Here is a 72,089-nt window from a genome sequence, read left to right on the forward strand (position 1 = left end):
CATGGTTACAATCGTCGACTTCGTCACCATCGTCACCATCGTCGCCTAAAATATCTTTGTACTCTTCTAACAACCACAACATGCATTTTTTTTAGCTAAGGCGTGCAAGCAAATTTGAACTTTATATATATGAAATTAAGGTCCATTTTTCAATGACCCTGTATACTGCAAATTTTCCTATGAAAATTGTTTTTCTTACTTTTTACAAAAATTACTAGTTTTCAATTGATTTTTTAAGCAAAATTGGATGTATTTATTTTTTATCTACGATTTTCAATAAATTTCTTCCATCAAAACTCTATACTTTTGAAGTAATGGACAAAAACAATCTAACATTTTATTTGCATGTTTATGTGGAGTTTTTTAGTATTTCCACTCTTATTTATGACTAAAACTAATTCTTAAGCTTATAATCTAATTTATTATGGCATTATTTAACAATACAATCACTATTTTCATGTTTTTTTTTACAACTGAACTTTCCTTGCAAAATTCCATTAGTACTAGTAAAAATGTGATCTTTTATTATTTAAATGTCCCATTTTTACATACAATATGCTTTATAAATTGACTAGAATACACTACTCTCATACTTCCAAATCCTCCTGGTCTCACATTGGCATACAAAATTAGATTTTCTTGGTCTATATTCATACATAAATACACTCAAGAATTATATGCAAATTTTAGCTTTTAAGACATTATAAAATTTCAATGCCTTACTTAATTACATTCTTCATAAATGAATCATGATATGCTTCTATAATTATAACGATTATTAGCAAGAATAGGTTCTCATTTTTCAATTTATTTGCTTATTCCATATAGTATGTATATTGAAAATATTTATTTTAATGGATCGTCCAATTATTAAATTCCTATGTACCATACACATATAATGACTCATTTTACACTGAAATTATGTATTTCAGTTCTCTAGTTTTGTAGAAATTAACAAAATTAAGTTTTTTTTATATCAAGCGAACACTAATATTGTCATACTTAGCCATAAGTGATGTCTACAATGTCTTATGTAAACCATATATCTTTCTATCAATTTATTTATGTTTACAGTTTATATAAAACATCTCTACATATAATCAAACTTATAATTAATTAGTTTAATGATGACAGAGAACATTTTTATGAATAAACTTATTTTTCCCAATAATTCTTTTCTATGTAAAAACATCTTTATATGTAACTAAATGCCCATAACTTTGATGAACGAGCACAGAGGTCATCTGTCTCGTTTCACCTTGAAGCTGTATTATTTTAGCTGGGAGCGTTTTTGATGTGGATGTTATCAATTTACAGAAGACACAAAAAACGGGAAAGCTTACAATGTTTCATTTTGGGAGTTTGAACCTGTTATACTTTGATTGTTTTAATAAAGTACAGATACATATTTAACCGGTTCCTTCGAAATTGGATGAAGTGTTGGGTCACAGAATTCACAGAATTGTAATTTATAATTTAATTAACAGAAAGTATTGAGATATACATAATTATATAGTTTTATGTTACTGGAAACTATGCTTACTGTCTTTTTGCCAATCCTAATCAGAACGGTTCAAGAGATAACAGTCTCATCTCGACTATTTTCGATTATTTGTTGCCTCCAGTGCATAAAGCAAAAAACCACCCGCAACGTAGCGATGATACTTTAAACACTTCTTTATGCAACCTGAAGGTACTTGAAGCGCTTGGTTATTGAGACGAGAGTCGCGAATCCCGCAGGGGCTGAGGGGGGCGAAGACGCAGATGAAAAGAAAATGAAACTGCACCGAGATGATATGACGCCGCCGTCCAGTGCGCTAAAAATAAACCATTTCTACATTTATAATGAATGCTTTCATTCAATTCAATTGCTTAATGGGGATTTTTGAGCCGGGTACGATCCAGGGTGGGTTATTTTAGTTTTATTTTTAAACTTTATTATTATTATTTAAATGTTCACTCATGTGTTTTGATTTATTTCGATTGATTTATTTATTTATGTTGAGATAAATAGGTTAAATTTTATTAGTTATATAAAGAATAAGAAATAATTAAATATCTCAGTATAATTTTAACACCGTTCATGCCAGATAAATACATTATTGTATTGTTTCAAGGTAGGTAATTGTAAATTGGTCTACAGTGAGTAAATCCGGGCGATAAATTAAACCAGACGGAATTTATAAATGAAGTCATTAAGTAATTACGAAGTTTTTTAAGTCGCAAGTAATTAACACCCAGTAATAATTTTCTGAAAATTTACCGAGCACTACGGCGACGGGCTAAAAAAAAAGAATTCATTGAATTACTAACAAAATCTATCTCAATATACTCGTACTTCTAAAATTAAAACTGTCTTCTAATTTCTATACTTCTTAGCATAGGAATGCTAACCATTGTTTAAAGATTCGCCCGTATTTACACACTAGGTAGGTATATAAAGCATTTGGAAACATTAGGTATAGGTAATTGTTAAAATACCTACTCGACGGAGTTGTACCTCGGTAATTTTAAAGGACCCCTAGTTTTTTATGTGACAATTTTATGCAATATATTATCCAATAAAGTAAAATTTGAAAATACAAGGGCATGTAAACCAGAAACATCCCACACATGGTTAGCTAATAGCGATTAACCATACAATATTGTTAATTTATTTTCGTCAACGTACGTAAGAGCAAAGGTATAAAGGCTTTGTTTAGGATATAAATAGCTTAGAAAAAGGTATTGTCCAGTCCTCTAAGAGTGGCCCTGCTGAGTACGGGTTTGCTGTGACGTAATACCCGGGTCATGACTTCATTACGCAGACAGGCTTACGAAAAGTCTGAGTCGCGAGTTGCTGTCGTATTGCCGAAAAACTCGGGTGTTAGTGTTTGTGGTTTGTATTTTCATAATACTCATAGGGTGAAGGCGGGGTAATTTCGAATCTGGCAAATATCTACTAAACAAGAAACACTTTCTACTGTAGCAACAGTACGTAAGATGCCATGTAAGCATTGCAGCGGCGTAAGTGTTGCTAAAGTATGAAGTGTTTCTAGTTTAGTAGATACTTGCCAGTTTCGAAATTACCCCACCTTCGCATTTACCCCAATGCACCCTACATGATATTATCGTACTTACACGTTCTTGCAACAGAAAACAAATATTAAAATGACAATATCATGATCCGTTTTTAATTTTCATAGTACTGAATAATGAAATGATATTTTGGCTCGGAGCGTAGATGCTAAAAGATATGTAAAATAACGTGTAAATCTGAGCATATATATAGTTGGGATTTGTTTCTTTCTGTATGTTATTATGATATCCGTTTGGAAAAACATGTCACAACTTTTTTAAATAAATAATGTGATTGGTGTTTTCCAACATTATTAAAACACCAAGACATCATTAATTAATCGTTCATGTGCAATCACACTTCGCGCTTGGTCTGCATATTCAAAATCAAAGTAACTACTTTATTGGGTGGTTTTATTAAACCGTAGTTACAGGGACACTTTTCTCTTTCTAGAATTTAGCATCCATTTATTTTTAACGCTGTTTCGCATCCACCGTATTCCATAATTTCATTTTCTAGATTCTTCCTATACGGCGTGTTTTAAAACTTGTGAGTTCCACAGGAATCAATATCTTTCACGTTGTTTGTGCGCCGTCGGCGATCTTCCGTCCTAATTAATCGCTGGCTTCAGGATGCGCTTGCATCGACGCATTTTGTCGAGGCATCACTTCTCTAACGAACTAGCTTTCGTGATGCTATTCTCCCACTTAATTAGATTCACGTAGGCGCTTCTAGTTTTTTTTTTAGTTTCTTATCGCGGGTTTGGCAAATACCGGCTAGGATGGTTCGGATAGAAAATTTTGGAGTGTAATTACCAGTTGGGATAAAATTTGCTTACTTGTGGGTATTTTTATTATTGTAGTCAATCTGCGGGTACTCGTTACCAGCGTTACTTACAAACATCTGTCAAACCTTAATACATATAAGTCCATTTGAATTTAGTGTTTATTAAACAGACACAAAGGCCTCTCTTAGAATAAAGAATTTAAAAGTGTAAACTTATAAAATCGCAAAAATGTTCAGAATCAGTGAGCAAAACTGCGGTTAGACGCCGGGAGACACAAGATTGCCCCGCGGGCTGTCTGAGACAGATGAATGAAAAGACATAAATTAAACCGAAATGAATTTCTATGAAGACACTTAATTGCTACGGCGCCGTTCATCGTGGCATCCAGACGTAATCATTTATAGATATCTCAAGAAAGGCTATTGTTAAAATTAATGCTATTGCGTAACAGCCATATTCAAATTTTAAGATACGTCAAATAATAGATATGGAACAGATATATATTGGATTATGTCAGTGTCAAACAAGTGTCAAAAGAGACGTTTTGTTTGCGGAAACCTCACTTTTGACACTTGTTTGACACTGGCAGATTGGGATATGTCAAATAGTAGATATGGAAACGATATGGATCGGTCCATATCGTTTCCATATCTACTATTTGACGTATCTTAAAGTTCGAATATGGCTGTGAAGCAATTTTCAATCTCTATAGATAGATGCAAACAGAGTTTCATCTCTATAGTTAGAGAGATTGATGTAGTAGAATCTTCATTTTATATTGTCAGTAAAGTTAAAACTGGATCTATACGGAAAATAATATCATTAGATTCATTGAATTGTACTTACATAAAAAAATATGACAGGTTATTCCTAAAAAAATGCATTGGTAATTGTTAAATTGTTAAATATTGTGCTGCCAGTCTGATCGAAGGTTAACATCTCAGAAAACTCTGAAATAACTTTTCTTACTATATATTAAGAAAAGTAAAATTTAGTATATTCTGTTTACTTCACCATGAAGGTAATGTGTAATTGTAAATCGATGGAGATGAGCAAAATAATTAGTAACCAATGCTTGGATTGTCAAAATAAAGCCAAGTTTTTTCGTTTAGTTGCATCCATAAGTAGTTTGACTTCCATTTCGCTGTTAATTCAAATCGAAGTCCGTACAATGGCTCGATTTTCCTGTAAGTGGCTCTCTTGCACGACTGAATTCGGCAATATGGCTTATTTCATTAAATAGAATAGGCAAGACAGACTCAGGGGAACCACTGTAATCACGTTCTCTGATTACGTTCAGTTACCACGGATTAAAAGGTCAGGTTAGATTGGATGACTTACCCGCATTTAGGCAACCAGTTGAAATTGTGTACTGCAGTTTCGCGGAACTTGCTCAGGCTCTATTGTCCCCACCTGCAATATTGCCGAAGTTAAATTCTAAATGTCCTCGATTATTGCATTCAAGCACTGTTAACTGACTTTTTAACCCTAATAAAAATAAATAAATTCAGGATATTTTATTGTTTGGCAATAAAACTACACTAGTTTGTAATAAATGATACTTAAAAACCAACTAGGTACATGCATTCCATTCCATTGATTGATTGACTGTGTTGAAAAGCCGAACAAAAAATAAAGCTAGCAAGTAGAGTAATTGAACGAATAGGTGCATTTTACTGCATCCATTATGTTACACCTTTTAGCGGAAGCAGTTATAAAGTTGACCCAAAATTTTTTTATTAAGCTATGAGCTTCATCACATATGTTCCTTGAGTAATTCTAAGCATTTCAAGCCTGGGAGGCAATAAGAAATGTGTGTCTACTCGGATTTGTAATGAATTCAAACTTTCAACCCCTTTTTAACCATGTTAGGGGATAAATTTTACAAAACGCTGAAATTACTTTTCCTGTCTTTTAATAATATCCCCAAATACAAAGATTCAAGTCCCGCGTTCGAAAAATTTTTAGATATCCATACAAACTTTCAACTCCTTCTTCACCACCTTACGGGATGAATTTTCAAAAACGCTGAAATTAGTTTTCTTGTATTTTAATAATATATCGTTTTACGAAGTTTCAAATTCCTAGCTTAAAATAAAACTTGAACCCCATACAATTTTTCATCCCCTTTTTAACCCCCTTAGGGGTTGAATTTCTCAAAATCGCTTCTTATTTCTTGTACACTTTATAAATGTAATCTAGTGTGCAAATTTAAACTTTCTATCTCTTGTAGTTTCGGCTCCGCGTAGCAAAAATCTCCAACCAAATTTTTCACATTTTTACGTTTTTCTTGAAAAATTACTATGAAACTGAAAAAAACAAATATCAGCAATGAATTCTACGTCTTTGGTTTATACGAAAATGATACCAAACTTGCCCTAGTACCCACCAGGATCAGAATAGATTTTTTTAAAAGATGACGGGTGGCGGCTGTCTTTGTACCCCACCCTCCCCCCCACTTCAGGCTAGAAATGCTTAGAATTACTCAAATATCAGATGTGATGAAGCTCATAGCTTAATAAATATTTTTTGGGTCATGTATGGCAGCGTTACATAACTGTGACGACGCAATATGTAATGTAAGGAAACATCGATAGTTTATCCATACATTCGAGTAACTAGTTTTAATAGCTCTTGATTGCTAAACGACTAACAGACCAATAAAAAAATACACTGAAATCCAAATTATATCTAAATGATGTAAATTAGGTATCGAGCGTCCATCTCACGACAATAGACACTAGACAGGTACATGTACGGACTAGTACAAGCAAAATGCATTATAACTAAATGAGTAAGTAACTATCGCGGTAACCGAAGAGAATATTATTAACCTATTTCTAATTTGACATGACTTAACTATATGGTTCTAATTAGTTGAACGTCATGCGAAATCCGTCCTAAATCACTCAAATCGTATGCACTTAACAGACAAAGACGGCCTTACGACTCGATTCGTGCTAGCAATGTATAAAAGACTGGTGGCACTATTCACGCGCCTCGTATTCAGCCAGTCGCACTTCTTCTAATTGAATCCATCCCCATTCAGGGCGCTGTGTTGTTTGCTCTATGCTCTATGCCGGTACTCCATTATGTTAATGGACGAAATAAAGCGCGGGGTCGGCGCCCGCGGATCTCGGGTTTGGTGGCCGACTCTGTTCCTATACCTACTTCAACGCTTAGATAAACCAGTACTAATTAAACCTTAGAATTCTTAGCAACTGTTGGTGATGTGAGAGCTGTCGTATAATGGTTTGTACGAGCGTTTAACTTGCCATACAATCGAGATAGTAGTCTACAGTAAGCTTAATTTAATGCCTTAGCATTATTGCAGTCAGCTGAAGCGCTGTCTTACGTCTTTATACACGGTGGCTAAAAAATAACTGCATTACAGTTTCCAGAGAGGTTTTGGGATTATACTGAGCAACTTTTATTACGGGACAAATCCAAAATCGCGAAAATGAAATTACTGTCCCATACTCTCATATACTCGATTAAAGTACGAGTAGTAGTAGAGTTTAATATGAAGGTTAATATACTGAATACTTTCTCTTTGGAAACAATTTACCAACCTATCATTATGGAACTGCTTTTTTTGAAATCTAATCCCAAATAAAAGGCACATATGTTTGATTCTACGCAAGCTTGCATATGAACTTTTTGACTTTTTTTTTAAGTTTACAATATGTCCAGTTTCCTCATGATGTCTCATTTCACCGAAAAGTGACTGGTTTAAAAAAAAACATCGCCTCGAGCTGAGATTAAATCCACTACCTTCTGGAACCTGTCTTATTCCTAGACCGCTGCGATTATGAAAATTTAGTCACACCTATCTGACTTTAAAACTACTTGAGCGAACTCAACTTTGAACGGACGTGTTCGGAGTTCAGCAAAAGTTTAATTGTGTGTACCGGGCCCGGGCCAGTGTCTTCGCGAAGTAGCGTGACATGATGCTGCCACACGCCTGTTCCGAGTTCTTGTAGACTACTTGAGTGGTTGAGTCTAAAGCGAGAGCGACAATTTGTCACTTAAAATTTAGAATAAAATTGAACCGTACAATATTAATTTTTAACATTTTAAAACTTTAATTTAAACTCACATATATAGACGATCTCTATCGCGAATTTATTTTACTACCTTTATTTACCGACCTTTCGACACAGGTTTCACTGGAGTTAATACATATTTTCACGTTTTGAACACATGTTCAAAACGTGAAAGTTTAAATTCCCAATTAATATGGGATACTTCTCCAAATTAAACTCACTATTTTGTGGATTATCATTTTTCCCACTTAATAATATTATATTGTGTGTGTGTTTTTTTTTGTCTTTTTGTAAGGTAAATAATTAATACTTAAGTACCATATAAATTAAAATAAATAAAACTAAACCTAACTAAACAATAAAAATCCCTAAAACTTACCTTCAAAGCCTAGGCCCCCGCCAAGGTGCCCATCACGCAGGCAGCGATCCCGTGCTGTATAGCGTTAGCAATCATTTGCGCGAGAAAGCTGCCTGCGCGAGAGTTGCCTCTCGCATCCCCTAACCGCTTCTTAAGGAGCCCACGTTTGCTTGTTTGTTTTTAATGCTCATTCTTCAATCTTATCATCACAGAATAGTACCTACAATCATACTGCCGTATTCGAACTTCAAGATATTCACAAATGATGACACGTACTAGATCCATTCTAGATACGTTATAGTTTAGATATCAACTAGTTCTCTTTTGCAGCGCAATTCGGGCAACCAATGTCACTTTTACGTTAGAGTAAGATATCTATTAGATGCGAATTGGATCTCTAAGTCATATCCTGTGGAAATCGTTCAAGAGTATCTCCAGAATCGCGCAAGTATCAAATTTGACAGGTTAGATCTTAAACATATCGTTATCGTATCTTGGTGATGTGTAAAAGGTGTCTAATATATGTTTATTTCATAATCTGAATTAGGCACATAGTGTAGTGCGCTACCGCTTTCACCTCGTGCCTTTCACTTAGTCAAAGCGCGCAACACGACGCAACTAATTCTATTCAGTAGCTCACAACTCTGCCACTGTCACGCCGCAAGCGCCTCAATCATATATTCAAACTTTATCGCTACGACTCTAGCTAATCTTCGAAATTCAAGGCAACTTTCGAGGAACTAACGGCGCGATTCGGGAATTGAATTAGAGATTAACTAGATACGATATAGTAAAGACATGTGACACCCCATACGTAAAGGTACCTTATGGCGGTTGGCCCTTACGCTATTATTAACGCTGCTCCAACATTATTGCGGCGCTATGCGACGTAAGCGCCAGCCGCCATAAGGTACCTTTTGCCGTCACATATCTTAACTGTTTCATATCTAGTTAATCTCTAATTCATTTCCCGAATCGCGGCGCCAGACGCCATAAGGTACTTACCTTTTGCCGTGGAACGTCACATATCTTCACTATTTCATGTCTAGTGAATCTCTAATTCATTTCCCGATTCGAGCCGAAAGCAACTTTCGAAGAACTAATTTGGTTACGGGATGAAAGAGCATTGTTCCCCGGTGCATTACTCGTACATTGCTACGGCGTAGACCCGTTACGGCGTAGACACTGCTACGAAGTTCTTATTACAACAGAGCGCGGGGAATCTAAATTCTTAGCATTTTATTTCACGTTTTCCGCAAAATAAAACTGAACGTTATTCCTTTCAGTGTAAGATAATACTAGAATTATTTCGTGGATCAACCCAGGAGATATTGAAGGTATTAAAATACAATCAGTAAACAAGAACACATTTAATATAAAATAAAAATAAAAAATTTTTTTTATGTAATTAGAATGTACTTATACTTAAAAAGATATAGACTTACCAAGAGCAATTTGCGGATTTTGAATATAGTCACTGATCTCATAACTTCATAGTTAATAAAGGAGTTGACAATAACATGTGTAATGAAAACTAGGTACGAGTATTACGGCGCTGTGTATTCCCGTAAAATGGAAATGAGACCAAAAATGTACGAGAGTGGCATTAAATGTGACGTTCCACGGAAATAGGTACCTTATGGCGACTGGCGCTTACGTCGCATAGCGCCGCAATAATATTGGGCGGCGTTAATAATAGCGTAAGCGCCAACCGCCATAAGGTACCTTTTGCTGTGGAACGTCACAAATACTCTGTACACAATGTGCTCGCACTAATAATAAGTAATAATGGAGTAAAAATGAAGATGCATTATTTTAGCCACCCTATACCGTTATACAAGAGAGTAACGGCGCGATTCGGGAAATGAATTAGAGATGCATTAGATATGAAACAGTAAAGATATGTGACGTTCCACGGCAAAAGGTACCTGATGGCAGCTGGCGCTTGCACTATTATTAACGCCGCTCCAATATTCAGCCGGGGCAATGGTACCTTTTGCCGTGGAACGTCACATATCTTTTCTATTTCATATCTAGTGCATCTTTAATTCATTTCCCGAATCGCGCCGTAACAAATAAATACGCCTTCTAGAGCGGATGTTCATCACATTAAGTATGATAGATATCCACGATAATATAATAGCATTATTCTGTCCCAGAGTCACAAAGCAGCTTAAATCTGTTGCAGCCATTTTTAATAGCGGCTTTCCGCGGCTCAATTAGCGAATCGTCTGCGCAAGGGCCTTGATGCCTATTCTGTTTTAACAACTTGATATGGTTTTCATCTTGTTTTGATAACTATGAGCATTGGTGTTAACAAAATGCAATTAGCTTGCGTATTATGGATGGTTATATCTACGTGATAAAATTACCGTCACTTTTTAACACCGCGGGATCGAAAATGACGGATGCCGTTTTATCACGCTGTCACGTAGACAAGAACGACCATCATATCCGTGCATGAGTCGTCTCATAGGGTATTGCTTATTAGTGCGGGTGAAATGTCAGGGTGCTAATAAGAACTATGCTTATGCTTTGATGTCAAAATGATGTCATTTTGTTATCATACGCGCGAGCCAATACATGTACGAACAAGTACATTTGAAAAACACGCGCGAAGAAAAATGCCAATAAGTCTCCAGGATCCGAATTCAAATAAAAAAAATCTTATGATTTTGAAATGGTGTTTTATAACCCTTGAAAATGTACGTTGTCATTGGCAAAATCTCAAGCAGAATCGGAGCAATCTGAAAGGTAAACCGTAACAAGTTGTCATATCTAAGTCAGGCTTAAGGTCGTGTCAAAATAAGATTGAAAACAATATCAATTTTGAAAACAGAATTGGCATCCTTGTGCGACAATAAGTGCCGTATTCGAACTTTAAGATATTCACAAGAGACGACACGTACTAGATCCATTCTAGATACGTTATAGTTTAGATATCAACTAGTTCTCTTTTGCAGCGCAAATCGGGCAACCAATGTCACTTTTACGTTAGATAGAGTAAGATGTCTATTAGATGTAAATTGGATCTCTAAGTCATATCCTGTGGAAATTGTTCAAGAGTATCTCCAGAATTGCGCAAATGTCAAATTTGACAGGTTAGATCTTAAACATATCATTATCGTATCTTGGTGATGTCTAATAGATGTCTATTTCAAAATCCGAATCGGGCCCTAAGGCTATTAACGCAAGTGGCAGAACTCGCGTATTACCGTCTTTGTTACAAACAGAGCTTAACAATGCCACAATAGTTCTTGACCTAACTTGACTTAGGTGAAATAGAAAATGAGCTTTAACCATTAAAATGTTACAAAATATTAACATGACGAAGGATTGATTTTTTCTTCTTTTTTAAGAGAATTAATAATGTAGTCTAATGGCTCGATTCGGGAAATGAATTAGAGATTAACTAGATAAGATATAGTAAGTATATGCTGGCGCCGCGATTTGCGCGAAGTTATCGAGTTAATCTCTAATTCATTTCCTGAATCGCGCCGTATGTATCCGGCTACAAGATGGACACCAAAACAGATAACCGAACTTTACAAAAACTAAATAGTATTTATTATCTCACAGACTTTACGAATTTAGAGTAGGTATACATTTGTTTTCGAATAACGAAAGCCCATTATATTGTAATTACCCTTGCTTAATTCAGGTAAGTTACTCGTATCCAGGGCCATCCATTAATTCATATTGAAACAATGATGACATAACTCGAAAACATTTGAATCGTTTCCTTTTACATTCACTAGCGCAGGTCGCCGTGCAACGTAAATGTCCTCCATTGTCGCAACAAAGTTCCCGTTTCACGGAATTCCGTTCAACATGTCCCCAGGCGAAACAGTTTCGCGGTGTCCATTACTAGCGCACTATAACAGTGCGGAGCGTAACCGGCAGACGGCGCAACGGTGTAATGCAAAATGTAAAACAAAGGGAGCGCAGTGCGCAATAAAACAAATGCAATTTAAAACAAAACATGGGAGGGAATCGCTGCGCGAATTCCGCCTACGGCCGTATTCAGGGAGATTTCATTATAAATGAAAAGTCTAGAGTAAAACCGATGACATACATGCGTATTCGGGAAACAAGATAATCACAAGATCTAGAGACGATATAGAGATCAACTAGATTTACATTAGATATCGACTAGATGTGACTTGGATATATAAGTCATAACTTGTCGAAATCGTTCTTACAAATATCTTTAAATTATCCATATCGTAACTTGTTGAGATCTAGTAGAGATCTAATTCATTTCCCGAATCGAACCGTTACCATCTTCCAATATTGTCTCATGAACCCGCCAACAAAATCCGTTTTTAGTGAAAACGCGTATTCTCTACTTAAAGCTAGTTTTATAGGCCTCGGTAAAAACTAGTTTTAACTGGAACTTTTCAGTCAAAAGTCACTATACTTAGATAGTCACTATACTTAAAATAAATTTTATTCAAACTTGTTTAACGCTAATGGGATACGCGTTTTGACTTGAAACGACTCGTTAACTGGATTATCTATATTTGAAATATCAAAACTAATAAGTTTTTGATGCTAAGAATTAAACTTTAGCCAGTGTTCTCCGAGACCACGGGGACATCACCGTCTCTATTGGCCCGGAACCGATCCTCCCGATACCGTTTAGTAAGGTACGCTCAATGCTGCTGGCACGTACAGGGAAACTACACACAGAACACTGGCTGAACCAAGCTGGATGCAGACAGGCCAAGCAAGCCATGCCTAGCATGAACGGTAAGCTCACAAGGACGCTCCTTCAACTAGGAAAGGTTCGACTGAGTATGGTAACCAGTGTCATAACAGGTCATGGACTTTTTAACAAACATCTTTTTATAACAGGTGTCACAGACAGTCCCCTATGCCGTGGGTGCATGGAGAAAGAAGAAACAGCCTCTCACGTGGTGCTGGAGTGCAGCGGATTGGCCCCATACAGGGCAAAACATCTCGGATCCCCGAGAGACCTCCCCGAGGTCCTACTCAACATCAAAGGTTTGATAGGATTCCTCGAGGAGCTGGGCTGGCAAGACTAGCCCACCCCCTATCACGCAAAATAGGCGCAAGACGTCGAGTTGCGGAAAAATCGCCCGTACTACAATACAATACAATCACCGTCTCGAAACTTCGGAGGTAAAATTTTAAAACTTAATTATACGACATGCAGTTCAGCGGGGTAACGCAGCCAGCATCTTGGGGACCTTGCCACAGGGGCCTTTTTTAGATTTAGTTTAGATTAGTTTTATTTTATTTTAGAATAGTTTGTATTTAGTTTAATTTTAAGTTATTTTTACATATTGTTTTTTGACTTGTTTTTGTACCATATATATGAATAAATTATTATACGACATTAAGTCCTGCGTTATAAAAAATCGTGAAAATTTAAATCAGAATTATGTTATTGCGACAAACACCAAGAGTAAGGACGCTGTTTGACGTAGGTATCAGCTAAAGTACGGTTTAAACTTTTAATGAATGGTATGCAAGCTTTAGGTGCACTGGTGTTGTAATTGTGGTTAATATATATCTAGATCGATCTAGCTAGGTCTAATCTCTGGAAAAACACGTATTTCTGGGTTTTAATAATATGTTTTCCGAGCAAAGCTCGGTCTCCCAGACATTAATACTTAAGTGGTTACCGAACCACTATAACTATAGTATAGACGAGTAAAATCATAACATGTTTTCCTACTTCGGCATTAAATAGACAAAGTATCACATCACAGATGGTATTCGTGCCGCGGCGGTGATATCATTAAAAATAAGTGAACCGAGCGTCGTCGTGAAACATTCAGGGCTCTGAAAATAATGACGACACCAACGTCTGTGTCAATACTGGAGGTCGAGAATGAAAACGTTACGTATAAGATTGGAATTGTATTGGCCGTGTGCAGCCGTTACTACTGACTTGAATCAACTAGAAACGTATTCAGATTGTAATAACAGATTATGAATTTAATCTGCAGGTCTATTATGGATGGTTTTATCCGCGTGACAAAATATTCGTCACTTTTTAACAGAGCGCGAATAAAAGTGACGGATAACGTTTTATCACGCTGTCACGTAGACAAGAACGACCATCATATTCGTACTGGATTTGTTATTTATTAGATTTGTTAGTTGCTAGCTGATAAAATGTCACTTTTGTCACTGACTGTTACTACTGACTGATCATGTTCCATAATTGTTACATAAATTATAGGTAAAAATAATTGAAATTAATAATGAAGTTTTCATTATACCTATCCTGGATTTTTAAACTGTTATACTGAAATGTCAATTGAAGCGATCAAACGAATCACAGCGGAAACAAAGACTATGAAAGGTAATATCAGCGAATAATTGGCCTCATGACTGGATGGAGCGATTCGCTCTTTGAACCAATACTCCATTCAAATTATTTCGATAAAAATTCAAGTCGGCGACATTACAGATTTTGTCAGAAAACTTTCCGGATTGTTAATTCGATAAAGCAAAGCTTTGCGCGACTTGAATTTAAATAAATTACCAAATCTTTTTACAGTCGCTGTTACGACGTAAAATTATATTTAAATGTATTTGGTTGAGAAATTTCTGCTGCTGTAGACAAGGTAGGTTTTAACAAAGGTCCCCATTGATATTGAAAAAATTAAAAAGGCCTACGAGTTGACCATTGCAGGGTCACTAATGGCATTTGAGACTGTAGAATATGCAGCCTTCGTCGATCATTCATGGAGTGAGTGTAATGGAAAAATATTTAGATAACAAAATACTTCTATGAAGCCGGACGGGCGATTAAATCTGTGTCTCGAATAGTGTCGATGGACTGTCAAGTTGGCAGCGATTCCGTGTTGCCAGGGAGATAGGTCTGAATCCCTTCGACACCAGTTCGGTCGACAACTAGTTCTTACCAAAATAATTATTATCATTCTCGATGAACGGGTAGGAATGTATAGATCGTCGAGTCTTCCTTTCCCTTTCTTAAAAAATACCATACCGTGCTTGTCCAGCAGCGTTTACCACGCTCTGGTCTAATTTCCGTATTTAGAATTTCACGTCAGTTTTGTTAAATGCCTTGGGATTGTAACCCTGGCAACATCGAAGAGGAGGCACCGAGGGAGAATGATTCGGCCATTTTGGGACTTGGATTTTCTTCCCCGACCTAGCCGGGCTCGGCTTTATATTAAATAATTGGGACAACGTTCTCATCTTTGGTAAGTAATCTTACATTCGTTTGTGAAGACCGTGAAATTCGGAATCTGTTGTTGGATTATGCGATTATTGACGTGAACCGTTTATTTCAGCCTGCCCTCAGGTGTACCTTGAGGTTAACCCGTTTCCCGAAAGGGCGAACCAGGAGCGTCCTGGGCACTTCGGAGTTGATATTCGATCACTCATAAACCCCGGCAAGACGATTTTCCTCCGACAGGTAAGGCGTCGTTCATATACTTTTGTCAGAAATTGTATGGCGTGCCATGCGGCCACATAAAAGTATCCCGCGTAGCGCTGAATTCTATACTGTAATATAACCCCAAAGGGTTACGCATGGAAACCCTTGTTCCTATGTGAAACGGACTCTCACGTGGCACGGACCACAGATTCTTGGCGTGACCTGAGCCAGTGGAACTAATCCCGTACCCGGAATTTTCCAGGAGGTGTCTACTAGGGGCGCGGCCTTTGGTAGGCCAGATTCTGTGCCAGTCGACCTGTGCAGCTGGCCCCGCCAGAGTCGGAGCTATTGGAACCTCCGGCCATCTGGTCGAGAGAGAGCCGTCGACTGTCGCTACAGTGCAGCTAAGCCTTTCACTACTTTTTCCTAAACTGCGATTTTGGACTATTCACCTTTTAGTATTAACTATCCAATAGCGCAATCGACCAAGTATCACCAACAATAATTAAAACCCGGTTAGATAAATATAAATTTAGTTTACTATCAATAAGTCGTTAAGTAGTGTTTAAGCTCCAAAGTGTAAACTTAACCAGGCCGGCAATTAAATTGTACCTGTCCACTATCGGGTTGTTTGTTTTATCCCCTTCAGGACCCTTAGTTTAAAAAAAAAGTATTACAGTGGCGCCCGAACAGGGCTTAGATTCCAAGGAATCCATGGAAAAGACCGCCTTTACGGTCCCTGGCCGCGGTTTGTTCCATTTTAAAGTAATGTGTTTCGGCCTTACCTCAGCCCCAGCAACTCAGCAACGCTTGATGGACATTTTGTTTGGTCCAGAATACAACGGCCGTATTTTTATATACTTAGACGACATAATAATTGTCTCTGAAACGTTTACACAACATCTAACCCTACTCCGCCACGTACTAGAACGACTTCGATATGCTAACCTTACAATAAACCTATCTAAATGTAAATTCTTTCGTAGGCAACTAAGGTACCTAGGTTTTCTTGTAGACGAGTACGGCTTACGCACGGACCCTGACAAAGTCAAAGCGGTGGTAGACTTCCCCATACCGAAGAGTCGGAAAGATGTTAAACGCTTCCTAGGTACGGCGTCGTATTACCGCCGATTTATTAAAAATTTCAGCAACATTGCTGGACCTCTCAATCAGTTAACGTCCACGCGAAAAGGCGCTCCACCTTTTCGTTGGTCCCCAGAAGCGGATCAAGCTTTTAATGAGTTAAAAGTAGCAATGACCACGGCCCCAGTTCTAGCCTGCCCAGACTTCTCCAAATCATTCTCGGTTCACTGTGATGCTTCAGATTTCGGCATCGGGGGAACTCTGACACAAATATTTGAAGGAGAGGAACACCCACTGGCCTATTACAGTCGATCCCTCACGCCTCAAGAAAGAAATTATTCCGCCACTGAGAGAGAAGCTTTGGCGGTGGTCAATGTTGTAGAACACTTCAGACCATACCTGGAAGGAAGTCGTCAATTTAGGATTGTTACAGACCACGCCAGTTTGAAGTGGTTCCTTAATCTCAAAAACCCCACGGGGCGCCTCGAAAGATGGGGTTGTCGTCTCTCACCTTATAACTTCACAATCGAGCACCGGAGAGGCTCAGAACATATCGTACCGGACGCCTTATCAAGGGCAGTTCCCATCTGTTTAATTGATACAAACACCACTAATAATGACCCTTGGTATTCGCAGATCTATAACAAATGTGAATCCAACCCAGGATCGGTACCTAATTATCAATTGTTAAATGGTCGCCTTTATCGCTACACCAAATCAAAGAATGCCTTAACTACCGATTTCGAGTGGAAAGAGGTGATACCAGTGGAATTTCGTGAAGAAATCATGCATGCTAACCATGCAGTCCCCACTGCTGCACATTTAGGTACCGCTAAAACGTATAACAGGTTAAAACTTCGTTACTCCTGGCCACGGATGTATGAAGATGTAGTCCGATTCGTCGCCAATTGCTCGGTGTGTGCCGCTTATAAACACAGCCAACAACCGACTCCAGGCTTCATGGGAAGTGCGAAAGTTTGCAGTCGGCCCTTTCAGTGCCTCAGTATAGACCTGGTTGGACCGCTACCACCCTCAAGGAAACTAAACACTTATATATTGGTAGTAGTATGTTGTTTTACTAAATACTGTATGTTGTTTCCCTTGAGACGTGCAACCGGGGCTGTAATTTCCCAGAGATTAGAAGATCATGTATTCATGATCCATGGCATCCCCCAAACAATTATTGCGGATAATGCATCCTACTTCACCGGCGGGGACGTTCAGAAGTTGTTCGCCAACTACAATATCCCACAACTACACTACACCCCCGTTTACTGTCCCCAGGTCAACACCGTAGAGCGTTACAACAAGACCCTAGTAACAGCAATATCAACGTTCGTTGAATCGGATCATCGCTCGTGGGACGTGAATATTTCTCGTATACAGTTCGCTTTAAATACCTCAGTCAATGAAACAACATCATATACTCCGTTCCTGCTCGTGCATGGACGCCAAGCAGTACCGGATGGCACAATTTACGACGACCCCGAGGAGGTCGACGAAATCGTTTTTTCCCCCCGGGGAGAGTACCTCGACAAGATTAAGACCCTTAGGGCCATTTACCCGACCGTGAAGGAATTATTACAGAAAGCTCATGACCGCAACATCAAGTATTACAATGATAAACGTCGTGATATAGAATTCAACGTCGGAGACGAAGTGTGGAAACGCACCTTCAAGCAGAGCAACGCCGGTAAATACTTCTCGGCGAAGCTAGCACCCAAATATGACAAATGTCGCGTCATTCGGAAAATATCCCGTTTAGTCTACGAGTTGGAAGATGAGAATGGGAAGCGTCTGGGTAAATGGCACATAAAAGACTGCAAGCCAAGTTCTGTCCACACCACTTGACTCCTGTAACGAGACGTACCAATACTCCACAATCCGGGTAGTCTATTATCTTTTGGGAAAGCGCTTTATTTATTTATTTTTTTATTTTGTTTGTCCATTGAAGCGACGTTGGCTTCAATTTTTTTTTTGTTTTCTCTTTGTTTTGTCCCGTAGGCCTAGATGCGATTGTTTCCAGCGACGGCCCCGCGGACTCAATTGATGCCAAGGGACAAATCGACGTGCGATTGTGGGCCGTAATCCACGTCCTAGGGAAGTCCTTAGATTCCCTTCTCCTTACACCGTTCGGCTGGTGACACAGCTCGAGGGCGAGCTGGAATTTTACTCCTTCGTCTTTTGCCTCTGTCGTAAAATTCTCCTGGTTAGGGGGGTGTGTAATGGAAAAATATTTAGATAACAAAATACTTCTATGAAGCCGGACGGGCGATTAAATCTGTGTCTCGAATAGTGTCGATGGACTGTCAAGTTGGCAGCGATTCCGTGTTGCCAGGGAGATAGGTCTGAATCCCTTCGAAACCAGTTCGATCGCCAACTAGTTCTTACCAAAATAATTATTATCATTCTCCATGAACGGGTAGGAATGTATAGATTGTCGAGTCTTCCTTTCCCTTTCTTAAAAATATCATACCGTGCTTGTCCAGCAGCGTTTACCACGCTCTGTTCTAATTTCCGTATTTAGAATTTCACGTCAGTTTTGTTAAATGCCTTGGGATTGTAACCCTGGCAACATCGAAGAGGAGGCACCGAGGGAGAATGATTCGGCCATTTTGGGACTTGGATTTTCTTCCCCGACCTAGCCGGGCTCGGCTTTATATTAAATAATTGGGACAACGTTCTCATCTTTGGTAAGTAATCTTACATTCGTTTGTGAAGACCGTGAAATTCGGAATCTGTTGTTGGATTATGCGATTATTGACGTGAACCGTTTATTTCAGCCTGCCCTCAGGTGTACCTTGAGGTTAACCCGTTTCCCGAAAGGGCGAACCAGGAGCGTCCTGGGCACTTCGGAGTTGATATTCGATCACTCATAAACCCCGGCAAGACGATTTTCCTCCGACAGGTAAGGCGTCGTTCATATACTTTTGTCAGAAATTGTATGGCGTGCCATGCGGCCACATAAAAGTATCCCGCGTAGCGCTGAATTCTATACTGTAATATAACCCCAAAGGGTTACGCATGGAAACCCTTGTTCCTATGTGAAACGGACTCTCACGTGGCACGGACCACAGATTCTTGGCGTGACCTGAGCCAGTGGAACTAATCCCGTACCCGGAATTTTCCAGGAGGTGTCTACTAGGGGCGCGGCCTTTGGTAGGCCAGATTCTGTGCCAGTCGACCTGTGCAGCTGGCCCCGCCAGAGTCGGAGCTATTGGAACCTCCGGCCATCTGGTCGAGAGAGAGCCGTCGACTGTCGCTACAGTGCAGCTAAGCCTTTCACTACTTTTTCCTAAACTGCGATTTTGGACTATTCACCTTTTAGTATTAACTATCCAATAGCGCAATCGACCAAGTATCACCAACAATAATTAAAACCCGGTTAGATAAATATAAATTTAGTTTACTATCAATAAGTCGTTAAGTAGTGTTTAAGCTCCAAAGTGTAAACTTAACCAGGCCGGCAATTAAATTGTACCTGTCCACTATCGGGTTGTTTGTTTTATCCCCTTCAGGACCCTTAGTTTAAAAAAAAAGTATTACAATAATTAACAATGATGTAAATCAAACCGAATCGATACCCGTCCAGTTTTCAATGAATTATGTATATTCAGCCTGTTTGTTGGAAATTTAAACTTAAATAGATATCAGAGCAAAGATTTATCTCATGCCATAGACTCTCTGATTACGCATTGTTGTGAGGTACCTAACCAAAAGTTACACGAGGATAGAGCTCGCAACTGAGACAAAGTGCTTTACGAAAAAGGTAAGCCAGGTTTTATAAAGTTGTAAGTAATAAGAATGAGTTTGGCAGCTCGAACGGTAAACACACCCATGTTAGTCAACTTTGTAACTATTTACCAAGTTTTAGATACTTTCTTTAAAAAAAGAAAAAGATAAAAGTTACAGTTTCTGGGGTAATGTATTTTTATAACAAATAAAGTCTCGGACAAAAAGGTAATTACATTTTAGTAATAATATTACCATACATAAAAACGAGGGGAGGCCTTTGCCCAGCAGTAGGACGTAAGGACAGCAAAGTAGGCTAGTTAAATAAAAAAAAATGTATCATACATACCTATACCTACTATATGTTTGAGTACGTATATTTAATTTATAATGTAAAATGATGTGCATATCCTACGCACATATATGTTATTTGCTTTAAGATAACTAGTCTATAAACAGATAAAGCGAGATGATTTATTCAAAGGCTGGACCGAACGGATCCCATCATGTCCCAAGACAATAGACCTTGTATTACATGGCTCAAGCCGAACTTAAGATGATTAAAGTCGAGTGAATTGAGGCTCTAAACATGCAATTATCTTGTCAACGTCGTGGTCTATCAAGTTACCTTATTATATACTATCTTAAACTTTATAGCATAAAGTCCTTTCTACAATGGCGGTAAACGGAGATACGAGTTTAAGGAAGTAAAGCTTAGCCAAAAGTTTCTTGCGCAACGTTGTTTATATGAGAAAGGTCGTAAGAATGTACAAAGCCTTGCCGCTTTCTTAGTTTGTACAATCGCGGGCATAAATATGTGTACGAATTTGCACTTTATTCCAATAGTGAAAGGATAAAAGTGTATACGTATTTATGACAGTGATTGTACACGAACACTGTAGCGACGCGCGCGAGATTAGCCACAGAAAACACGGAGCTGCATCACACCGCACTCCGTGACTTTTTGTTTAAACTTTAATGGCTGTGTAAAATTTTCGAAACCTGTGTACGTGCCCGTAACTCTGTGTGGCGAAATGTTAATTGTCGCAAAGAGCAGTACACTTAGGGTACATTGTCATAATTATAGTCTTCTTCTTCTTTCCCCTACCCTTATCCCACGTTATGTGGGGTCGGAACAAGATGTTTTTCTCTTCCAGTCTCCTCTGTCTTTCGTGTCCTCAGCACTCCTTTCTTTCTCATATGCTCTTTCACACAATCCATCCATCGTTTTTTGGGTGTACCATACCCTCTCCGTCCATCAACATTCATCCCCAACATTATTTTGCCTATATGGCATTCATCCCTCCTCATTACATGCCCATACCACGGTAACCTAGTACTCCTCATTTTCTCCGTTACTGGGGCTACTTTCAAACTTCCTCTTATATACTCATTCTTAATCCGATCCTTTCTCGTCACTCCACACATCCAAACTTCCTCTTATATACTCATTCTTAATCCGATCCTTCCTCGTCACTCCACACATCCATCTCAGCATTCTCATTACCGCTGCACTCTTCTTTTATCCGCTACTTTCGTCGCACAGCATTCTGATCCATACATTACAACAGGTCTCACGATCGTTCTGTATATTTTCCCCTTAAGTTTAAGGGGCACTCGTGGATCGCAAGTTGTTCCAGAGACCTAGAATATATAGTATCGAGTGTTAAGTGTTTACTAGTTTACCAGTTTCATTATTACAAAGAATAAATAACCTTTAAATTTTCATTATTACAAAGAATAAAGAAATTATCTGAACGTGAGTCGTATTCAATTACAATTTTTAGGATTTAGCAGTCACCTAGAATAATATTACCATACTTTCGCCATGTCTGTCGGTCCGAGGCTTAGCTCCGTGATCATTAGTGCTAGGAAGCTGCAATTTGGCATGGATACATCATAATTGTGACAGAACGGTAAGCAGATCCGCCACGGAGCTTGGCACGGCACGACTTCGTATGTCTTATACCTTAGTTGCGCAGTAAACAAACCGCCATTGTAGCTCGGCTTACGTTGATCTGCGGATCGTTTCCGGTCCGCCACTCGTCACTCCCTCGCTTACTCCACACAAATAGGTAAATAATTCCGTCAGGGATCAGGGAACAATGAGCAGGACGGGGCGGCATGTCGCCGTGTGGAAATATGCCAACATAATCCGTCATGTGGAATAATCTCGTGTTCCTGAGTCTTAATCCTTCATCTTTCTTTACAATTAATTTGAAAATTTATTTTAAAATAACTTGCCTTGGTTTAATCCCAAAAAACTCCAGAGGTTTCGTTTTATAATTGTGATAAACTGTAATCGACAATGTCTATAAATTGTATTATCGTCGTTGTTACTCCGGGGCATAGATAAAATGACTCGTAAGAGAGAACCAAAAGGTACCAATCATAAAACCCTATTTTTTTAAAGAAATAAGTATACCTAGTATGTCTGGAATTATTCAATTAAATTATCCTTCTGATAAAATACTGTAAAACGCGATCAACAAGCCACTTACAAGACTTCGGAAAACCCGTCTAACATAAAATGTAATCTCCTTCGCTTGGCACCCGCGCCGCGCCCGGCAGCGCACCGCCGTCGCCCGCGGTGTCGGATAACGCGCTAATAATTCACACACAACCATAACTCAACCCGGTGATGGCCGATAGCTGATAGCAGTCTTAGTCCCAGACGCCGCAGTGCCTTAATTAGAACGTTTGTATTGCAGCGTATTTGTATTAAATCGACATCTCATTATCAATTTAAAACTAACACTTTTTAATGAACAGTTTCTATAAATAATAATTGTGGGTAATTTATAGAAACGTATCTGTAAATAACACATTTTAAAGGAATCATTTGCAATATTGGCGATTCACGCGGCGGTGTATGGGACTGTAAGAACGGTTTCGCACTACGTCCGATCCGAATCCGATCCGAACCCGTGAAAATATGGTTAGTAGTAGCCGTAGAACTATTTCTATCGTAAGTTACGCACCGCACACGTTGAATGACGGAAAGAAATCGGATGACGGAGATCGGATCTAGTGCGTAACCTACCATATATAGAAATAGTTCTACGGCTACTACAAACCATATTTTCACGGGTTCGGATCGGACGTAGTGCGAAACCGGTCTCAGTTTTCTTTATTCTCTAGAGTCTGTTCACAGGAATACTGTTTAACTTACCACGATGTTTACCTAAGTACGTAAAGGCAGATATAATTCAATGTGCATAATTGTTATGAATAATTGTACGGCCATGACGGCATGTGATTGGTTCATTACGCTGGGAGCATCTCGTAATTAGACGATGCGGTGTACGCCCCAGGCGGCCACCGCATTGTGTTTGCAGAAATATGTTTTACTCGAACTTTTGACTTGAATAAGCCGTAGGTAAAACACGGCAAAGAGATAAAATACAAAATAATGAAATACGGTAAGCCTTTTTTGTCATTTACCAGTCACTTTTCGGTAAAGGAAAACATCGTGAGGAAACCGTGCTAATCCCGATAAGGTCTGGTTTACCCTCAGGGTTGGAAGGTCAGATGGTAGTCGCTTTCGTAAAAACTAGTGCCTATTACGCCAATTCTTGGGATTAGTTGCCAAGCGGACATTAGACTTTCATGAGCCGTGGCAAAATGCCGGGACAATGCGAGGAAGAAGAAGAAGAGGTAAAGACTTTTTTGTGTAAAAAATTCTACTGAACTATGAGGTATTTACTAGCTTATTCCAAGAGAACAATTGGCAGCACGCACTTATATCGATCACTACTGCCACGTTGAAATAGGAGCAATAGGGACGGGATATTAGAACCGGTCAGGTACAGGCAAAACCAAGCTATTCGGTTCGATATCAAAGGCATTGGCAATATTGCAACCGCTTACCGAGCACCAGCAAATAAGCCTCACTGCAAACTCATATAAGCACACTCTTAGATCGTTCTGTAACTATAGTTCTCACAGCTCTTGAGATAATGGCTTATGCGACGATTAGATTTACCCGAGTTCGCGCGTTCATTGCGCAATGCGTATACACGACCTGATTGTAGTACAAACGTAAACACGGATGGTAGCCGGCAGTACCAGTTCAAAGGCAGTGATTGCACTGCCCCAACCGTATTGAATTACATTTCGGGGATAATGGTGCCGTTAAACCCGTCTAAATTGGAAATGATATTACGTTACCAGGTGCCTTAACTAACAAATTGTGTTTCAAACCAGCCTCGACGCTTCAAAATCTCATTGTTAAACAATAAAACATTGATTCAGCGTTTTTAGTGACACATGAACAGAAGAATGGCATTTTTTTAAGTGATCAGTGATGATTTAATGACATAGACCAAATTAAAACAATCATACGATATGACCATTACACATTTACATTGACACATTACACTGTCGGCCCGATTGGAACTTTTAGATAGGTACGTCAGTTAATAAGATATAGAAACGATTGAACTAGATATGTCAGTGTGAAATGTGATGTTTCTTCAAACAAAAACGTCACTTTTGACACTGACACATCTAATTCATATCGTTTTTAAATCTCTTAATTGACGTATCTTAAAGTTCGAATCGGACAGTAAGTCACGAGAATGAGCTAAGCTTTTGTATTACATTACATTTTCTTATCTTTTGTGTAATTTTCACAGAAGGTTGTAAAAAGGACGCATTAAAATAATGAATGTATGTCCCTGGATACATTCTATTAATTAGTAGCAAACAAGACATCTCACGTTAATTAATTAAGGCCAAAGATAAGTCATCCTGGGCTACGCCTCTCCACCCGCCCTCCTGTCCCCCTATTTCAGTGGTCACCGCCCGTAAAATTGGCCACGATGTTACGTAGAAACCCACCCAGATAGCTTTTTCGTTTCTCAATTTGTCTGAAGGTCGTGTATTGTGTATATAAAAAGTTAATGATGTAGGTATGTGTGTCTAAAGTACAGGTAGCGTAAGAAAATATACGTAAGTAGTATCTTGCATTTTGTGCAAGATTCTTATTTGATAGGCAATTTTCATCAGCCTCCGGATCTTCGGATCTGCACAATATAATCAACGAGAATGCAGTTATTTTTCAGCCACCATGTATAGTTTTATTGGGACAAAATAAAACTTTGATTTAGTTTTTGTTACTCTGAATAATTTACCGTATAATTACTAGAAATAATTATTAAATATTTGTTACTCATTTATTTTATCTTAAAGACAAAACAAAGTGCGTGTTTTTTTTCTTGTCTAGTCTTAATTAGACTACTTACTTATTATCTCTTAGAAATGTACTTTAAAGTACAATACACCTGTATAAATAATGAAACATGTTAAAATTTTAGTAAAATATTTCTCACCGGCAAGCTTGCACAAGATTGGGCACGTCGCAATGAGTAACGGTTAGAACCAGATGCATCTAAATATTCAGTGAGGTGCAACCATCTGCTCAGTATGCGGTATTATAGCGCGCAATAAAAGGCAGCAGCCAACGCTGGACACATAAATCCATCTGAACGGGTAATACTTCCATCTTCCGTGCCCTCGCCCCGAGTCATGACTTCCGCGACCACAGCCGTATTCTGGCATTTCATTGCAAATAATGTCTTTTAAAATAGCAGTGCTTTCCTCGTGATTAATGACCCAGCTTACCTACTGCATTGTCATTCTGAAACATGACTAAAATTACGACTAAAATTTAAGACGGAATTAGATACCATCTCGCCCTGGAAACACCAACCTAATACGCTATAGAGAATAGAGGTACTGCGATAATATTGCAACTTATATTCCTCATTGTATCTCGTGTATTCTTGAGCGCACTATATCTATTATGTGTGGGAGCATGAAACACTTCGTTTTGAATAAGATTAGGATTTCGTGGTGCTGGATACAATTGCAGTCCAAACTGTCCAAAGGGCAGCTGTATGCAAAGTCTACAAATTATTGGGTAGAAACAATTGGCGGAAATAAATAATTTGTTCTTATCTAACTGTTCTTTTATAACTATAGATTAAGTGTAAAAATAATTTAAGTCTAGCTAGATTTCCTTAGCTAGCTGAATCAAAAGCAGGTTTCTATATCGCTTGACTGCCACCGCCAGAATCGTCCAGAGTCCAGCACATTCCCAGTTTTGAGCGCCCGTATCCGCCAGCACGCTCGACTGCCCGCGCGTTCGCCTGCCTCACGCTTCGACGCACCCAACATCCTCAATCGTATTTCCTTCTTCTTAGAGTCGAGAATCTCGAAAATGGTGACACATTTTTGTAAGCTTTTATCTGGCCCGTGTGCAATCTACTGTGTGTCGTTTTAGGTAAGAAGCCGAAGCTATTTCTGCGCGCACATATGTTACGAATACATATTAATGGATTTATGTATTTTGATAGATGCCTTAAAAGATTTCGCTGAGATAAAATATTGCCGTGTTTCCTGTGATATTTTAGCCGAGCCACTTCTTATGAGTTATGATCGCTTGTGCCAGTTAATAATAATGTATGAACCGTTTTTCTATGAAACGGAAATAAATGTGGTTTGAATAGCACTTGCTTATAAATCTCTAGGTAATAGAGGTTAGTAGCTTTCACTTAAAATACATACAATTTTATTTGTATTAATAGCGTAGTAGATGACCTTCTTCAGAATCTTCAGTTTGATTTTTTCTTTTATAGTCGGTTCGGTTCTTAGATTTTCTTAGTAATTGATACTGTCGAATTTCAGGGTTACAATGTATCGTACATACCACATTGATTTAAATAACATTGGGAAATCTATTTTATATAATATATACCTACTGAACAAGAAAGTAACATTCTTTTAAGTTGTATTGAACACAAGTAATGCTCTGTACTTTGCCTAACCAAGATAACCTATTTAGTAACTAAATAATTATGGATTATTTAGGTAAATCTTATAATATATTTTTCCTATTTATTTTTGATAGGTCCCAAGAGGGTAAAGGCAACGCGACACCAAACGCCTCGGGCAGCGTTGTTCACAATATTGTGATACTGAGACAAAGGACCTTAAGGATTAATTACTATCATGACATCACTTATTGATGTATAAAATGTATACATAAACATTATTTTTATGTAGGCGGGTTGTATAATGATAGACTGTCAACGCATTGCGGTGTATCTGTGTATTTTTGTTCTATAATTTAATGAAATTAAGAACCATTTTTATAAATCAACGTAACTAATCATAATGCACCCAAAACAGTAATGGTCAAAAACAAAAGCATTGAAAACTAGTCGCCTAGTTCGCCATTTGTCATTGCCACTGCAGCGTGTAGATACAAACAGCGACTCTCCTAACTATACATCGGTGGATCTTATGGTACCTACATTAGTTAGGGGCGTGAATCAGATGAAAAAATACAAGATTCTTTTGTCTACAACCGAAAGCGGTCATCAAGCCGAGAAAGTAAAAAACAATTTTTCACTAATGTTTAACCACCATTTGCATTGGTGCCGTTTAAGCACTTCACTTACCTATCAAATCGAGGTGGTACTTAAGTTTTGCGGTGGTTTTCCAGTGAATAATAAATGATCACTAATCATGCCGCTAGGATAATTTAATTTATTCACTATTAATAAAGTGTCACTAAATAACGGCATAATATATTATTACAAGCCTCAATGAAATATGGATTACCGTATTTATATTTAGTACTAAGATAAATAAACATACCTATAAGTGCCATTTAGTAATGAAGACATAATTACTTTATACCTACAGTTGATTAGTCTATTCGTAACCCTGGCATCGTCGGTGGTATTGACACCTCTTTATAATAAACAGAGCTTTGCGCGTTTATTAAATATACTCGAGCTTCCAAAGTACAAGCGAACGCTCAAAGCGCTCGACCTCGGGCGACATTTAATCACGGATTGAGCCCTCTTTAAATATCGTTCCAGAGAGAAATTAAGGAGGAGGAAAATATCGAATGAATCAAGTAATGAAGGCGAAGTTAGCCGTTTATTTGATTACCGTCGGCTGCTCGCGGGCACTTGATTGCTGTGACCTCTTTTGGGTCATCAATTCTACTAAGTCCCCATTGAGCTTCAAGGTACGTTAAATGTAATTTCGCTTTTATATTACTGTGCTCAATTTTGAGTTATACAAATAATTTCATTTATTTGCACGTGAAAAATCCACAGCATTATGTCAAAGCAGGAACCAACCGTTTGACAAATAGAGATCTGAAAATACCTCAGAGAGAACACCGCGCAGCAAAAAGTATACAAGTTTTTTTTTTCATCAACACAACTCACTTATTCATATTATGCAAAGCAGGATATCTACATTTGTAAGCATATAATTCCAAACACAATGCATCCACATCAAGCCGGGACAACGCGGCTGAGGCTTGGAAAACAAACGTCTCACGCTCGAGTAGCGCTGCATGCGCGCTTTTACCCTTTTCAATTATGCTAAGAGCGCGATAGGATTAAGTTTGTGCAGGAAGCCTGTGAATTTAGGAATGAACTGCATTTTCATGTAAGCTATATTGTTGTATTGGTATGCTGTTACCCCCATATAAGGCCGATAGTAAGACCGGGTTAACGTCAGTCACATAAGGCCTGATTCGAATTCAATCTGCCAAATTGAAAACCCTATTAATGGTACTGAAGCTAGCTGAATCAAGATTTGTTTTTCCATAATTTATTGAAAATTTGTTTAATAATTGTTATTTATAAGTAAATTCATCATTTTCCATTTCTTCCCGCTCCTGTCGTTAGTTTTGTTGTATGCCCTCCATCATACATCCGACAGTGTTTTTTGACAGTTTCTTAGTTTGAGTCCTATCAAGAACAATGTTTATTTTGAAATATTATATTGCATATAGTTTTTGTTGTTTTAACGAACTAATTCCTTGGACACTCCACTCCATACCGTTCAATAGGTCAATACTGTGGGACTTTGTTGAATCAAGTTTTTTGGTCCGATTTCGACGGTACTGGCTTAAGCATGCTGATTGCCTCATAAACATCGTGGATCATCTCCAAATATTATCAAAGTAATATTGGAAATCCGCATTATTAAACTAAAGCTGCGAACCGTTTCTTTTAGTGATGTTGGTGTCGATTTCTCTGTCGAAAAGTAACCAATGCCCGGTAACTGACACCACATCGACGAAATTCCTGATACGCCAGATATTTGAAGATATGTCTAGATCCTCATTGTTTCATGGATATTGCAATGAAATTACCTTTCAGTATTGGTATAATATTAGGTAACAGGTTATGTTGGAAATTAGTTATGTGCAAGTTTCTTCCATACTTATCAAGTTTTTGACAGCAATTTGGCGCCTAATTAAAAAGACGGCGGCGTTTATTTGTTTTTTTTATCATCTTAGAATTGATAAAAAAAAAATTTTTTGGTATAATAATTTTGTGATTCTGATAATTATAATGTCGTAGTGTATATATAAAGTAAGCTAGAAAATATCCAAGAAAAATCACTCTGAATTTGTCAAATTTGTTTCGAATCAGGCCTTATTTATTAACTGAAACGCGTGCCAAAAATAGCTTTTCATGTAAATATTTCAAATTGTATATTATACTATATGCACGTCATTTACGAATGTTTTTAACGACATGTACTTATTTAAGTAGAAATAGGTATTTAGTACACTATTATCAGCCGTATTCGAACAATGAGATACGTCAAATACTACATATTGAAACGATATGGATTGGATATGTCAGTGTCAAACAAGTATCAACTTTGACGTTTCTTCAAACAAAAATACCGCTTTTGACACTGTCATGTAAAATCCATATCGTTTTTACATCTAGTATTTGACATCTCTCATTGTTTGAATACGGCTGTATGTCATTTAGATATCATGCTGTGCGCTGGATGTGAAATTAAAATGGCGGCATGGTTCGAATATGGTTCTAATACAAATTCCTCGACTTATCACGGGTTGTGGTGTGTGCAGGCAACAATAATAATTATTCCAAGTATAATAGGAGTATAGCCACGAACCACAGCCCCAATCTTGAGACAATAGAGCGCACCTCTATTCAGAGCTGTGAGCTGTATGCATCTAATACGCAGCGCAAATGCCTAAATTACTTATCGTGTTTGGCCTGAACAGACTAACCCATCTCTCACTAAGGCCGCGGTGCAAACAAAAACTTTCAACGGTATTTACCAAAATTAAATATGTTGCTATGAGTAGGTAGAGAAAAACGTTTTTATTATTTAAAAAAACCATAATATCCAATTGCAGGGCAAAGTCTCCGTCTAATTATTTCACATAATTATCCTAACACGTGAAGTCTCCCACCTGTCTTTGTCAAAGGCGTTAAGCTTATCCTGCCATCTCCGACGTGGTTTACCGTGACGCCTTACAGTTTGTGAGATTATACGGAAGGCTGTTTCGGCCCACAGGTCATTCGGCATGCGGTAGACGTATCATTTAAGACTGTCGGAAATTTCAAAGTTTCAAGCGTAGTATTGTAATTTTTAATGCGATCGGTTAACTTTACGCTCAGAGTACTACGCACCACTCAGAATACTATTCGTTGATAAGCATTGAGTTTGGATTTTTAAAGTTTTGTGAGAGAACGTCTGTTGCTCCGTAGGTCTGCTATCGCAAAAAAGCTATCTTTTAAATTCGTTATACGCGATTTAGGTTACTAATCCGGATAAGTACATAGTTTTATTTTAAAGTACATTTCCTCTATCTCTCGTGACTCGACCAGCCATAACTCAGTAATCGGCGGTCGATACTCGATCGTGTCTCTCGAGATTGAATGCACTGTCTCCACACGCCCTACCCTCTGCCCCGCCGCGGGTTGTGGTCTCTGATTTATTTAAGCTGCACCAGGTTACTGATTGCCGGATTTGCGTTCACTCGGATGCAGTCAATGTGGCGCTGCGACTTGTGTCCAGGTGTGTTAGAGTGGAATATATTTTACGTTTTCTTCTGACGTTAGATCACCGATTCATTGGATTTTATTCTATAGGTAAGATTTACAATCTTTTTTGTATGTGGAATGTTGTATAAATAAAACATTCTACTATACATTTTACCTCGATCAATCCATAGATTTGCCTCCAGCGGATCCTTAACTACTTTGGACAGGGTGGCCAGACGGGAGCCGGACAACTACGAAAAGGATGACTCGCGTTAGACCGGGCCGTGTCCGAACCGGAGCTTTCGGAGCTTACTTTTCTATGACATGACAGGTGATCACGTGATGTTTTTCATAGAAAACGATGCGTCGGAAGCTCCGGCCCGGACACGGCCCGGTCTAACGTGAGTCATCCTAAAAGCGCATTATGGTTGGCATGGTGGATGGAGGACGGGGTAGTGGACATCCACCAACCCGTTGGGTGGACACTGTAAAGAAGGCCTGCCAGGGATCTACACAGGCGCCTCTATTATTAGGAAGGCGGAAAATCGTGCAGAGTGGAGAGCCTTAGTGCATAAAATAACGACATCATGGTGGTCGCTACCCTCAGTCATGAGAAATCGAGGAAAAAGAAGAAGATAATAAAAATAACGTAAAATATATTAGTTTCACTCGTTGAACTGCTAGAAATATGCTGGAACATCAATTGGGATAATAAGCCCGTACGTAACAAAGCAATAACCCATTTGGCATGGCGAGTCGCGTAAGGATAAATGTTTACGAGCACCAGCCACGCGGTACACAATTTGATAAGACGTTTTTGGGTCAATCAGATCACTGTGTTACGTTCTTTCCTGTAGACATACACAAGAGTTAAGGGCTATAAAGATTAATTTTCTTATTTAACCCTTATCCACGTAAAAAAAGGTCCTCCTTTTATTTACAGAACTATGATGAAATCATTACTTACATGCCCACAAGCTGTTAACTATTGCCCACAGGAGAGAAAAATGTACAGTTCGCGCGAACACGCTAGTTTTCTCTCCTGTGGGCAATAGTTAACAGCTTGTGGGCATGTAAGTAATGATTTCATCATAGTTCTGTAAATAAAAGGAGGACCTTTTTTTACGTGGATAAGGGTTAAATAAGAAAATTAATCTTTATAGCCCTTAACTCTTGTGTATGTCTACAGGAAAGAACGTAACACAGTGATCTGTTTGACCCTTTTATTTGGGGTTGACTTCGATGATAGAGGCTGGTCACTACTTTTAGACACACGTAATATATGTTACATAGCTTCTACTATTAGCAGGCCCGCCGAATCTACTCCTGATTTGCATATGCCCTCATAGAACACAGCGTTTCTTTGTTTTTATTATTATGTTAAACATTTTGAGAAGCTGATAAACATCATGTTTGGAAGAAGAGATCCATACTTACTTACTTAAAGGCGCAGCGATCCAAAATGAGTCTTGGCCTCCGAAACGAGTATACGCCAGTTATCTCGATCCTGCGCAATTTCCCGCCAGTTATCACCATAGAGAGAGCGGAAGTCTGCTTCAAAAGCATCGCCCCAGCGATACCTAGGACGTCTGATGACGGCTTTCATCCTACCGAGCGTTCCAGATATGGGTATGGCTATGGGAAGAGAACCATATATACCATTATTAATTTAATTTAGATTAAATATGTTGTTATAGCTACTACATAAATAATCTTAACATTGATAAGCTTGCTCCAAACTATAAACTTCACAGTTAGAAAACATGGCTCACAGAAATGTTTAAAATTGATGTTTAATGCTCATTTTTGAGCCATGTTGCTCGGCGCAGCAGCTTGCGTCTGTTTCATTTGAAAACGATAATTTACGAGGCAATAACTCGATCGTGCCGACTGCTGCGATTTTTATTTAAAACAGCTTCGCTCGCTCCCTCTCCGCAGCTATGCGGCTTATCTATCTGTGGCCAACCTGACGAAGTTATTCCATATTTATACATTTTATTACCACAAATTTTAATTTATAGCGTTTTATCGCTTTCTTGAAGATATTATGGATGATCAAACGAATTTGTTCAAGTTAAGATCGATCACTAAGTATTATGTGAATAATAGCTTCTTTCGAAGATATAATCAGCTCCCGACATAACACAAAAGACACAAAACGTAAATAAAAGCGAATCTCCTGTAGCGACATCTGCCCAAAGCTTTCAGTGTGCCTACTCCTCCTGCCCCCAATCCCAATGTTTGTGTCTATCTTATATGATCTGGACTTAGTCAGCCCCTTTTTTTGGATCTCTAATAGGTAGCTAAATAAATTAAAATTTAAACTCACACCGGCGCACTTAATGTTGTTGTTGTTGTTGTTTATATATCTATTGAACATTGAACATTGAAAACATTTATTTTCAGGCAACTATTGGCCCATAGATAAATACCTTAAAACTAGCATACATATTAATACAAAATATATCTTAAAACTAAAAACACAATTATGGCTGCGATGCAGTTCGCAACCCCGCAGTGTCAGGGAGCCGGCCGCGGAACCGCCGGAACTTGACACCCTTCGGCCAAAACTCCTCCTTGGTGAAGGTCGCTAGATGTTCAGTCGGAACGCTCAGCACAAAAGAATTAAAATTCACATTGTGTCGAGATTCCAACTTCACGACCCTCAGGATGAATCCGGACTTGGCTCGTACATACTTCACGATCTCCTCGACCTTCGTAAGGTAGTGTAATCGGGACACATACAGCAGCGTCGTCGGTGTTGCAGGACGCAGCAAATGGTTAGGTCCAGTCGGTGCGGTACCGCACTGATTCGGACGAGCTGACTTCTTTCTCCTCTCCACCTTCTTGAAGCCATCTCTGTCGCATCCGGACTCTTTTAGAGTCAGCTGTGACCGATCCTTGTGAACAGGTTCACGAAGGCTCTGCACCCCTTTCTTCGGCCGCTGCTTAGACTTGGACAAAGCAGGCGGCTTAGCGGCAGTGGCAGCGTAGGAACGTTTTGGGGTCAACGTACTCTCGCGTGACGTGCGCGTCTCCGGTGACGTAGACGGGCGGGCGGCGGGGCGCGGGTCAGCGGTCGCCTGCTCAGCAATCGCCGACGCATCCAAAAAAGCAAAAAAACATCCAAAAAAGCATCTATAAAGTATAGTGCTTATACTCAAATTCCCAAACGTATAAACACAATGTTTCGAGATAAGACAGCCTAGATTGCCTTGGGACTATCATTAGAAACTGTCGCGCTAGGCAGGCAGCGATGGAGACTGTAGATTCTAAGATGCGATATAACGATTGTATGACCAATTTAAAGCTGACTCGATAATTGTGTAGTGAGTTAAGCGAGAGCTAAATTTGAGCGTAACGTTGCTTATCCGTCAGTGAAACTGGAATCCTTTCAACGAATCAATCCGAGAGATGGGCGGATTCATCGCGCAGAGTCGGCGACAGCGCGGGAACAATGCCTAGCGGGGCAATTGACGTCGTACTGTCGCGAAGGCCCGAGCTGCAATCTCGTAGATTAGTCGCGCTCATATAACACGCAGTCAAACTGTCACCAGTTGGGAGCTGTGCTTTGTCGTTAGCATTTGTGATTTATGACTAAAATATGAACTACAGGTACACGTTGAATCTGCCTTTCTTGCTGTGGCGAGCGTATCTTCATTATATTCCTACTTATGACAATGCAATTAATTTTTAGTATAAATACATAAAATACCCAAGTATGGTCACGCAAGGAGCTATTCGTTGACAAGAGACTGGTAACCGGACCGTGCAAAAAGGTAATGTGTATTCGGATTTGGCACGGAGTGTATATCGTCATGTGACGTATTTGTACTATAAATAGTGCAGTTCATAAAACGACAGTTTTATCTATCATTCCGTGCGACTGCACACCGTACTGCCATGCAACCGCGAGCACCAAGGGAGCTGTTACTCTGATTGCCGCGAGTATCAAACGCTCGTCGCCCGCGCGGAGCACGGCCCGATTCGAAGTTTAAAATACGTCAGTTAATAGATCTAGAAAAGATATGAATTTGATATGTCAGTGTCAAATGTGACGTTTCTTCAAACAAATACGTCACTTTTGACACTGACACAACTAATCCATATCGTTTTTAAATCTAATAATTGACGTATTTAATTACACAAACGGGTCTACCGCGATATTTCATTGTTTTTACCTTTAATTCCGACATTTCAGCTGAGTTGCACTGCACCAGCTGTGGTCACGGAAAGACCACTTATTAAATATGTGTACAAAACGCGAGAGTTTAAAGTCTAATAGTTGACGTATCTTAAAGTTCGAATCCGGCAGGCAGACTATTCCTTAATGGAGTATATCCCACTGAACTCTTGTTCAATGAGACGTGTTTTCGAGGCGAGCTTTGAAATTCAGTTTTTGCTTGATCACGCGGAAGCCATCTTTTAAAGGGTTGTAATTGAAAGGTAAACTTAATTGAAATTGCTTCGAGTTAATGGTGTGTTATGAACAAATTGAGAGTTATGAATATAACGTGGAATGGTTTATTGAAATTATAGTTTCAAGATACAACGGCATAATTAATATTATAAAATTTCATTTATCAAAGAAAGTGAGTGACAAGATTTTGTGCGTCCAAGAATGATAGCAGAAGAGACTATCTCAAATTAAATAATTAAATGTTGAAGAAGTCGAACAACGTAGAGCAGCTATTTAACTTGACAACTTACTTAAGGCTTTTAAATATATAAAGTTATTCCTAGGTATAATTGTGTAGCAAAGCTAAGTAACTCTTAAATATCAACCAACTTTTAGTCGTTAGAGCTTTGCCTCGAATGTTCTCATTATCATGTTGAACAATGTCTTAAATCAAAACTCAGTCTAGAGCGGCGGGAACTCATGCCATTCGTTAGTAACTTGCACAAAGAGGTTGAGGTTAAACGTTACATAAGATCGAAACTAATCTGTTTATTTTTACTAAGCTATTTAAAGTAACTACTTTTTTATGATCCAATATTATAGGATGATGATCTGATAGGTAGTTAAATTTTTCCGTTAAATGTCTTGGTATATAGTCTGCAAATATTTTTCTTAGCTTATTTAATACCCAGATACTTATAAATTCTTTGAGTAGTTATAATTGCGTGTATGAAAATGTACAATATACTTACCTTTCATTTAATTTTAACAATGACAAAATAAATGCCTGTAGGACTAAACTGAACACTTAAAGTGACATTCCATTTCCAGCTGCAATACTGTTCATTTTCTATGGCAATTGATAATGACAGCGACGCGTTTCCACAGTAAAATGAACAGTATTGCAGCTGCAGTTGGAAATGGAATGTCACTCTTAAGGTCCATTTCCAATGACAGCAGCACTCATTTTACTATGGAAATTGACAATAACACCGACGCGTTCGTACTAGTATTGCAGCTGCGGTCAGAAATAGAATGTTATCCTAAATGTGTTTGCACCTGGATGATATATATTAGTAGTGTGTTTATGCCGCTCCGAGACCAAAACTTTTCCGCCAGAGGGCGACAGTATGTATGCGCAAGGTAGTGACAATTTAGTTCACCCTACTCCCCGCTAGATGGCGCACTGTGTATGCGCAACGTTAGTTCCAAAGGTCTCCGCTAGATGGCGCCACTGGTTAGTTCACTCTACTCCCCGCTAGATGGCGCCACTGTGTATGCGCAGCGTTAGTTCCAAAGGTCTCCGCTAGATGGCGCCACTGGTTAGTTCACCCTACTCCCCGCTAGAGGCGCCACTGTGTATGCACAACGTTAGTTCCAAAAATCCCCACCAGCCCTGCCTGGGGGCGACAGTATGTATGCGCAACGTTAGTTCTAAAAATCTCCACCAGCCCTGCCTGGGGGCGACAGTATGTATGCGCAAGGTTAGTTCCTAAAATCCCCACCAGCCCTGCCTGGGGGCGACAGTATGTATGCGTAACGTTAGTTCCAAAATTATCCGCCAGCCCTGCCTGGGGGCGACAGTATGTATGCGCAACGTTAGTTCTAAAAATCCCCACCAGCCCCGCCTGGGGGCGACAGTATGTATGCGCAACGTTAGTTCTAAAAATCTCCACCAGCCCTGCCTGGGGGCGACAGTATGTATGCACAACGTTAGTTCCAAAAATCCCCGCCAGCCCTGCCTGAGGGCGACAGTATGTATGCGTAACGTTAGTTCCAAAATTATCCGCCAGCCCTGCCTGGGGGCGACAGTATGTATGCGCAACGTTAGTTCTAAAAATCCCCACCAGCCCTGCCTGAGGGTGACAGTATGTATGCGCAACGTTAGTTCTAAAAATCCCCACCAGCCCCGCCTGGGGGCGACAGTATGTATGCGCAACGTTAGTTCCTAAAATCCCCACCAGCCCTGCCTGGGGGCGACAGTATGTATGCGCAACGTTAGTTCCTAAAATTTCCGCCAGCCCCGCTGGAGGGCGACAGTATGTATGCGCAAGGTTAGTTCTAAAAAGCCCCCGCCTGAGGGCGACAGTATGTATGCGCAACGTTAGTTCTAAAATTCTCCTGCCAGAGGGCGACAGTATGTATGCGCAACGTTAGTTTCAAAACCATCCGCTATGAAATGAATAGATGTCTCCACTTTGTATGTGAGTTGTTGAATCGCTTAAATGAATAGATATCCCTAGTGGCGCCTTCGTCGGTGGACACCGCTAGTTAGTTCCAAAAATCCCCGCCAGGCCCGCCAGAGGGCGACAGTATGTATGCGCAACGTTAGTTCCAAAAATCCCCGCTAGCCCCGCCTGAGGGCGACAGTATGTATGCGCAACGTTAGTTCTAAACTTTCCCCGCCAGAGGGCGACTGTATGTATGCGCAACGTTAGTTCTAAAACCATCCGCTATGATATGTATAGATGAGCAGCCGTCTGAGTATTTCTAAAAAAGTCCGCAGTCAGAGGGGGTTCATGGTAAGTTAATTAATCTTGGTCAAGCAAATCTAGTCAGTAGAAAAAGGCGGCAAATTTGAAAAATCGTGGGCTACCAACACTACGTTTGAATAGTTCGAAAATCGTGTATCATTTATATCTTATCTGTGGAACTGTTTTGTTTACATTTCATCGCTGTTCGATGTACATTCCTGCCTTTTGTTCGTTTCCTAGGGTTACCATACTTTAGTTTGCTTTACATTGCTTCTGACATATCCGGCTTGACAGACTATCGATTCGCTTAACAATATAGATGTCGCTAGTGGCGCCTCGTCAGTGGACACCGCTAGTTAGTTCCAAAAACATCCGCTATGAAATTGCAAAAAGGCCCATCATGTTTGTTTTAAAATATGAGACATATATCGGCGTTTTTTGTTAATACCACGTCAGTGGCAAACAAGCAGACGACCCCGCCTGGCAGTAAGCAGTCACCGTAGCCTATGAACGCCTGCGAATTCTATAGTTTACACGGATGCACTTTTATTTGCGGTTGGTTTTGTCGCTTGTGCTTATCAAATGTATGGAGTTTGTAGTTTACCAACCGTAAAGGGGTTTTTCTTTTATTATACCACATTGGTGGCAAATAAGCATACAGTCCGTCTGATGGTAAGTTGTTACCGTAGCCTTTGGACGCCTGCAACTCCAGGGTGGATACAAGCGCGCTGCCGACTGCCCAAAGATTCAATAACTTTGTTTTAAAATATGAGGCTTATATCGGCGTTTTTTTTTAATACCACGTCAGTGGCAAACACGCAGACGACCCCACCTGACAGTAAGCAGTCACCGTAGCCCATCGACGCCTGCGAATTCAATAGTTTACACGGATGCACTTTTATTTGCGGTTGGTTTTGTCGCTTGTGCTTATCAAATGTATGGAGTTTGTAGTTTACCAACCGTAAAGGGGTTTTTCTTTTATTATACCACATTGGTGGCAAATAAGCATACAGTCCGTCTGATGGTAAGTTGTTACCGTAGCCTTTGGACGCCTGCAACTCCAGGGTGGATACAAGCGCGCTGCCGACTGCCCAAAGATTCAATAACTTTGTTTTAAAATATGAGGCTTATATCGGCGTTTTTTTTTGATACCACGTCAGTGGCAAACACGCAGACGACCCCACCTGACAGTAAGCAGTCACCGTAGCCCATCGACGCCTGCGAATTCAATAGTTTACACGGATGCACTTTTATTTGCGGTTGGTTTTGTCGCTTGTGCTTATCAAATGTATGGAGTTTGTAGTTTACCAACCGTAAAGGGGTTTTTCTTTTATTATACCACATTGGTGGCAAATAAGCATACAGTCCGTCTGATGGTAAGTTGTTACCGTAGCCTTTGGACGCCTGCAACTCCAGGGTGGATACAAGCGCGCTGCCGACTGCCCAAAGATTCAATAACTTTGTTTTAAAATATGAGGCTTATATCGGCGTTTTTTTTAATACCACGTCAGTGGCAAACAAGCAGACGACCTCGCCTGACAGTAAGCAGTCATCGTAGCCCATGGACGCCTGCGAATTCTATTGTTACCACGGATGCATTTTTATTTGCGGTTGGTTTTGTCGCTTGTGCTTATCAAATGTATGGAGTTTGTAGTTTACCGACCGCAAAAAGATCCAGATTTTTTTTTTTTATATACTACGTCGGTGGCAAACAAGCATCCGGCTCACCTGATGGTAAGCAGCCACCGTAGCCTTTGGACGCTTGCAAGTTCAGACTTTTGAAACCTATACATCATCATCATCATCATCATCATCATTATTATCATTAGACCCTCAGGAACACCTCGACAGGGGACACCTCCGGCCCCCCTGCTCATGTAGTATTTAGGGTTTCTAGCACACTTATTTACGGTTGATTTTGTCTCTTTTGGTTATCAAATGTAGTTTGTAGTTTGCAGGCTGCAAAAAGGCCCAGACTTTTTTTTTTTTTAATAATACGTCGGTGGCAAACAAGCATCCGGCTCACATGATGGTAAGCAGTCAACGTAGCCTATGGATGCCTGCAACTTTAGAGTTGTTACATGCGCGTTGCCGACTGCAAAAAGGTTCAATAAGTTTTTTTTCTTTTTTTATATACCACGTCGGTGGCAAACAAGCACACGGCCCGTCTGGTAGTGAGCAGTCACCGTAGCCTATGGACGCCTGCAATTTCGAGATGTTACATGCGCGTTGCCGATCGTTGAGATGTAGACCGTGACGTTCGAAAACAAAAAGTCGTATGTGACTGTAAACTTCCATTCACCGTAGAATTTGACAGATAGAGAGAGTTTGAATTAAGTATTGTAACCTTAGTCAGATAATGAAGCTTATTTGAAAGATTATTAACTCTAAGTACTAGATTTATTTATTATTTATATTTGAAAGAAAGTAGATTTTACTAATGCTGTAATTCTGTAATGCGACATGGTCATGAAACTCATGCGATGTTGGGGGTATACTCTTCAATCTTTTCAATCGGAATGGTCAGAGGTCAGAGTTCAGAGGTCAGAGGTCAGAGTTCAGAGGTCAGAAAGTCCGTGAGGGACAGAACATACGCAAAGTGAAGAAATTGAAAACACGTTTTAATATACCTGACAACATATCAAGCATAACCTACGTAACTTGGTCGGGTTATTTAGTAGCAGAGAAAGCGTTATTATTGTTTGTCCTTGTCACACACTCACATTTTTTTTTTAATTCCCCACAGTGAATTTAGTATGGTTTATGTTAGGTAACAAATTTTGTACCATACTAAATTCACTGTGGGGAATTAAAAAAAAAAATGTGAGTGTGTGACAAGGACAAACAATAATAACGCTTTCTCTGCTACTCCTACTGAAAGATTACATAAGACTATCTCGTTTGGTCATTTCCCCCTCCCAGTCCCTCCCCCCACCAGTTCCAATTATAATATCATAAATGAGATCACAATACCTGCAACCTGTAACTGACGCATACGCTTTCTAAAATTAATTAAAAAATCAGAAAATAACAATGGAGTACGTCATTGAACTCGTTGCGAGGCTGTGGTTTAGTAACAAGGGGTTAGGGTACAATTATAAATGTGGAGATAGCGACGAAACAAATATTGCATTCATCTCATCAATCGAGGCGCTGGCACCTGACGTGGACATTTACAAGTGGGAGGCGGCCCGGATCGATCTCAAGAAGCTGATCAAAGAACTTCTGGAGGAGAGGAGCATCCTTCAGTTACACTCGGGATACCATGCGGAGGGGCTTTTGCTGGAGGTGCTAAGAAAACACAACATTAGATCATTCCTCTCCGTGCCTCTTAAACAGAAAACTTTAATCTGGAAAGACGCGGGGGTGTGGTTCGTAGAGGTGACCAACCCGAAAATCATCAAGAGAACTTATGTGTTTTTTGACTTCGAATAAGTGTACGTCTGTGTATGTCTGAAATAAAAAAATGTTTAAAAGTGAATGACTATTTATTTATTTACCAATCATTTAGGTATTTTATAATGTTCCCAATGCGAGTACAAAAAAAAATGCAAAAGCTGGTTTTTCAAAATTCGTTGTTAAGGGGCTCCTTGGCGCTAATGACATTCGAACTGAATCCTTTAGTTTTCTAATGTTTTTAAAGTGAGAACTTCTTTGGCGGCGTTGGGCACTTTCTGAGACAGCGATCACGTGATCGTAACGTTTAGATGGCCACTCAAATAGATGGCAATTAAATCAATAAAGAAAAACTCAATGACATTACATGAAAAAGGTTCTAATCTTGTACGGGTTGAAATACGAGGATCTCACAGTTACATTCAAACTTTATATCACTCAAATATAATTCAATAAAGCTACATCTTGATGAAATCGCTAATAAAAGTGAACTCTAGTAATGGTGAATAAAACTCAAAATATCATGATCAAATATATTTAGATGCGAGATCTGCAAGGTAACTTTACAATTTCTATTCGAATTTTAAAGAATTAACTGTACAAATTTGAATTTTAAACAAGCTCACTGACCAGCAATTTCGGACTAAAGTTTTTCAATAGAAAGGAGGATACATAGTGCTGCAGACATTTTGGCCTAGTCATTGAGTTTTCACTTCTGTCGGCACTCCCGGAGTGCAATCCGTTGTTTTTTTGTAGCTATAATAGCAACGACTTTTAGCAATATAGTATAAGTACCATATTTACTTCAAAGTTCATTGTCTTCGAGATATTCGACATCAAGTTGAACAATTTTAGGCCAACAACCTGGTTTTCAGGCCATAGCTTTTGTGTTAATTATTTTAAAATTTACATCTCTGACCAGTTTTTAGAGACGTCAAAGACAAACCCAAATATGCAGATTTCGTACATGTAAGATCCTTCACAGCAATCCAGCTACGAAAAAAGTGTTATTTTTAGACAATGTTTAAAAAAATCATAATAAAATAAGTATTCATTAGTTTCAAAATCCGGTAGACAAGAATGGAGATTAAAGATTGAAGAATCGGTAGCCATTTGTCTTATAATTCTATCTGAAGTGTAAATGTAGAAGTAACGGCTCAAACCTTGTCAAATATCGATGAAAACCGCGGGGAGCCCCTTAAGGTGAGGTTGTGTAGAGCAATGTTTCAGAGTTACTAAGCGTGTGTCATCATCGTCGTTAAAAATATATCAAGTTCGATTTCAAACAAAAACAAGACCTAACCTAATCAAAGCAAGTGCTATACCATCTACATATTATGCATAGTAGGTTCTGCCATCTTGTGGGTCCCATTGGAAGTATAAACGTCACATTTACGTCTCGCGCCAAAAATCAGATGGCTCCTATGCTGTATAGTTCATGCATGCTCCCTATTGTCAGTTCAGTACAGTGGCGCTTAAGCAATGTCAATGTGAAAACAAATCCGTTTAAAATTACAAGGAGGGATTTCATATCATCGCTAAGTAGGCGAAAGTGTGTCTGTCTGTCTGTTTGTCTGTTACCTCTTCACGCTTAAGCCGCTGAACCGATTTAGTTGAAATTTGGTATAGAGATAGTTCGAGTCCTGGGGAAAATCAGGGATATCATTCCTGAAGAGAGAACAAAGGCGGGTGGAATTGAAAGGGTTAATGGCATTGCCTAATAATTGAAGTAAGCAATGAGCATATTGAATGATTGCTATTAGCATTATCCAGGCGCTATACCTACTTTAGCTGCTGTCACTAATTCCACGCAGACGAAGTCGCGGGCAAAAGCTAGTATTTCAATATTTTCGCTAGGATTTTTTGATTGTTTAGTACAAAAATCAACTTTACTTAAATGTAATAAGGTTGACATCTGTTGCGGGGTAGCAGAACTTCTGTGATTGTAGCTCAACTATGCGACGCTAGATGGGCTACTCGTATCTTCAAAAATAAAAATCGTAGATGCAATTTCGACATAATTTCCTTTACTGTAAAGTTCAAATTATTGTAATGGGCTAGGGCTCATAGGATAATCTCTTTCGAAATATGAAAATATGGTCAATCATCCTTTAGATAGCGTTGCGTTTGTAGTAGTGTGCATGTTGACGACATAGGTTTCCAGACCGCAGGGAAGCATCATATATTTGTTAATGCCTGGAAGATTGAGGCCTGTCTGCCCATGCTGATGCTAGCTCTGAGCTTATTGAATTGCCTTTCTTGGAACTCTTCAACGTACTTTCGGTCATTGGTTCATTTGTCTTAGAGTTTGGTAAAATGACATTCGGTGTATATGTTCAGTGGGCATGCTAAGGGTTATATTTGCAAAAACCCAGGTGTTGAGTTTGGTTAATGCTTGAGAACTCCATGTGCATTTGGCCTGTTTAGTGTCCATATTATGCAGACGCACTGCTTGCCACCATTTGAATATTGTCTTTAGAGCTCTTTGCATTAGGTTGGATATCGTGTGGAAGAAAAAGTTTTGGGTAGAAACGATGTTAGACTAATAATGGACTGACGGATATAGGCTGTCAGTAGTCCTTTTTCCCTGCTTTTGCTATGAAGTTTACCTTGACCCGAGTCCAATTATCTGGTACGATTCACCACGCGAAACTTGCTCTGAATATTATGGCCAGATGCAGATTGCTGTAAAAGCGCCTCTGATTTAAATCAAAAAGTTTGGTCTAAAGATGTTTCTTGCTATATTCCAGTCGATATTGCGTGCCACTGTGGATTCGAGGATTCCTATGGGCGCAAAGCTGTGTTTATTACTGGTTGAGTATGACCGAGATAGTTGGTTGGTGTCTTGGAGAGTATTATGTAAGTTCATGCTCCTTTATGAGTTTGGGCAATATCAGGAGGCACCCCGTACGATTGCCCTGTCTAGACGGAACCACAGTATAAAAAGTAACAGTGAACCGACGCCTTTGATATATGCGTTAATGCAGACACCGCATAAGAACACAGTAGGGTTGTGACAGACTTTAACACAACTGCCCATAAGACAAAGAACATTTCAAATAAGACCCGCTAGCCCTGTAAGTGGTACCGAGCTACTAACAATGGCAATGTATGCAACTCGGGTGCGCGCGGCAACAGAACAAGTCACAACAGAACAGGTCACAACAGAACAGATCATAACAGATCAGGTTAGAACAGAACAGATCACAACAGAACAGCTCTCAACAGAACAGGTTAGAACAGAAAAAGATAGAACAGAACAGAACAAGATAGAACAGAACAGAACAAGATAGAACAGAACAGATCACAACAGAACAGGTTTTGGAATTGATCTGTTTTAATTGTTAACAGAATGGGTATGGTACTACGCGTATCATAGAGCATTGACTGAATATAATAAACAAATATGGGAGGCAAAAATAAGATAATGGAGAAGGTTCCGTCTAGACAGGGCAATCGTACGGGGTGCCTCCTGATATTGCCCAAACTCATAAAGGAGCATGAACTTACATAATACTCTCCAAGACACCAACCAACTATCTCGGTCTCCTTAAACACTAGATGGCACATTTATGAACACGGAAGAGGAACTTGCTCAGAGACACCCACTTCCCCGGTTCATACTCAACCAGTAATAAACACAGCTTTGCGCCCATAGGAATCCTCGAATCCACAGTGGCACGCAATATCGACTGGAATATAGCAAGAAACATCTTTAGACCAAACTTTTTGATTTAAATCAGAGGCGCTTTTACAGCAATCTGCATCTGGCCATAATATTCAGAGCAAGTTTCGCGTGGTGAATCGTACCAGATAATTGGACTCGGGTCAAGGTAAACTTCATAGCAAAAGCAGGGAAAAAGGACTACTGACAGCCTATATCCGTCAGTCCATTATTAGTCTAACATCGTTTCTACCCAAAACTTTTTCTTCCACACGATATCCAACCTAATGCAAAGAGCTCTAAAGACAATATTCAAATGGTGGCAAGCAGTGCGTCTGCATAATATGGACACTAAACAGGCCAAATGCACATGGAGTTCTCAAGCATTAACCAAACTCAACACCTGGGTTTTTGCAAATATAACCCTTAGCATGCCCACTGAACATATACACCGAATGTCATTTTACCAAACTCTAAGACAAATGAACCAATGACCGAAAGTACGTTGAAGAGTTCCAAGAAAGGCAATTCAATAAGCTCAGAGCTAGCATCAGCATGGGCAGACAGGCCTCAATCTTCCAGGCATTAACAAATATATGATGCTTCCCTGCGGTCTGGAAACCTATGTCGTCAACATGCACACTACTACAAACGCAACGCTATCTAAAGGATGATTGACCATATTTTCATATTTCGAAAGAGATTATCCTATGAGCCCTAGCCCATTACAATAATTTGAACTTTACAGTAAAGGAAATTATGTCGAAATTGCATCTACGATTTTTATTTTTGAAGATACGAGTAGCCCATCTAGCGTCGCATAGTTGAGCTACAATCACAGAAGTTCTGCTACCCCGCAACAGATGTCAACCTTATTACATTTAAGTAAAGTTGATTTTTGTACTAAACAATCAAAAAATCCTAGCGAAAATATTGAAATACTAGCTTTTGCCCGCGACTTCGTCTGCGTGGAATTAGTGACAGCAGCTAAAGTAGGTATAGCGCCTGGATAATGCTAATAGCAATCATTCAATATGCTCATTGCTTACTTCAATTATTAGGCAATGCCATTAACCCTTTCAATTCCACCCGCCTTTGTTCTCTCTTCAGGAATGATATCCCTGATTTTCCCCAGGACTCGAACTATCTCTATACCAAATTTCAACTAAATTGGTTCAGCGGCTTAAGCGTGAAGAGGTAACAGACAAACAGACAGACAGACACACTTTCGCCTACTTAGCGATGATATGAAATCCCTCCTTGTAATTTTAAACGGATTTGTTTTCACATTGACATTGCTTAAGCGCCACCGTACTGAACTGACAATAGGGAGCATGCATGAACTATACAGCATAGGAGCCATCTGATTTTTGGCGCGAGACGTAAATGTGACGTTTATACTTCCAATGGGACCCACAAGATGGCAGAACCTACTATGCATAATATGTAGATGGTATAGCACTTGCTTTGATTAGGTTAGGTCTTGTTTTTGTTTGAAATCGAACTTGATATATTTTTAACGACGATGATGACACACGCTTAGTAACTCTGAAACATTGCTCTACACAACCTCACCTTAAGGGGCTCCCCGCGGTTTTCATCGATATTTGACAAGGTTTGAGCCGTTACTTCTACATTTACACTTCAGATAGAATTATAAGACAAATGGCTACCGATTCTTCAATCTTTAATCTCCATTCTTGTCTACCGGATTTTGAAACTAATGAATACTTATTTTATTATGATTTTTTTAAACATTGTCTAAAAATAACACTTTTTTCGTAGCTGGATTGCTGTGAAGGATCTTACATGTACGAAATCTGCATATTTGGGTTTGTCTTTGACGTCTCTAAAAACTGGTCAGAGATGTAAATTTTAAAATAATTAACACAAAAGCTATGGCCTGAAAACCAGGTTGTTGGCCTAAAATTGTTCAACTTGATGTCGAATATCTCGAAGACAATGAACTTTGAAGTAAATATGGTACTTATACTATATTGCTAAAAGTCGTTGCTATTATAGCTACAAAAAAACAACGGATTGCACTCCGGGAGTGCCGACAGAAGTGAAAACTCAATGACTAGGCCAAAATGTCTGCAGCACTATGTATCCTCCTTTCTATTGAAAAACTTTAGTCCGAAATTGCTGGTCAGTGAGCTTGTTTAAAATTCAAATTTGTACAGTTAATTCTTTAAAATTCGAATAGAAATTGTAAAGTTACCTTGCAGATCTCGCATCTAAATATATTTGATCATGATATTTTGAGTTTTATTCACCATTACTAGAGTTCAGTTTTATTAGCGATTTCATCAAGATGTAGCTTTATTGAATTATATTTGAGTGATATAAAGTTTGAATGTAACTGTGAGATCCTCGTATTTCAACCCGTACAAGATTAGAACCTTTTTCATGTAATGTCATTGAGTTTTTCTTTATTGATTTAATTGCCATCTATTTGAGTGGCCATCTAAACGTTACGATCACGTGATCGCTGTCTCAGAAAGTGCCCAACGCCGCTAAAGAAGTTCTCACTTTAAAAACATTAGAAAACTAAAGGATTCAGATCGAATGTCATTAGCGCCAAGGAGCCCCTTAACAACGAATTTTGAAAAACCAGCTTTTGCATTTTTTTTGTACTCGCATTGGGAACATTATAAAATACCTAAATGATTGGTAAATAAATAAATATAATATTTTAAACTTTCGCGTTTTGAATACATATTAACTCACATTATAGACGTCGGTAAATAAAGGTAATTGAATATAATTCGCGTTAGACCCGTCTATAATGTGAGTTAATAAATAAATAAATAGTCATTCACTTTTAAACATTTTTTTATTTCAGACATACACAGACGTACACTTATTCGAAGTCAAAAAACACATAAGTTCTCTTGATGATTTTCGGGTTGGTCACCTCTACGAACCACACCCCCGCGTCTTTCCAGATTAAAGTTTTCTGTTTAAGAGGCACGGAGAGGAATGATCTAATGTTGTGTTTTCTTAGCACCTCCAGCAAAAGCCCCTCCGCATGGTATCCCGAGTGTAACTGAAGGATGCTCCTCTCCTCCAGAAGTTCTTTGATCAGCTTCTTGAGATCGATCCGGGCCGCCTCCCACTTGTAAATGTCCACGTCAGGTGCCAGCGCCTCGATTGATGAGATGAATGCAATATTTGTTTCTTCGCTATCTCCACATTTATAATTGTACCCTAACCCCTTGTTACTAAACCACAGCCTCGCAACGAGTTCAATGACGTACTCCATTGTTATTTTCTGATTTTTTAATTAATTTTAGAAAGCGTATGCGTCAGTTACAGGTTGCAGGTATTGTGATCTCATTTATGATATTATAATTGGAACTGGTGGGGGGAGGGACTGGGAGGGGGAAATGACCAAACGAGATAGTCTTATGTAATCTTTCAGTAGGAGTAGCAGAGAAAGCGTTATTATTGTTTGTCCTTGTCACATTCTCACATTTTTTTTTAATTCCCCACAGTGAATTTAGTATGGTTTATGTTAGGTAACAAATAACCCGAACAAGTTACGTAGGTTATGCTTGATATGTTGTCAGGTATATTAAAACGTGTTTTCAATTTCGTCACTTTACGTATGTTCTGTCCCTCACGGACTTTCTGACCTCTGAACTCTGACCTCTGACCATTCCGATTGAAAAGATTGAAGAGTATACCCCCAACATCGCATGAGTTTCATGACCATGTCGCATTACAGAATTACAGCATTAGTAAAATCTACTTTATTTCTAGTACTTAGAGTTAATAATCTTTCAAATAAGCTTCATTATCTGACTAAGGTTACAATACTTAATTCAAACTCTCTCTATCTGTCAAATTCTACGGTGAATGGAAGTTTACAGTCACATACGACTTTTTGTTTTCGAACGTCACGGTCTACATCTCAACGATCGGCAACGCGCATGTAACATCTCGAAATTGCAGGCGTCCATAGGCTACGGTGACTGCTCACTACCAGACGGGCCGTGTGCTTGTTTGCCACCGACGTGGTATATAAAAAAAGAAAAAACTTATTGAACCTTTTTGCAGTCGGCAACGCGCATGTAACAACTCTAAAGTTGCAGGCATCCATAGGCTACGTTGACTGCTTACCATCATGTGAGCCGGATGCTTGTTTGCCACCGACGTATTATTAAAAAAAAAAAAAGTCTGGGCCTTTTTGCAGTCTGCAAACTACAAACTACATTTGATAACCAAAAGAGACAAAATCAACCGTAAATAAGTGTGCTAGAAACCCTAAATACTACATGAGCAGGGGGGCCGGAGGTGTCCCCTGTCGAGGTGTTCCTGAGGGTCTAATGATAATAATGATGATGATGATGATGATGATGATGTATAGGTTTCAAAAGTCTGAACTTGCAAGCGTCCAAAGGCTACGGTGGCTGCTTACCATCAGGTGAGCCGGATGCTTGTTTGCCACCGACGTAGTATATAAAAAAAAAATCTGGATCTTTTTGCGGTCGGTAAACTACAAACTCCATACATTTGATAAGCACAAGCGACAAAACCAACCGCAAATAAAAATGCATCCGTGGTAACAAAAGAATTCGCAGGCGTCCATGGGCTACGGTGACTGCTTACTGTCAGGCGAGGTCGTCTGCTTGTTTGCCACTGACGTGGTATTAAAAAAAACGCCGATATAAGCCTCATATTTTAAAACAAAGTTATTGAATCTTTGGGCAGTCGGCAGCGCGCTTGTATCCACCCTGGAGTTGCAGGCGTCCAAAGGCTACGGTAACAACTTACCATCAGACGGACTGTATGCTTATTTGCCACCAATGTGGTATAATAAAAGAAAAACCCCTTTACGGTTGGTAAACTACAAACTCCATACATTTGATAAGCACAAGCGACAAAACCAACCGCAAATAAAAGTGCATCCGTGTAAACTATTGAATTCGCAGGCGTCGATGGGCTACGGTGACTGCTTACTGTCAGGTGGGGTCGTCTGCGTGTTTGCCACTGACGTGGTATTAAAAAAAAACGCCGATATAAGCCTCATATTTTAAAACAAAGTTATTGAATCTTTGGGCAGTCGGCAGCGCGCTTGTATCCACCCTGGAGTTGCAGGCGTCCAAAGGCTACGGTAACAACTTACCATCAGACGGACTGTATGCTTATTTGCCACCAATGTGGTATAATAAAAGAAAAACCCCTTTACGGTTGGTAAACTACAAACTCCATACATTTGATAAGCACAAGCGACAAAACCAACCGCAAATAAAAGTGCATCCGTGTAAACTATAGAATTCGCAGGCGTTCATAGGCTACGGTGACTGCTTACTGCGAGGCGGGGTCGTCTGCTTGTTTGCCACTGACGTGGTATTAACAAAAAACGCCGATATATGTCTCATATTTTAAAACAAACATGATGGGCCTTTTTGCAATTTCATAGCGGATGTTTTTGGAACTAACTAGCGGTGTCCACTGACGAGGCGCCACTAGCGACATCTATATTGTTAAGCGAATCGATAGTCTGTCAAGCCGGATATGTCAGAAGCAATGTAAAGCAAACTAAAGTATGGTAACCCTAGGAAACGAACAAAAGGCAGGAATGTACATCGAACAGCGATGAAATGTAAACAAAACAGTTCCACAGATAAGATATAAATGATACACGATTTTCGAACTATTCAAACGTAGTGTTGGTAGCCCACGATTTTTCAAATTTGCCGCCTTTTTCTACTGACTAGATTTGCTTGACCAAGATTAATTAACTTACCATGAACCCCCTCTGACTGCGGACTTTTTTAGAAATACTCAGACGGCTGCTCATCTATACATATCATAGCGGATGGTTTTAGAACTAACGTTGCGCATACATACAGTCGCCCTCTGGCGGGGAAAGTTTAGAACTAACGTTGCGCATACATACTGTCGCCCTCAGGCGGGGCTAGCGGGGATTTTTGGAACTAACGTTGCGCATACATACTGTCGCCCTCTGGCGGGCCTGGCGGGGATTTTTGGAACTAACTAGCGGTGTCCACCGACGAAGGCGCCACTAGGGATATCTATTCATTTAAGCGATTCAACAACTCACATACAAAGTGGAGACATCTATTCATTTCATAGCGGATGGTTTTGAAACTAACGTTGCGCATACATACTGTCGCCCTCTGGCAGGAGAATTTTAGAACTAACGTTGCGCATACATACTGTCGCCCTCAGGCGGGGGCTTTTTAGAACTAACCTTGCGCATACATACTGTCGCCCTCCAGCGGGGCTGGCGGAAATTTTAGGAACTAACGTTGCGCATACATACTGTCGCCCCCAGGCAGGGCTGGTGGGGATTTTAGGAACTAACGTTGCGCATACATACTGTCGCCCCCAGGCGGGGCTGGTGGGGATTTTTAGAACTAACGTTGCGCATACATACTGTCACCCTCAGGCAGGGCTGGTGGGGATTTTTAGAACTAACGTTGCGCATACATACTGTCGCCCCCAGGCAGGGCTGGCGGATAATTTTGGAACTAACGTTACGCATACATACTGTCGCCCTCAGGCAGGGCTGGCGGGGATTTTTGGAACTAACGTTGTGCATACATACTGTCGCCCCCAGGCAGGGCTGGTGGAGATTTTTAGAACTAACGTTGCGCATACATACTGTCGCCCCCAGGCGGGGCTGGTGGGGATTTTTAGAACTAACGTTGCGCATACATACTGTCGCCCCCAGGCAGGGCTGGCGGATAATTTTGGAACTAACGTTACGCATACATACTGTCGCCCCCAGGCAGGGCTGGTGGGGATTTTAGGAACTAACCTTGCGCATACATACTGTCGCCCCCAGGCAGGGCTGGTGGAGATTTTTAGAACTAACGTTGCGCATACATACTGTCGCCCCCAGGCAGGGCTGGTGGGGATTTTTGGAACTAACGTTGCGCCTCTAGCGGGGAGTAGGGTGAACTAACCAGTGGCGCCATCTAGCGGAGACCTTTGGAACTAACGCTGCGCATACACAGTGGCGCCATCTAGCGGGGAGTAGAGTGAACTAACCAGTGGCGCCATCTAGCGGAGACCTTTGGAACTAACGTTGCGCATACACAGTGGCGCCATCTAGCGGGGAGTAGGGTGAACTAAATTGTCACTACCTTGCGCATACATACTGTCGCCCTCTGGCGGAAAAGTTTTGGTCTCGGAGCGGCATAAACACACTACTTATATTGCAAAGTTTTTATAGTAACATGTCTATTTCTGCCAACCTTGTTTGATTAGGTTGTAAGTGAGGAAGGCCAGTTAGGGCGTGTTGACTGGGAAAGGGGTTTAATAAAACGTTATGAGCTGTGTTCTAGCTGCGAGCTCGTCCGGTGCATGCCATCCCGTGTCATTCTCATCCAAGGCACAGGCGGTTAACGTTTATAATATAATTTAGGTTCACTTTTTTGTTTTTCTCTATTTTTTGTTGTTCTTTTTAATTGCCGCTTACAGCTAACTTGTATATTTGATATTCATGCTTGCGAATTTATTAATCATGCATTTCATTTTAGAACACATTATTATTTGCTAATGATATACATAAGGATAACTTTCTGCAATATAATAATGATGGAAGAAGAAAGCAACTTGTAATAGAGAGCGATTGAGATATTTAAGAGCAAAATGATGGCATATCTACCGGTTGATTTTGAGAAAATTTCATAATAAATACTTGATTTTCTTTTTCTAAAAATGAGAAATACTAATGATCACACAATCACTCTGCTTCATAAGGCCATAAGTTTATTTCATTTAGAATAAAAAAGAATTATTAAACAATAAAAAGCCTTAAAATAGAAATAATAATTTAAAATCTACACATAATTTTACTTTGACTTCACATAATTGTTAATTTCAAATTGCCCTGTATCGCGTTGTAGTTAGCCTCGGTCATTAAAAAAATATATATAAAAAAGTATTTACTAACATATCAGATTATATTATACAGATTATCAGCCTAAATTGCAACAAAAGAAACTAGAAACAAGTTTTCTAACTAGTAAAGGTATTATGCCACGGAAAAAGAGCGCTCGCTTCCAGCCTGCTTTGGTGACATCGGCTCCAGGCAAATAGTGCCCCAGCGATAAAGGGTGCCTGTCGCAGTGCTGCACCCCCTTTGCCAACACCGACAGTGTACATTACAAAAGAAAAATGCAGTTGCAATATACTAGTTTCATAGAAACATAAAACCTTACTCTTTTTAACTAGAAGCCTTTGTACTGCTGTGTCACTTTCCACGACACGGACAAAATACCTTCCTATTTTAAAAGGAGATAACTTGAAGTCTAAGAAGCATGCGAAACTGATGTGTAATTAAATTCCCTTCTACCTGTTACTGGCGCATAGTTCAATTTAATAATTTTGCTAAAGCGCAACGAGGCTAGTCACAAACTAGTGTTTTTTAATAATTTTCAAATCATAGTAGTAGGATACATTATAACTAGGTATTGTAACATTAAAAATTAACTGTACCTTCTTAACTGTACCTACATAATTAGGAAAATCAATCATTTATTGAAAAATAATTGAGAGAATCCACTGCAGGCATCGTGAAAGTCTTATCAATAGAATTTTGATGTTTTAGATTAAATAATATTTATTCAGTATTACCAACATAATGTTATAATTATCATACAATCCCTTTCCATTAGATTATCGTTTATATTAACACTGTTATGTTTAGTTTCTTATTACAGAAATTTTAAACACGTTTTAATGCGTTTGTCAGTCTTAAAAGAGTTTAACTTGAATGTTTCCGTTTTTTTAACCTTTGTCTCATCGGTGTTAGTTGAAAATGCATCAAAATTTATTGTGACAAATATATTTGAAAGCGTAATATTGACTGGTACCTACCTATGGATTATGCTGTGCTTGGCATAACTGCTTTGAGAACTACACTTTGCTGTCGAAACCGCAAACTCTGTAATACCACGAGGACAGGACAGGTCGTGGTCTAGACAAGGTATTAAAAGCCGGGATGTAAATATATAACAAATTACAATGAAGTATCATGGAAATATTTTTAACAAGGTTTCAAAGGCGCATAAAAGCGTCTTCATATTTGCCGTTTTAGTACTCGTATCTCATAATCATCTCATTAAGATGCTACGCATCACTAAAGCCGATTAAGCAGATATATTCGCCCAAGCAAACTTTTAAAAAGTATCACAACAGAGAAAAATAAATTACGATTTACGGCCCAAAAAGTTATAATAATATGATTACAGATCCACGGAGCCAAACAGGATTTAGGCGAAGTTGTAACACCCGAGCTTCTCCGCTATCGGAAGAATCTATATTGGCTTATCCAGTACTTCTTTGTTTAGAAAACCTTAATCTCGTGAGAGGTAGCTATCTCGCTTGCGCAGGTGAGAGGATTATGGGGGTGTTAATAAAAGTTTTCATTCACTGCGCAGTGCAGTTCCTAAGTCTAGTTACTTCCTTTAGACGTTGAAACAATAAATTTTTCTTCTTTAAATTTATCTAAACGGTTCAAATAGTTTTAGGACGTAATTACAAATACTGTTTGTAGTAATAATAACTACTACTATTAGAATAAATAAAATGAAGGTAATTACTTCACTTTTGTAGATAAATTCCCAATAAAATATGTTTGTTTGTTCCATTTAATTTTATTATTTAGAGATTTCGTCTAATTGGCTTCGGCTAAAGGAAAAGCTAAGATCTAATACTTTTTACTTTTCCATTAGGCATTACTTACATTTTGTACCATAGTTGTAGTTCTCCCAATTATGCTTATACCTACTATATCCGATTACAGTTGTTCAGTACGTAGGGTTTTTTGGTACCACCCTCCCTTCGTTACCATCACAACATAGGTAACGAATCTACAAGCGACAAAAAATACGCCTCTCCATTTTTGTGAACAAATAATAGCACGCGTATTCGGGAAACGAGATAATCACAATATCTAGAAACGATATAGAGATCAACTAGATTTACATTAGATATCGACTAGATGTGGCTTGGATATCTAAGTCATAACTTGTCGAAATCGTTCAAGAGGACCTCCAGAATCGCGGAAACGTCAAATTTGACATATCTATCTTGTCGAAATCGTTCAAGAGGACCTCCAGAATCGCGGAAACGTCAAATTTGACATATCTATCTTACAAATATCTTTAAATTATCCATATCGTAACTTGTTGAGGTCTAGTAGAGATCTAATTCATTTTCAGAATCGAGCCGTAGGTATCTTTACAACAAAGACTGGCTTGGTGAAACATTTACTGTGATCTTTCTCAATCCTTTATACTGCAGGTCCGAAGGATTTTAAAGCGTCTATGAGTGCTATTTCATTCGTTTCACGAGTCTATTGTCATTGGTGCTGAAGGACTTTTAACTCATAATGTGTACACGCTGAGCTTTGTAACTGTGCTTCACAATTACATATTACCTTTAATAAAGACCTAACGTAAGAAAATATTAACACCCAACATAATAATACGTAAAATATAGGAAGCCATAATCATATAGGTAAGTTAGGGATTATTAGTTACATCTTTTTCTCGTTAAAGTTGTATTTAACTAGGTACAAGTTCAACTATAAAAATATGGGTGCACAAATCATCTCAAAAATATGTCCTCTTATGTTAGCGAATTAAGAACTATGGGACATATTTTTGAATAAGCTGACTACACCCATATTTTTACAGTTGACTGTACATTATTTTCAAAAAAGAGGGGGTGTTTATTTTTAAAGATGGAAACCGAGAAAGAAAGAAACCGAGGGAAGCTTTTTAAAGTAGTAATAATTTTCAATAAATAATAAATCCTTATGATAAGTTGAGAATTTAAATAGGTACTTCAATTTATTTTTGACTTGTTCGAAGCTGCTAACTTTATATGACAAATGAAATTCGATTCTGAATGTAATCGTGTTATCGCACCCAAATGAAACGGAAAGGCAGTTGAACCATAAAGAATTATTATCTTCGCTTGAGTAACCAACGTGAGTTCAATTTAATTCGACAGAGAATCGAAACTCGAGTTGATTTTATGTTCGCGAAGATTCTACAATTATTGGTCGTTGAATATTCTCGAAACTCAGGTAATAAATGTACGTGATTAGTAAATAATTACTGTTGAAACTAGCGTTTAATATGGCAACTCGCCGATTTATATATTTGAAAATGTTACTTTTTGTGAGTTTTTTTATGTAGTAAGTCAGGTTTATTTGATACCTTGTTCAATTGTTAATCTCATTTGCGTCTATTAAAAAAAGGTGTTCTCTACAAATTCGTCTTTTAAACTTCTATGTTAAATACTACAGTGATTCGATCTATTAATGTACATTAAACGTGCTTAGGAGTAATAATTATCAAACTGTAAATGAGAAATACGCTGTATCTAAGTTATACGTCTCACCTTTTGTACTTAGGTTTAGGTCATGTCGACGGATGCTAATAGCTTGAGCACTGAGCATGAGCAAAAGTGGTAAAATTGAAAGTCTCTTATACTCCTTATTGTGGTAATGCAACTAGGAAACTGAATGTCACAGTCACTCACTACTTTCGTAAAGTAAAGCGAATCATTATCTGATATTTCTTGATTCATGCACATAAAAGCGTACTTAAGGAGTTAAGTGAAAGCGGTGTGATTGATGATGTTTTGTTTGAGAGCTCGCGATATAATCGATAAGTAAATATCGGCTATAATATGCCAGACTTTCCGAGTTAAGTTTTGCTGTACCGTTGTATAAGTTTTGTTTGTTTACAACGAGCGTAAGGTAAGGCTTATAAAATATCATACAAACTTTTCTTGTAGTTTTACATAGCCATGATAAATTTAATGTTGTGTCCCGACACTTTATATTTTTATAGTGTGTAGTATAGTATTCAAAGGCAAATGATGATGATAATGACATTCTACTATATTTACTTAAGATTATATGTAAATGTGACGACTGGTCTAGTCTAGTCGGTAGTGACCTTGTCACCCTGCTGATGTATGTGTCTGATGTTCGAATTCGAATACCGGTAAGGGCATTTATTTGTACCTACACACAACACAGGCCTTCTTGAGCTTACTGTGGGACTAAGTCAATCTGTGTAAGAATGTCATACAATATTTATTTATTTAAATGTAGAATGGTTTCGGCGCTTGAAAATTGACAATTTACTAGTGTAATAACATATACATTCTTATACCGGGTGTGGCCTGTAATAGTAGCAAAAAATTAAACTGTAGTACTCCTCATATTGACCAACATTTGTTCAGCAACTTTTAAAAATAACTTGTGGTTTGTGGTGTGGTTTAATACACTTTAATGTTTATTCTAAGACGCAATCTATTGCGAATTTTGTCATGTTTAAGGCGTGACAAGCAACGTCAATCACAATGATATGGCGTGGCGATGGCGTCCATTGAAGATAATATTTAATTTGTATGAAAAACAGGTAGTCTAAATACTTCATAATTTTTTAAAGCTGTTGAACAAAAGTGTCACCATTTGAGGAGATCCAAGAGATCACCAGACACCAAGAGATCATGTTACAGGCCACACCCGGTATATAGTATTTATCAAATTGCTTGCTTTTTGTTGAAAAAATCTTGAGAAAACTGGCTAATTCCCATAATTAAACCCTAGTTTCTCGTATGCCTGGGTAGAGCTTAAGTACTCTGTAATATGATATTGTAGCTCATATATTATATAACTCTCAGTAAAGCAGGGTATTGTAATTAAACATATGTATATACATGTATCTGCTTATGACGTTCATGATCAGCGCACAATTAAGCCTTCAGAATCAGACTACTCCAATAATTAACAAAGACCGTTTGAACATATTAATATGGAGGCGAATTAGATCAGAATTAATAGTAGCTTGTGTTGATACTTTGGTGTATAGTGGTTAACTTAATAATAAGAAACTAGAAATTGACGAATGATACGAGATTACCTATAAATCAAAATGTGTAATTCAATTCAATTTATTTATTTAATAATGATAACAATGATCTTATTTTTGTAAGTAATGACTTAATACTAAAATTTGCAAAAATAAGACGAGTTACCGGAACGTCCTTTATGGATATTTCCTGTAACGTCAAAAGTAAAATATTAATGTATTTTTTTTGATATTCACATGACAATTGAATAAGCAGTCCTCAACATTTTAATTCATTAGCTTTTTACATGTTCAGTGAGCATGATTTATTTGAAACTAGCAAATAATTTCACAGTGAGATATTATTATTAAGCTCGATGCTAAACAAACTCCGTACTGCGAGTGGGGTGAGTGCAAGTTCGCAGTTTATTTGCTAGAGCGAAGTTAAAATGGAATAACGCACCGCTGCCGGGTCGGGCGGACGTGATCCACTAATCGCGCGTGTCGAAACGTTGACTGGTCGGCAGGGGCCAGACTGGATAGGGTTTGTGTGCCCTAACACTTACATTTAACTCTGACTGTTGATTGAAAATTACGTTGAAATAACGCTAGTTTAAAACAGAATAATAAAATTCAATAACGTTTATGTCTGGCTTAAATGATAATTGTCAACAATATATCAAACAAAAACTGTAAGTATGTTCACCGTTTAATACCTGAAAAAGAAAATAACGATTCTACGTATTTGAATCTTTTTAGTAATTTGGTGTTGCTTCAGTATAAATCAATCATATTTTAAGTTACAGTACTTTTTTGCAAGATACAGCTAAAATACCAAATAGTATATCATGTTTTTCAAACCCTACTTTGTTTCAGCATCGGGCACATGGCACATTCCCACACAAAGTATCTACACTAGTCAGTCGTGCTTCCAAATTTGTCCCGCTTGCCAAAACAAATAGTGTTGCTTCAGTATAAAGCAATCATATTTTAAATTATAGTATTTTATGTGCACGATATCGTTAAAACTTCAGATACTATATCATGTTTTTCAAACCCTACCTCGTTTCAGCTTCGGGCACATTCTCACACAGGGCACCCTAGTCACGCGTGCCTCCAACTTTGGCCCGCTAACCAACTTAATTGTTGCGCACTGGACACTGGCCCTATTATTGTTGGCCTTTGTTGGTTATGGGCGGCCATTAAAACAGTTGAATGACCAACATTTGCCTCGATTTCGGTTTAAGGTGGTTCGCCTAGGTTACTCAAAACTTAACTCTCGCTAGATGGCACCACTTTTGCAAAATTTCAGATTTAATTTTTTTGTGAAATGGTCTTGGTATTTGTATACTTAAAAGTATGTTTCGCGCACTCTTTAAGTAAATATTGAACTATTAAAATAAACATTGAATACTTCATTGTGCAAAAACCACCTTTTTAATTCGACGGAGTGTTGCTGTCACGCTTTTTCCTACTATTACTCACACATGCAAACAGTGTTTCCGTGATCCTTGTAGTAGACAATTTCACACAACGTAAGTATGTTGACCGGTGTGAAGTTAGCAGCCCAAAGTTAGCTGACCATGATAACCCGACCAAATTAAATCGTCTTATTAAAAATTAAAAATAAACAACGAAAACAATGTTGTTTAAGGAAAATAAGGACATAACAAGTGACACAAATGACAAATCTATCAAAACTGACCCATCAGAAACCAAAAACACTTGAAATTTAAAGAAATGTAAAATTTAATTTTAGGCTGCTAACTTCACAAATGAATTATTAGTGTGAATTCATAAAGATCACACTTTTTAACTAATAACATTCAAAGCAGCATTACACGAGATATTACCATGCCAACACAGGTTGAAATTGAAAGAACCAGGCTAGGAAAAATTTTGGACTCAAAGAAATCAGCCTAAGCCCATACTAAGGTTTTGCTCAGATTTATACCAGAAGTTGTAGAGATCACACATTGTTACTAGTATTTTTAGAAGCGGCATAAGACGTGCTATCACGTTGCCAACTAACGTTGAATTCCAAAGAACCAGGCTACCTCAAATCTAGGTCTCAAAGTTATCAGCCTAAGCCCATACTAGGTTTAGCCTAATTTTCTTTCAGAAGTTGTAGAGATCACACATTCTTACAAGTATTTTTAGAAGCGGCATAAGACGTGCTACCATATTGCCAACTAACGTTGAAATTCAAAGAACCAGGCTACCTCAAATCTAGGTCTCAAAAATATGAGCCTAAGCCCATACTAGGTTTTGCCCAATTTTCTTTAAGAAGTTGTAGAGATCACACATTCTTACTAGTATTTTAAGAAGCGGCATAAGACGTGCTATCACCTTGCCAAATAACGTTGAAATTCAAAGAACCAGGCTACCTCAAATCTAGGTCTCAAAGTTATCAGCCTAAGCCCATACTAGGTTTAGCCCAATTTTCTTTCAGAAGTTGTAGAGATCACACATTCTTACTAGTATTTTTAGAAGCGGCATAGGACATGCTACCATATTGCCAAGTAACGTTGAAATTCAAAGAACCAGGCTACCTCAAATCTAGGTCCCAAAAATATGAGCCTAAGCCCATACCAGGTTTTGCCCAATTTTCTTTCAGAAGTTGTAGAGATCACACATTCTTACTAGTATTTTTAGAAGCGGCGTAAGACAAGCTACAATCTTGCCAACTAACGTTTAAATCGAAAGAACCAGGCTACCTCAAATCTGGGTCTCAAAGTTATCAGCCCAAACCCATACAAGGTTTTGCCCAATTTTCTTTCAGAAGTTGTTGAGATCACACATTCTTACTAGTATTTTTAGAAGCGCCTTAAGACGTGCTACCATATTGCCAACTAACGTTGAAATTATATCATATTATTATGTAAAATGTTACAAATCTTATTTTGTAAATAATTTCTTGTAAACAATATTTTTGACATGTAATACGAACTATTATGAATAAAATATATGAAATATATGAAATATGAAATTCAAAGAACCAGGCTACCTCAAATCTAGGTCTAAATGTTATCAGCCTAAGCCCATACTAGGTTTTGCCCAATTTCCTTTCAGAAGTTGTAGAGATCACACATTCTTACTAGTATTTTTAGAAGCGGCACAAGACAAGCTACAATTTTGCCAACTAACGTTTAAATCGAAAGAACCAGGCTACCTCAAATCTGGGTCTCAATGTTATCAGCCCAAACCCATACAAGGTTTTGCCCAATTTTCTTTCAGAAGTTGTTGAGATCACACATTCTTACTAGTATTTTTGGAAGCGGCTTAAGACGTGCTACCATATTGCCAAGTAACGTTGAAATTCAAAGAACCAGGCTACCTCAAATCTGATCTCAAAGTTATCAGCGTAAGCCCATACTAGGTTTAGCCCAATTTTCTTTTAGAAGTTGTAGAGATCACACATTCTTACTAGTATTTTTAAAAGCGGCATAAGACAAGTTACAATCTTGCCAACTAACGTTGAAATTCAAAGAACAAGGCTACCTCAAATCTGATCTCAAATTTATCAGCCTAAGCCCATACTAGGTTTAGCCCAATTTTCTTTCAGAAGTTGTAGAGATCACACATTCTTACTAGTATTTTTAGAAGCGGCATAGAATATGCTACCATATTGCCAAGTAACGTTGAAATTCAAAGAACCAGGCTACCTCAAATCTGATCTCAAAGTTATCAGCGTAAGCCCATACTAGGTTTAGCCCAATTTTCTTTTAGAAGTTGTAGAGATCACACATCCTTACTAGTATTTTTAGAAGCGGCATAGGACATGCTACCATATTGCCAAGTAACGTTGAAATTCAAAGAACCAGGCTACCTCAAATCTGATCTCAAATTTATCAGCCTAAGCCCATACTAGGTTTAGCCCAATTTTCTTTCAGAAGTTGTAGAGATCACACATTCTTACTAGTATTTTTAGAAGCGGCATAGGACATGCTACCATATTGCCAAGTAACGTTGAAATTCAAAGAACCAGGCTACCTCAAATCTGTTCTCAAAATTATCAGCCTAAGCCCATACTAGGTTTAGCCCAATTTTCTTTCAGAAGTTGTAGAGATCACACATTCTTACTAGTATTTTTAGAAGCGGCATAAGACATGCTACCACATTGCCAAATAACGTTGAAATTCAAAGAACCAGGCTACCTCAAATCTAGGTCTAAATGTTATCAGCCTAAGCCCATACTAGGTTTTGCCCAATTTCCTTTCAGAAGTTGTAGAGATCACACATTCTTACTAGTATTTTTAGAAGCGGCATAGGACATGCTACCATATTGCCAAGTAACGTTGAAATTCAAAGAACCAGGCTAACTCAAATGTAGGTCTCAATGTTATCAGCCTAAGCCCATACTAGGTTTTGCCCAATTTTCTTTTAGAAGTTGTAGAGATCACACATTTTTACTAGTATTTTTAGAAGCGGCATAGAATATGCTACCATATTGCCAAGTAACGTTGAAATTCAAAGAACCAGGCTACCTCAAATCTAGGTCTAAATGTTATCAGCCTAAGCCCATACTAGGTTTTGCCCAATTTCCTTTCAGAAGTTGTAGAGATCACACATTCTTACTAGTATTTTTAAAAGCGGCATAGGACATGCTACCATATTGCCAAGTAACGTTGAAATTCAAAGAACCAGGCTACCTCAAATCTGATCTCAAACTTATCAGCCTAAGCCCATACTAGGTTTTGCCCAATTTTCTTTCAGAAGTTGTAGAGATCACACATTCTTACTAAAATTTTTAGAAGCGGCATAAGACGTGCTATCACCTTGCCAAATAACGTTGAAATTCAAAGAACCAGGCTACCTCAAATCTAGGTCTCAAAGTTATCAGCCTAAGCCCATACTAGGTTTAGCCCAATTTTCTTTCAGAAGTTGTAGAGATCACACATTCTTACTAGTATTTTTAGAAGCGGCATAGGACATGCTACCATATTGCCAAGTAACGTTGAAATTCAAAGAACCAGGCTACCTCAAATCTAGGTCCCAAAAATATGAGCCTAAGCCCATACCAGGTTTTGCACAATTTTCTTTTAGAAGTTGTAGAGATCACACATTCTTACTAGTATTTTTAGAAGCGGCACAAGACAAGCTACAATCTTGCCAACTAACGTTTAAATCGAAAGAACCACGCTACCTCAAATCTGGGTCTCAATGTTATCAGCCCAAACCCATACAAGGTTTTGCCCAATTTTCTTTCAGAAGTTGTTGAGATCACACATTCTTACTAGTATTTTTAGAAGCGGCTTAAGACGTGCTACCATATTGCCAACTAACGTTGAAATTCAAAGAACCACGCTACCTCAAATCTAGGTCTAAATGTTATCAGCCTAAGCCCATACTAGGTTTTGCCCAATTTCCTTTCAGAAGTTGTAGAGATCACACATTCTTACTAGTATTTTTAGAAGCGGCATAGAACATGCTACCATATTGCCAAGTAACGTTGAAATTCAAAGAACCAGGCTACCTCAAATCTGATCTCAAATTTATCAGCCTTAGCCCATACTAGGTTTAGCCCAATTTCCTTTCAGAAGTTGTAGAGATCACACATTCTTACTAGTATTTTTAGAAGCGGCATAGAATATGCTACCATATTGCCAAGTAACGTTGAAATTCAAAGAACCAGGCTACCTCAAATCTGATCTCAAAGTTATCAGCGTAAGCCCATACTAGGTTTAGCCCAATTTTCTTTTAGAAGTTGTAGAGATCACACATCCTTACTAGTATTTTTAGAAGCGGCATAGGACATGCTACCATATTGCCACGTAACGTTGAAATTCAAAGAACCAGGCTACCTCAAATGTAGGTCTCAAAGTTATCAGCCTAAGCCCATACTAAGTTTAGCCCAATTTTCTTTTAGAAGTTGTAGAGATCATACATTCTTACTAGTATTTTTAAAAGCGGCATAAGACAAGCTACAACCTTGCTAAATAACGTTTAAATCGAAAGAACCAGGCTACCTCAAATCTAGGTCTCAAAGTTATCAGCCTAAGGCCATTCAAGGTTTTGCCCAATTTTCTTTCAGAAGTTGTAGAGATCACACATTCTTACTAGTATTTTTAGAAGCGGCATAAGACGTGCTACCACATTGCCAACTAACGTTTAAATCGAAAGAACCAGGCTACCTCAAATCTAGGTCTCAAAGTTATCAGCCTAAGCCCATACTAGGTTTAGCCCAATTTCCTTTCAGAAGTTGTAGAGATCACACATTCTTACTAGTATTTTTAGAAGCGGCATAAGACGTGCAACCATAATTATTGCCAACTAACGTTGAAATTCAAAGAACCAGACTACCTCAAATCTAGGTCCCAAAAATATGAGCCTAAGCCCGTACTAGGTTTTGCCAAATTTTCTTTTAGAAGTTGTAGAGATCACACATTTTTACTAGTATTTTTAGAAACGGCATAGAACATGCTACCATATTGCCAAGTAACGTTGAAATTCAATGAACCAGGCTACGTCAAATCTGATCTCAAATTTATCAGCCTAAGCTCATACTAGGTTTAGCCCAATTTTCTTGTAGAAGTTGTAGAGATCACACATTCTTACTAGTATTTTTAAAAGCGGCATAAGACAAGTTACAATCTTGCCAACTAACGTTAAAATTCAAAGAACAAGGCTACATCAAATCTAGGTCTAAATGTTATCAGCCTAAGCCCATACTAGGGTTTGCCCAATTTCCTTTCAGAAGTTGTAGAGATCACACATTCTTACTAGTATTTTTAAAAGCGGCATAAGACAAGCTACAATCTTGCTAACTAACGTTGAAATTCAAAGAACCAGGCTACCTCAAATCTAGGTCTCAAAGTTATCAGCCTAAGGCCATTCAAGGTTTTGCCCAATTTTCTTTCAGAAGTTGTAGAGATCACACATTCTTACTAGTATTTTTAGAAGCGGCATAAGACGTGCTACCACATTGCCAACTAACGTTTAAATCTAAAGAACCAGGCTACCTCAAATCTAGGTCTCAAAGTTATCAGCCTAAGCCCATACTAGGTTTAGCCCAAATTCCTTTCAGAAGTTGTAGAGATCACACATTCTTACTAGTATTTTTAGAAGCGGCATAAGACGTGCAACCATAATTATTGCCAACTAACGTTGAAATTCAAAGAACCAGGCTACCTCAAATCTAGGTCCCAAAAATATGAGCCTAAGCCCGTACTAGGTTTTGCCCAATTTTCTTTTAGAAGTTGTAGAGATCACACATTCTTACTAGTATTTTTAGAAACGGCATAGAACATGCTACCATATTGCCAAGTAACGTTGAAATTCAAAGAACCAGGCTACCTCAAATCTGATCTCAAACTTATCAGCCTAAGCCCATACTAGGTTTTGCCCAATTTTCTTTCAGAAGTTGTAGAGATCACACATTCTTACTACAATTTTTAGAAGCGGCTTAAGACGTGCTATCACCTTGTCAAATAACGTTGAAATTCAAAGAACCAGGCTACCTCAAATATAGGTCTAAATATTATCACCCTAAGCCCATACTAGGTTTAGCCCAATTTTCTTTTAGAAGTTGTAGAGATCACACATTCTTACTAGTATTTTTAGAAGCGGCATAAGACATGCTACCATATTGCCAAGTAACGTTGAAATTCAAAGAACCAGGCTACCTCAAATGTAGGTCTCAAAGTTATCAGCCTAAGCCCATACTAGGTTTAGCCCAATTTTCTTTCAGAAGTTGTAGAGATCACACATTCTTACTAGTATTTTTAGAAGCGGCATAAGACATGCTACCACATTGCCAAATAACGTTGAAATTCAAAGAACCAGGCTACCTCAAATCTAGGTCTAAATGTTATCAGCCTAAGCCCATACTAGGTTTTGCCCAATTTCCTTTCAGAAGTTGTAGAGATCACACATTCTTACTAGTATTTTTAGAAGCGGCATAGGACATGCTACCATATTGCCAAGTAACGTTGAAATTCAAAGAACCAGGCTAACTCAAATGTAGGTCTCAATGTTATCAGCCTAAGCCCATACTAGGTTTTGCCCAATTTTCTTTTAGAAGTTGTAGAGATCACACATTTTTACAAGTATTTTTGAAGCGGCATAAGACGTGCTATCACCTTGCCAAATAACGTTGAAATTCAAAGAACCAGGCTACCTCAAATCTAGGTCTAAATGTTATCAGCCTAAGCCCATACTAGGTTTTGCCCAATTTCCTTTCAGAAGTTGTAGAGATCACACATTCTTACTAGTATTTTTAGAAGCGGCATAGAACATGCTACCATATTGCCAAGTAACGTTGAAATTCAAAGAACCAGGCTACCTCAAATCTGATCTCAAATTTATCAGCCTTAGCCCATACTAGGTTTAGCCCAATTTCCTTTCAGAAGTTGTAGAGATCACACATTCTTACTAGTATTTTTAGAAGCGGCATAGAATATGCTACCATATTGCCAAGTAACGTTGAAATTCAAAGAACCAGGCTACCTCAAATCTGATCTCAAAGTTATCAGCGTAAGCCCATACTAGGTTTAGCCCAATTTTCTTTTAGAAGTTGTAGAGATCACACATCCTTACTAGTATTTTTAGAAGCGGCATAGGACATGCTACCATATTGCCACGTAACGTTGAAATTCAAAGAACCAGGCTACCTCAAATGTAGGTCTCAAAGTTATCAGCCTAAGCCCATACTAAGTTTAGCCCAATTTTCTTTTAGAAGTTGTAGAGATCATACATTCTTACTAGTATTTTTAAAAGCGGCATAAGACAAGCTACAACCTTGCTAAATAACGTTTAAATCGAAAGAACCAGGCTACCTCAAATCTAGGTCTCAAAGTTATCAGCCTAAGGCCATTCAAGGTTTTGCCCAATTTTCTTTCAGAAGTTGTAGAGATCACACATTCTTACTAGTATTTTTAGAAGCGGCATAAGACGTGCTACCACATTGCCAACTAACGTTTAAATCTAAAGAACCAGGCTACCTCAAATCTAGGTCTCAAAGTTATCAGCCTAAGCCCATACTAGGTTTAGCCCAAATTCCTTTCAGAAGTTGTAGAGATCACACATTCTTACTTGTATTTTTAGAAGCGGCATAAGACGTGCAACCATAATTATTGCCAACTAACGTTGAAATTCAAAGAACCAGGCTACCTCAAATCTAGGTCCCAAAAATATGAGCCTAAGCCCGTACTAGGTTTTGCCCAATTTTCTTTTAGAAGTTGTAGAGATCACACATTCTTACTAGTATTTTTAGAAACGGCATAGAACATGCTACCATATTGCCAAGTAACGTTGAAATTCAAAGAACCAGGCTACCTCAAATCTGATCTCAAACTTATCAGCCTAAGCCCATACTAGGTTTTGCCCAATTTTCTTTCAGAAGTTGTAGAGATCACACATTCTTACTACAATTTTTAGAAGCGGCTTAAGACGTGCTATCACCTTGTCAAATAACGTTGAAATTCAAAGAACCAGGCTACCTCAAATATAGGTCTAAATATTATCACCCTAAGCCCATACTAGGTATAGCCCAATTTTCTTTTAGAAGTTGTAGAGATCACACATTCTTACTAGTATTTTTAGAAGCGGCATAAGACATGCTACCATATTGCCAAGTAACGTTGAAATTCAAAGAACCAGGCTACCTCAAATGTAGGTCTCAAAGTTATCAGCCTAAGCCCATACTAGGTTTAGCCCAATTTTCTTTCAGAAGTTGTAGAGATCACACATTCTTACTAGTATTTTTAGAAGCGGCATAAGACATGCTACCACATTGCCAAATAACGTTGAAATTCAAAGAACCAGGCTACCTCAAATCTAGGTCTAAATGTTATCAGCCTAAGCCCATACTAGGTTTTGCCCAATTTCCTTTCAGAAGTTGTAGAGATCACACATTCTTACTAGTATTTTTAGAAGCGGCATAGGACATGCTACCATATTGCCAAGTAACGTTGAAATTCAAAGAACCAGGCTAACTCAAATGTAGGTCTCAATGTTATCAGCCTAAGCCCATACTAGGTTTTGCCCAATTTTCTTTTAGAAGTTGTAGAGATCACACATTTTTACAAGTATTTTTGAAGCGGCATAAGACGTGCTATCACCTTGCCAAATAACGTTGAAATTCAAAGAACCAGGCTACCTCAAATCTAGGTCTAAATGTTATCAGCCTAAGCCCATACTAGGTTTTGCCCAATTTCCTTTCAGAAGTTGTAGAGATCACACATTCTTACTAGTATTTTTAAAAGCGGCATAGGACATGCTACCATATTGCCAAGTAACGTTGAAATTCAAAGAACCAGGCTACCTCAAATCTGATCTCAAACTTATCAGCCTAAGCCCATACTAGGTTTTGCCCAATTTTCTTTCAGAAGTTGTAGAGATCACACATTCTTACTAGTATTTTTAGAAGCGGCATAAGACGTGCTATCACCTTGCCAAATAACGTTGAAATTCAAAGAACCAGGCTACCTCAAATCTAGGTCTCAAAGTTATCAGCCTAAGCCCATACTAGGTTTAGCCCAATTTTCTTTCAGAAGTTGTAGAGATCACACATTCTTACTAGTATTTTTAGAAGCGGCATAGGACATGCTACCATATTGCCAAGTAACGTTGAAATTCAAAGAACCAGGCTACCTCAAATCTAGGTCCCAAAAATATGAGCCTAAGCCCATACCAGGTTTTGCACAATTTTCTTTTAGAAGTTGTAGAGATCACACATTCTTACTAGTATTTTTAGAAGCGGCACAAGACAAGCTACAATCTTGCCAACTAACGTTTAAATCGAAAGAACCACGCTACCTCAAATCTGGGTCTCAATGTTATCAGCCCAAACCCATACAAGGTTTTGCCCAATTTTCTTTTAGAAGTTGTTGAGATCACACATTCTTACTAGTATTTTTAGAAGCGGCTTAAGACGTGCTACCATATTGCCAACTAACGTTGAAATTCAAAGAACCAGGCTACCTCAAATCTAGGTCTAAATATTATCACCCTAAGCCCATACTAGGTTTAGCCCAATTTTCTTTTAGAAGTTGTAGAGATCACACATTCTTACTAGTATTTTTAAAAGCGGCATAGGACATGCTACCATATTGCCAAGTAACGTTGAAATTCAAAGAACCAGGCTACCTCAAATCTGATCTCAAACTTATCAGCCTAAGCCCATAGTAGGTTTTGCCCAATTTTCTTTCAGAAGTTGTAGAGATCACACATTCTTACTACAATTTTTAGAAGCGGCTTAAGACGTGCTATCACCTTGCCAAATAACGTTGAAATTCAAAGAACCAGGCTACCTCAAATCTAGGTCTCAAAGTTATCAGCCTAAGCCCATACTAGGTTTAGCCCAATTTCCTTTCAGAAGTTGTAGAGATCACACATTCTTACTAGTATTTTTAGAAGCGGCATAAGACGTGCAACCATAATTATTGCCAACTAACGTTGAAATTCAAAGAACCAGACTACCTCAAATCTAGGTCCCAAAAATATGAGCCTAAGCCCGTACTAGGTTTTGCCAAATTTTCTTTTAGAAGTTGTAGAGATCACACATTTTTACTAGTATTTTTAGAAACGGCATAGAACATGCTACCATATTGCCAAGTAACGTTGAAATTCAATGAACCAGGCTACGTCAAATCTGATCTCAAATTTATCAGCCTAAGCTCATACTAGGTTTAGCCCAATTTTCTTGTAGAAGTTGTAGAGATCACACATTCTTACTAGTATTTTTAAAAGCGGCATAAGACAAGTTACAATCTTGCCAACTAACGTTAAAATTCAAAGAACAAGGCTACATCAAATCTAGGTCTAAATGTTATCAGCCTAAGCCCATACTAGGGTTTGCCCAATTTCCTTTCAGAAGTTGTAGAGATCACACATTCTTACTAGTATTTTTAAAAGCGGCATAAGACAAGCTACAATCTTGCTAACTAACGTTGAAATTCAAAGAACCAGGCTACCTCAAATCTAGGTCTCAAAGTTATCAGCCTAAGGCCATTCAAGGTTTTGCCCAATTTTCTTTCAGAAGTTGTAGAGATCACACATTCTCACTAGTATTTTTAGAAGCGGCATAAGACGTGCTACCACATTGCCAACTAACGTTTAAATCTAAAGAACCAGGCTACCTCAAATCTAGGTCTCAAAGTTATCAGCCTAAGCCCATACTAGGTTTAGCCCAAATTCCTTTCAGAAGTTGTAGAGATCACACATTCTTACTAGTATTTTTAGAAGCGGCATAAGACGTGCAACCATAATTATTGCCAACTAACGTTGAAATTCAAAGAACCAGGCTACCTCAAATCTAGGTCCCAAAAATATGAGCCTAAGCCCGTACTAGGTTTTGCCCAATTTTCTTTTAGAAGTTGTAGAGATCACACATTCTTACTAGTATTTTTAGAAACGGCATAGAACATGCTACCATATTGCCAAGTAACGTTGAAATTCAAAGAACCAGGCTACCTCAAATCTGATCTCAAACTTATCAGCCTAAGCCCATACTAGGTTTTGCCCAATTTTCTTTCAGAAGTTGTAGAGATCACACATTCTTACTACAATTTTTAGAAGCGGCTTAAGACGTGCTATCACCTTGTCAAATAACGTTGAAATTCAAAGAACCAGGCTACCTCAAATATAGGTCTAAATATTATCACCCTAAGCCCATACTAGGTTTAGCCCAATTTTCTTTTAGAAGTTGTAGAGATCACACATTCTTACTAGTATTTTTAGAAGCGGCATAAGACATGCTACCATATTGCCAAGTAACGTTGAAATTCAAAGAACCAGGCTACCTCAAATGTAGGTCTCAAAGTTATCAGCCTAAGCCCATACTAGGTTTAGCCCAATTTTCTTTCAGAAGTTGTAGAGATCACACATTCTTACTAGTATTTTTAGAAGCGGCATAAGACATGCTACCACATTGCCAAATAACGTTGAAATTCAAAGAACCAGGCTACCTCAAATCTAGGTCTTAATGTTATCAGCCTAAGCCCATACTAGGTTTTGCCCAATTTCCTTTCAGAAGTTGTAGAGATCACACATTCTTACTAGTATTTTTAGAAGCGGCACAAGACAAGCTACAATCTTGCCAACTAACGTTTAAATCGAAAGAACCACGCTACCTCAAATCTGGGTCTCAATGTTATCAGCCCAAACCCATACAAGGTTTTGCCCAATTTTCTTTCAGAAGTTGTTGAGATCACACATTCTTACTAGTATTTTTAGAAGCGGCTTAAGACGTGCTACCATATTGCCAACTAACGTTGAAATTCAAAGAACCAGGCTACCTCAAATCTAGGTCTAAATGTTATCAGCCTAAGCCCATACTAGGTTTTGCCCAATTTCCTTTCAGAAGTTGTAGAGATCACACATTCTTACTAGTATTTTTAAAAGCGGCATAGGACATGCTACCATATTGCCAAGTAACGTTGAAATTCAAAGAACCAGGCTACCTCAAATCTGATCTCAAACTTATCAGCCTAAGCCCATAGTAGGTTTTGCCCAATTTTCTTTCAGAAGTTGTAGAGATCACACATTCTTACTACAATTTTTAGAAGCGGCTTAAGACGTGCTATCACCTTGCCAAATAACGTTGAAATTCAAAGAACCAGGCTACCTCAAATATAGGTCTAAATATTATCACCCTAAGCCCATACTAGGTTTAGCCCAATTTTCTTTTAGAAGTTGTAAAGATCACACATTCTTACTAGTATTTTTAAAAGCGGCATAAGACAAGCTACAATCTTGCAAACGAACGTTGAAATTCAAAGAACAAGGCTACCTCAAATCTAGGTCTAAATGTTATCAGCCTAAGCCCATACTAGGGTTTGCCCAATTTCCTTTCAGAAGTTGTAGAGATCACACATCCTTACTAGTACTTTTAGAAGCGGCATAGGACATGCTACCATATTGCCAAGTAACGTTGAAATTCAAAGAACCAGGCTACCTCAAATCTGATCTCAAAATTATCAGCCTAAGCCCATACTAGGTTTAGCCCAATTTTCTTTCAGAAGTTGTAGAGATCACACATTCTTACTAGTATTTTTAGAATCGGCA

General features: G+C 38.6%; 1 protein-coding gene and 1 long non-coding RNA gene across 3 annotated transcripts; both read left to right on the forward strand.

Annotated features, from left to right (window-relative positions):
• Window positions 1–15,276: 15,276 nt before the first annotated feature.
• On the forward strand, window positions 15,277–16,252 carry LOC134680242 (uncharacterized). The gene is made up of 2 exons (XR_010100439.1): window positions 15,277–15,669; window positions 15,893–16,252. It is a non-coding gene; the product is annotated as an uncharacterized LOC134680242 (long non-coding RNA).
• Window positions 16,253–17,618: 1,366 nt separating this feature from the next.
• On the forward strand, window positions 17,619–20,204 carry LOC134680243 (uncharacterized). 2 transcript variants are annotated; one of them, XM_063539335.1, is made up of 2 exons: window positions 17,619–19,621; window positions 19,845–20,204. In XM_063539335.1, exon 1 carries the CDS (start codon window positions 17,674–17,676, stop codon window positions 18,562–18,564), a length of 891 nt encoding a protein of 296 aa, XP_063395405.1. In that variant the 5' UTR covers window positions 17,619–17,673; the 3' UTR covers window positions 18,565–19,621; window positions 19,845–20,204. The 2 variants fall into 2 exon arrangements, with proteins under 2 accessions (XP_063395405.1, XP_063395406.1); XM_063539336.1 differs by having other exon boundaries at window positions 17,619–19,406; window positions 19,497–20,204.
• The last annotated feature ends 51,885 nt before the right edge of the window (window positions 20,205–72,089 follow it).

The sequence above is a fragment of the Cydia fagiglandana genome, chromosome 3 (genome assembly GCF_963556715.1).
Source record: "Cydia fagiglandana chromosome 3, ilCydFagi1.1, whole genome shotgun sequence".
Classification (NCBI taxonomy): domain Eukaryota; kingdom Metazoa; phylum Arthropoda; class Insecta; order Lepidoptera; family Tortricidae; genus Cydia; species Cydia fagiglandana.

Bases quoted from the DNA above. Each gene is read 5' to 3' on its own strand.
- LOC134680243 (XM_063539335.1), top strand. From the start codon at position 17,674: ATGGGAAGTGCGAAAGTTTGCAGTCGGCCCTTTCAGTGCCTCAGTATA.